The sequence below is a fragment of the Arachis stenosperma genome, chromosome 5 (assembly GCF_014773155.1).
Source record: "Arachis stenosperma cultivar V10309 chromosome 5, arast.V10309.gnm1.PFL2, whole genome shotgun sequence".
Classification (NCBI taxonomy): Eukaryota; Viridiplantae; Streptophyta; class Magnoliopsida; order Fabales; family Fabaceae; genus Arachis; species Arachis stenosperma.
The window spans coordinates 18754029-18814976 of NC_080381.1; the positions used below are offsets into that span (position 1 = coordinate 18754029).

Sequence of the window (60948 nt, forward strand, 5' to 3'; positions counted from 1 at the left end):
TCAAAAAATAAAACGTTGTCGGCATAAGATTGTCAAATGGCAGCAAGAACACAAATCTAATTCGAAGTTGGAGATTGATTTACTACAGTCGGAATTAGAGGAACTTCGTTTAGCAGGAATTCATGGAGGCGACATCATTTCAGAAATAGAGGACAAACTTGAAAAAGCATTGCAAAATGAGGAATCTTATTGGAAAGATAAGTCTAGAGTCAAATGGCTCAAATCTGGTGATCAGAATACAGCTTTCTTCCATCAGAAATTTAGAAATTGAACCCGAAGGAATAGAATTTGGCAACTAACTGGCAATGATGGTGAAGTGGCTACTTCAAATGCTGGTATTGCTTCTGTGGCTGAATCTTATTTCAAGGACATCTTTTCTTCCACTTGTCATGAGAACCCTGAACCTCTGTTTACTGATTTTAAACCTAAGGTTACAGCTCACATGAACCGTAGGCTTCAAAGACCAGTGACTATGGAGGAAGTGAAACATGCAACATTTAGCATTCATCCTCAAAGTGCTCCAGGAGATGATGGTATGACAGCAAAAATTTTTCAAAGCTTCTGAAACATACTTAGTGGTGATGTGTTTCGAGCAGTTAAGAGCTTCTTTTCTGGGGGCAGAATCTTGAAGGGTTTTAACCACACTCAGATTTGTCTTATTCCCAAGATTTCTGATGCTAAAGATATGACTCAGGTAAGACCAATAAGCCTATCTTCAGTCTTTTACAAGATTATCTCCAAAGTATTTATACATAGGCTTCAGAGTATGATGAATAGACTAATTAGCCCTACGCAGAGTGCTTTTATTCAAGGCAGATTAATCTCTGATAATATCCTAATTGCTCACGAGTGTATGCATTACTTGAAGAACAAAAAAAGGGGTCTCGAAAATGAAATGGCGCTAAAATTAGATATGAGTAAGGCATATGATAGGGTGGAATGGCACTTTCTTTGGTTTATATTGGAGAAGTTTGGTTTTGACTCTCGATGGATCATGTGGATTCGAGAATTAGTGACAACTGTTTCTTATTCTGTTATTGTGGAAGGACAACCTTATGGTTTCTTCAAACCAAATAGAGGTATTCGACAAGGAGATCCTCTATCCCCCTATCTTTTTCTTTTTTGTGCAGAAGGTCTCTCCTTCTTGCTACACAAGGCAGAACAAAACAGACTAATTCAGGGTCTTCAGATACATAGGCGATGTCCCAAGGTCAACCACCTCCTGTTTGCTGATGATTCCATTTTATTCTGTAAGGCTAATCTTGAAGCATGTTCAAATATCCTGCATTTATTGAATTCTTATGAAAGCATCAGTGGCCAGAGGGTAAATCTTAATAAATCTGCTGTATTCTTTAGCCACAACACTCCGTCCACTACTCGTACACTACTGGCTAACTCTATGAATATTAATCATATTGGGGCTCAGGATAAATACCTTGGTTTGCCTTCTACAGTCTCTAAATCAAAAAAGGCTTCTTTTAGTATGATCAAAGAAAAGGTTCGGAAAAGAATCCAAGGGTGGAAGCGCAATCTTCTTTCGTCAGGTGGTAGACACGTATTGCTTAAGGCAGTGGGAGAAGCTATTCCTATTTATACATTGTCTTGCTTCAAGTTGCCTGATGGTTTAATTTCGGAAATTCACTCTCTACTTTCTCAGTTCTGGTGGGGACAAAAAGGTTCTGAAAGGAGGATGGCTTGGATTAGCTGGGACACTATGACTCGCCCACGAAAAGAAGGAGCCTTGGATTTAAAGATCTCAGAATCCAAAATCTGACGCTTTTAGGCAAACAATTTTGGCGACTTGTAACACAGCCTACTTCCTTATTATCCAAAATCTTAAGAGGTAAATACTTTAGCAATGGTAATGCTATAACGGCAGAAATTGGAGTCTTACCTTCTTGGGGATGGAGGAGCATACTGGAAGGCCGAAAGATTGTTGAAAAAGGTCTTAATTGGGCTGTGGGTACTGGTGAGGATATCCGAACCTTTGAGGATCCTTGGCTGCCTCCTCCGTATCCTTTAATGATTTCTGACATGCCAAATAGACAGGCTATTTCTGAGTTATTTCCAAGAGTTAAAGATCTAATTACTGAAGATAGAAATTGGAATCAGAATCTCATTCAAGAACTATTTTCCCAAGACGTTGCAAACAGGATTTTGTCAGTTAAAATTCAGCAGAATAGGGACAAATTGCAATGGAATTTGAACAAATCCAAGCAATATGATACAGCTTCAGATTACAGAATTGGCTATTTATTTTACCATCCGCCTCTGGAGCTTTGCCCTAATTATATGCAACAGAAAAAGCCGTGGATTGATCTATGGAAGTTGAACTTGCCTCACAAAATTAAGCTATTTATCTATGGCCAACTTCCGGTGCTTGATCAGATTCATCACCGCATCCCATCTATATCACCAATATGCCCTTGCTGTCATGAAGCAACGGAAACAGTCACTCATTGTTTGATCGATTGCTCTAGAATTAAAGACGTATGGTCTCAGAGTTATCTTCGTGACTGTCTTCTCCCTCAGAGTTCTAACGACTTTTGGACATGGTGGACTGCATCAACAGAGATACTTAACCCGTTGAAGAATGCTGACCGTAATCCTCAATTGCTTGCCATCATTTGCTGGAACTGCAGGAAAGCTCGCAACCAGTTGATTTTTGAAGGTTCTACTTCTACGCCGTCTGCCATTCTAGCAAGCTCTGTCAAGTTGCTCCGTGAAATCCAAAGAACTCCCAGTTTAGGTCGTCATCTCCATGAGACAAGCTCTTAGGTGCATTCAATTTGATTTATCATTATTTCTTCTTTAAGATTTTTCTTCGTTTTTCGACCACGCATCGTTGGATGAATACCTTCAGTGTAGTGTTTTTGAAAAATCCCCACCTTTTATTATGCTGTCCTATTTTTGGACATCTTTGTATTTCATTTTTTAATAATTAATGAAATATAACCTATTATCTTTGAAAAAAAAATGAATAACTGTGAGATTGATGTTTGTTTTTTTTTTTTTGTGAAATTTTTATCCCAATCCACATGAGGCTAAAGTAAATTTTTATCCCAATCCACATTAATGAATTACAGTTCATAATAAATAAAATTAGGTATTACAATTGCCTTTTATTTTAACCCTTTTTATTTATCAAAATACTTCTTAATAGTGTAACAATGACTTTTCAATTGTTAATTTGAAATTAAAAGTATCCTAAAATTTGAGTACTTTGTTTGTATGCATAAATTTATATTTTTAAAATAATATTAATAGTATTTTAAATAAATTGATAATATAATATATATTTTTTGAAATAAATTTTAATATTAATTTCATAATTTTTGAAGATTGCATACATATAAATTATTTTATTTTTAAACTATAAAATAATATTTATATCTTTAAAATATATTTTATTTTATTATAAAAAATATAAAGAATAACATAAATTATGTCCTTTTAATAATTTTATTTTCTAACATGATTTTAATTAACATTGTTCAAACAATATCTATTTTTCCAAAATAATTTTTGATAAAAAATATTTAACCACAAAGTACATTAACATCAATCCAATTTAAATTAAAATTAATACTATAAAATTGTATTTATATCAACATTTATTTGCAAACATTATTGCACACATACTATAAATTGGTTGTTTTGACCATATTTAAAAATCACAACATCCTTCTAAGGGTTAACACCCATTTAATTTGATGTACTCCTCAATTTTTTTTTTCTTCACCTCCTCCCCTTAGTAAGAGCCTCCACTAACTCCTTTTCCAAGTTGTCTCCTAGATTAGTAGCTCCAACTTTTTTAGGAATTATAATCACCCTTTTTCAATATGCTATTCTTTGGATTTTAGAATAAGAAAAAATATTTTAAATTTGACGCTAACCATTAAAAAAATTATTTAAATTATCTTTCTAAATTTTATTAATATTTAATAACTAAGAACAATTTAAATAATTTATCCATCAATTATTAGTTGTCAAGATTATGTTTTATTATTTTAGGTGGTTATCTTTTATGGCTAAAATAACATTTTTCTTCCCAAATAACTCCATTAGCCCAAAGTGTAGTCCTCTGCTTCTGAATATTAGAAGGGCTGCTAATATATCTGACAAAAAAAAGGTACTGCTAAGATCCAACACTTTTGTACAGATTATAGAAATGTAGATAATATTCCCGTTTAAAAAAAAGAAATGTAGATAATATTTGATGTAAAATAGCATAAATTTAAATTTCATCTCAATAAAATTCAAGTACATCAAATCAAAGCAATTAGTAAACAGTAAACAAGTCCTTTTGTATGTAATGAAAATTGAGGAGTTTTGTAAAGAATCCCCCGTCCTAAAATCCCTTATTTTATTTATTATTAAAAAATAAAATACTTCTAAGTAAAAAGTGCAAATTGGAACCCAAAGCCAAAGTGATTATTAAAGAAATAAAGAAATTACATGATCCTGTCTTTATTTATCGCTTGCTATCATGTTTTCTACAATTTATTTTTTATTCAAAAAAATAAATGTGAATGATTCAACTATTGTGTTCTGTTTATAATATATATTATCAAAATCAATCTTGTTAGAAAACCAAGCCAACTTAGAACTAACTAGCTGAAAAATAACCAACCCCTCGCAAAAGGGCTCGTAGTTCACTAGTTCTCATTGAAAATCCAGGACAAACGGCTAGACAAAAGCATTCGCCATCAAATTCTTTGTAGTTCCAAAATCAAAGAACCTTTAAAAACAAAATTACTTTCCATCGGGTCAGGACCCTCGTGTGAACGAAATCTCAATCTATGGAAGAGAACCCGCCCACAAAACTTTTGGTGCTTTCAAGCAATTTTTTCTTATTCAATTGAAACTTACCAACCTTTCAACAGTTGAAAATATTTAGTTTAATTAGTCGGCATTACCTAAGTTTCTCAATCATGAGAAGAAATTCTCCGGTGCCACCAAACTAATAGCCTGGCGTTACACATTGGACCTAGTATATGGGAAAAGGAAATGCATGCATCGAAACATTCATCTGCACATCACCCATGTAACAAACATTGTTGCAATCCAAAGGCAATCATACATTCCTCAACATAATGCCATTACATGTACCAAAAGCAAAAACAGGATACATTACTACAATGCAGTATATTAAACTCCATACGCCAAGATAAACTAAGCTAAAAATTAATATCATTCGACAAGGGATGTCTTAGTAAGAATCCTCCCAACAACAAATATGTAATTTTTTTGCCTCAACAGAGCACAAGCATCGGAAAAATCTTCCACAATTCGAATAAAGCCGCTAATTTAAGGATCCACACACAAAACACAATCATGTAATCAATACACACCATGTCAATATCTCCTGCGAGGGCTCCTTGAGCGTCGCTCACGAGTTGGTCTGCAAAATATCAAAGTGCCAAATATTGAATCACTTGGGAGAAATAAAACAGCCAGTCAAAGTTAACACCAGTTGGTTCAGAAATAAATAAATTTACAGCAGGGGGAACCTCCCAATAAACAAATTCTGGAAAACTGAAATTCAAACCTTCTTAACTTAAATAGTGCACAGTACAGGAAATACAACATATTTTCGTTTTTCAATCCCTTTACCAAGGAGAAAGTTATATATACATATGCATTTCAATTTCTATTAACCCCAACCTACAAAGTGTAAGATATCCTTTACAAAGGACTATGATGGGAAATAACAAACAGAAAGTAATACGCAGACCACATCAAACATTTAGAAACATACCTAGCATTCTTTCTTCTCGCTGATTCGTTAATAGGTCCACTGCTGAATGCCCAGTCTACGTAAATGGTTTGTGTGAGAAGCTCGGATCCATTCAAATTCTCTATGGCATTACGAGCTTCCTCAGCACGCTCATATTCAATCAGGGCATAACCCTAAAATCAAAATAAACATCAGCACTAAGAAACAGTGCACGTGGAAGAGAAAATTTGCTATTACCAAAATCAGTCAGTATTAAACCAAAAGGTGAAACAAGAGTGGTAGATGTCCTCCTAGTTAATAAGATGAGGTGAAAGAAAAGATAGGGAAAAACAGTGTTGCATATCCTCCTCTTCCCAATAAACAAAAACCATAGCAGCATCAACTCATACTTCCTTAGGAATGGTCCTATCTTTCTCCCTTCGCATCCTTTGAAAAATAACATGGCACTGAATTATATTTACACTCAGCACCATCAATTTGAGGAAATTTTGTGATAAAATGCAGCCAAATCGTATATGCAACAATGAGAGACAGATTAACAGTCATTGGCTGCCCCAAGTACATGTTTGGGGGCAATAATTGACCATGCAGCAAAATAAAAGGCCAAATTGAAGTTAAATCAGAATACCAAATATTTGAATCAGCAAACCAAATTGGATTGTTAAAATATCACTTCAAAACTAGGAGCACATTGACAAATATTGGCGATAATATTGCTATGGACTGCGTTGAGAAGAGGCGCTATCACTTACTTTGACAAAACCAGTGCGACGGTCGAGATTCAAATGCAAGTTCTTAATCTCTCCGTATTCTCCAAAAGCGTTTTGCAAATCATCCTCCTGCGCTTCCTCGTGCACGCCCGTCACCAGAATAATCCATCCTTCAATGGCTGAACCAAACACAACGTTCCAAAAACAAATCGAAGCATACAAAAAAAGCATTCAATTAAAACATACAACAGAAATGTGAGAACGAAACAACAAAGATTAATCTACGGAAGGAAATAGTAAAGCGAAACCCTAACCCTAGGGGAGAGTGAGAGAGAATAGGGACTAACATCTTTGAGGGCCAGGACCGCCCTCGGTGGCAAGGGAGTCGAAATCGGAGCCCTGGAGGCGGGTATTGCGGTTGGGATCGGAGTCCTGACGGAAGCCGCGGCCCTTGGTCTTCTTAGGGGTGGAGAGGGAGGAAGAGGCGCCGGCGGTGATGGCGGACTTGAGCTTAGGAGGAGGAGCGCGGGGGTCAGCGTCAGCGTCGGCGGCGGCGTCCTCGTCCATGAGGTCGTCGTCCTCAGGCTCGAAATCCAAGGCTTCTCCATCGGCACCGTTACCCTGCATCGTGGCGGTTCGGTTCAAGTGAGTTTAGCTGAGGTGAGGTCGGTGGCGAAGGGAGCGAGACCGCTGTTATGATGATTCATGCGTTGTATGTTATTTGTATCCATCGGGGTTTATCTAGGGCTGGGGCGGGGCCACCCTATTCCATATTTACAATTTTCCCTATTTTTTATTTAATCAAAGTCTGTATAATTGAAGTAATTTTATGGGTTTGCCACATTTTCGAAAACTTAAAATTGAAATGTCATTTTTCAAATTAAATATTTAATATTATTTTTTTATATTACAATAATTAATGATAATTAAGGTTAAGTATAATTTTGGTACCTAAAATATAGAGTGAAAATTTTTGTTGTCTTCAACTTTTTTTGTATACAAAATCATCTTTTTTACTTAAATCTTAAAAATTTGGATCAAATTATTCATAACAAAAAAAATTATAAAATAAGGAAAAAGAAAAAATAAGAGAAAGAATTTTTACGGGAAAGTAAAGAAGGAAAAAGGAAAGAAGAAGAAGCAGTCCATGATTCACCTCTCCTTCTGCCACCACATTTAATTTTGATCTCTAAGGTAAGGACAATTTTAAAACTAAGTTAAACTTTAGGAATTGTAAAAAAAATGTTGAAGACGAAAAAATTTTTTGATCTATATCTTTTATAAACTAAAATCGTACTTAATCCTAAATTAAAAATAATAAATTAATTCACTTTAACAAAAATAATATTTGATTAATTAATTTAAAAAATGATATTTTGATAATAAATTAAAAAACAATACATTAGTAAAAAATCAATTTTATTTTATTTTATTATTTTTTTCTATTTTTTCTTATATTTTATTTTTAAAAATAGTACATGTATATTAAAAATTAGTTATCATATATTTATTTATAATATATGTATTTAGTTATAAATAAATATGTTATTTTATATATTTTTATATATATTTTAACATATATTTTATATAAATAATTAATTTAACAGTTAAATTTTTAAGTACACATAATATAATTATATTCTCTTATATAAATTTAATAAAATAATTTTTTTACAACACTGACTCTTATTAAAAAAGATCTACTTTGACTCGGACCATAATTTTTGTGAAACAATATAATTTATCTATTATCTTTTTGTTAACTCATAACAGAAATTATTTAACTGACACATTAGATTATTAATTAATTGGTAAGTATCATATTATTACTGGACCTATTTATCTTTATTTATTCACACAAAATAATGTTAAAAATTTATTTGTCAAGAATATATTTATCTTGTTTACTTCTGTATAAATAGTAATGAACAATGTTAGTTGTAAATCCTAAAATTTTACAAGATAAATAATACTTTTTTTAGAGTGATATTTAAACACAAAATATTTATACAAAAAAAAAGATAAATAGTTATTTGACAAAAGAATCCCTTAACAAAGATAAGAATATTTCTTTTCAATTTAACATTATATTTAACGATCAATTCATCAAATTAATGTGTTAATTTTATAAATTTCATTACAAATTAATAACAAATATAACGAAAAAGTCATGTTATCTCACTGAGATATTTGTGTTAAAAATGATATTTGTTTTTTTTTTCTAAAGTTAAAAAACTCCTCTTTTTTCTAAGTTAAAGGGAGATTTTTTTTAATTTTATTTATTTTTATTCTTATTTATGAATTATTAAAATATTAATGCGCAAGAACTTTATCTATAACACATTATATCATCAAAACAGCTAATAAGAGTAAGGCACTCGAAGCTGATGTTGTGTGCTCTCTTCGAAATGAAGACCCTTTGTTGTTCCTCTGCACCATCAACGCTCATTGGCCATGTCCATGGCTCTTCCTTCTCCAATTCAGCGCTGGCTTTGCCATTTCTCAAAACTTCATCCTTCTCCAAAGCCTCCACAAAGCTCCGCGTTGGGGTCACCAAAGCCTCCGTTGCCGTTGAGCAACAAACTCAGCAGACTAAGGTTGCACTCATCAGAATTGGAACCCGTGGAAGGTATTCCTTTTCTCCATTTCTTCTATAAATTTCTGCTGCTGGGTGTAGCTCAATCTTATAAATTTTGGATCTTTTTTATTTTTTTTTTCTCTTGGGATTCTGGGTTTTATTTTAACGGGGCTCACTGTTTTGCTGGGTTATCGGATTTGACTTCATACTTTTGTGGGATTATTTTGAAACGTTACTATATAAATGCTAGCACGATAAAGCCTTTCTCTTTGATAAGAATAAAACTTAGGATGTGGATCATACTTGTCCATGGCTGCAGTGTGTATGATGGGTTTTTTTTTTACATGTTTCCAATTGGGATCCAACCTCATTAAAAATGAAAATGATTGTAGCATTGTATACCATGTCATTTATTGGTGAAGACAACTATGCAATGTCATCATAAATTATACTATGATGGATCTTTAACAAGTCGGTTAGCTTGTGAAATGGATTATTCAGCTTGATATTTGGTTCTCTTTTGTTTGCAAAAATACATGGATACTATTAGAGAGATTGGAATGTTTCAGTTTCTTAAAAAACATTCCAGAGATGTAAAATGAACTAATCAATGCAGTTGATAGATATAGTTTGACTTCATATCTATAGATATGATTGGTCTAGAATCAATGGTTTAAAAACAAAGCAATCTTTGTTTCTTGGGCTGTGAAATTTGTATGTTTATTTATTACCCATATTCCATATATTACTAGCCATATATTCAATCAAGTGTTCTCTGATTCATGCTTCATTTTGGGTTATCTGTGTGTTTTTTATGCGTAGAGCAGTCCCCTAGCTCTGGCTCAGGCATATGAGACTAGAGATAAACTCATGGCATCACATTCGGAGCTAGCCGAAGAGGGGGCTATTCAGATTGTAATAATAAAAACAACAGGTGACAAAATACTCTCTCAACCACTTGCAGACATTGGAGGGAAGGGCTTGTTCACCAAGGAAATAGATGAGGCACTCTTGAACAGTGAAATTGACATCGCTGTCCATTCAATGAAGGATGTGCCTACATACCTACCTGACGGAACAATTTTACCATGTAATCTCGAGCGTGAAGATGTCAGAGATGCATTCATATCATTGTCAGCAACTTCTCTAGCTGATTTACCCTCTGGAAGTGTTGTTGGTACTGCTTCGCTAAGACGGAAGTCACAGATACTCCACAGATATCCATCCTTAACTGTAAGCTAGTTTTCTCTCATACCCATTATCCCAACAGGATGAAAGAACATTATTATTTACAATACATAGTTAAATAAATTAACCTTAATAGATTACTTAAATGGGTTTTCTCTGCATATGATTTTAAATATCAGTAAGGAGTCTTGTCTCCACAACTTGGAAAAAACTTTAATTGGTTTATTAGTGTTTAAAATAGGGAGTTATGGTTAATCAGTTTTATTATGTTTGAAGGTTCAACATGCATTCTCAAAATAAAATACAAAAAGCAAAGTGGCAATGAATCACATGGTGTCAAGGTGTTAAGCGTTCGTATGCTGACACCCGGTACATATATCATATTTTAAAAATGTTTCTGAAATCTGAAGGCATGTGCAATGGAGAAAGCTATTGCTTCATATGATGATGTACTTTTACTTTCCTTTAGGTGACTTAACTTTTGATCAAAGCATTTAAAGCAATCATTTGTGGATGTTGCAACTAAGCAAGGCATTAGTTAGTGTCGTGTTGTGTCACCTTCACAGGCATGGCTTGATGCTTGTGACTGCAGAGTAATAAAGAATGCCATTCTTGGTAGTGTTATTCTAAGATTGTGGAGTGGCATTGCTTGTTTTCTTAAAACTTCAGTCTTCTTATTAAACTGTTGTTTTGGTTACCTCAGGTTCAGGAAAATTTCCGCGGCAATGTTCAAACAAGGTTGAGAAAACTCAATGAGGGGGTTGTCCAAGCTACGCTATTGGCATTAGCTGGACTCAAGCGCTTAAACATGACGGAAAATGTGACTTCAACCCTATCAATTGACGACATGCTTCCGGCAGTTGCTCAAGGTGCAATTGGAATAGCCTGTAGAAGTAATGATGATAAAATGGTGAGACTTCAACTACAGTTTAACCTTTTTGTTTTCAACATATTAATCATGTCATGTTGCATCTTCTATGGTTTCTCTGTGTTTTTGTTAAATAATTCCTGCTCAGGACTTATAAAAAAATAGGCTGGCATGTATTGAACATCAGAAGTTAGTTCTTTACTCATTTTATTGCTCAATATTCGCATGTCATTTTGGTTGGGTCGGTTGTACAGGCAGAATACATTGCTTCATTGAATCATGAAGAAACAAGATTGGCAGTTGTCTGCGAAAGGGCCTTCCTCACGACTTTGGATGGGTCTTGCCGCACTCCTATCGCCGGTTATGCTTGCAGAAATGAGGATGGTAATTGCTTGTTCCGAGGACTAGTTGCTTCCCCAGATGGAACTCGCGGTAATTTGATCCTCCTTATACATTTGCTTAGTATTTAAAATCTTTCCACAACCCACAATTGACTTGATTTCCCTTTGTGCAGTGCTAGAGACATCGAGGGTTGGTCCATATGCTGTTGAAGATATGATTGAGATGGGTAAGGATGCTGGCAAGGAGCTTCTTTCTCGGGCTGGACCGGGCTTTTTCAGCAGTTAGCATTTGCAACAGAATATTAAAGTGTAACGTGTGTCTGTGTGGTTATTTCTTGGTCAGATTCTAGGTAGTTGCTTCCTGAGTTGATTAATTCTTTGACCTGTTGTAACTTAAAAGTAGATCAAGTGTTCAACATCAATCTCATCAGGCTCAAATTGTTGTATTTTGAGGATATTTAGATGTCAATTTTCGCCACCGGAAGTATGTACTCTCATTCCCTAATGAAATTTTCAAATATTTTCTCTTAACTTTTTGTCTGAATTTTATTTTATTTTATTTTATTTTGGATTTTCTGAGAGTATATAACGTAGAATGCAGTGACTAATCTCTCTGTCGTGGGTCTTGCACTTATGCGCAAACGGCTAAGGTCATAGTTGGTGAATGATTTGGTGGTCCTCACTTGTTTTTTCACCAATTGTGGTGAAAACTTAAATCAACGGTTAGATCATTATTAAATTTGATCCAACAGTGGGTTATATTTTGTCAATTATAATCAAAAAAATTTTTTTTGCAATTAATGATATATGAACTACGGTCCAATAGAATTTGTTATTTCCATAAAAAATTTTGCTGAATCCTAAATTTCACCCACACACAAAATTGAATTTTATAATTTTCAACTAGTTAAACACACAATTGTCTCCCATTGTCAACATCAACATCATCATCTTCTTCACTCTAATATTAATTCTGTTGATGTTCAACTATACATCTCCTAAGTTTCATATTTTACACCTTTACAAGCTTATTTCTTTATCAAATTTACGGGCGTATATCTTATCTTTCAATCTCTGCGAGGAAGCAATCTGAATCCCAATGTCTAATGAGGTAGGTTTTTTATCAATCTGAAACCCTAAGTCACACTTTTAGGATTAATTTTGATAGATTTCTTGCATCATGCCATCAAACACCTAGCCTAAATTAATTTGTTCATGTAGGATTATGTAGATGACACCAATAATATTGACGGGTTTTACGGAAATTTGGAGAATCCCTTGAGAAACGATGATGAGCTCCTGGACGATGATATCTTCATGGATGCTAACTTGGCAAATGCAGAAGTTGGTGCTTCTGAACCCAATGAAGGTGCCCATTTTGATCAATTGAATGAATCTTATAATATTGACGGGTGGGAGGACATAGGAAAGACGGAGTTCTTGAATATTGTAGATGTTGATATAAAAAGATATCATTTCAGTGATCTAGGAGTGGCTTTTGATTTCTACAATGCATTTGCCAAGTCAAGGGGATTTAGTGGTCGAAAAAGTAAGACGCGAAAGCACAATGGGATAATCAATCGACAGAATTTTGTTTGTTGTCGCGAGGGCTTCCGACGAAAAAAGGCAGATAATACGCAGACCAGAAAACAAGAGCCTAGAGCTGAAACTAGGTGTGGCTGTATGGCAAAGCTTCAGGTGTCATTTGATGTTGTTAGTGGTCGCTGGATTGTTTCAAAATTTTCTGATTTGCATAATCACGACCTTCTTCCTCCAATTTTTACTGCAATGCTTCCTGGTCACAAAAAAATACCTGCTGCAGACATTGAGCAAATAAATATAATGAGGAAAGGTGGATTAGGCACTGCACATATTTTTACAGCACTCTCAAGCCAATCTGGTGGTCACCACAATGTTCCCTTTTTGCCCAGGGACTTGTACAATCAAGTCGCACAGCAACGTCGACGATTGAAGGGTGATGCTAGTGCAGCTCTTCAATTTTTGAGGAAGAGGAAGTCCATTGATCTTGTCATGGTTATAAGATATGAGGTTGATAGGCTTCACTCGATAAATAATTTATTTTGGTGTGATGGAATAAGCCAAATGGATTATCAATTGTTTAGTGATGTATTGGCTTTTGACCCTACTTACAAGAAGAACAAATATCATTGTCCGCTTGTCGTTTTTTCGGGTGTTAATAACCATAATCGCACAGTTGTCTTTGCGGCCGCTCTTGTGTGTGATGAGTCAGAGCAAACATATATTTGGTTGTTAAAAAGTTTGCTAGAAGCAATGAAGGGGAAGGCCCCAATTTCAGTTATCACAGATGGTGCCCTTTCAATGAAAAATGCAATCGAAAAAGTTTTTCCTAATGCACATCATCGCCTATGTGCTTGGCACCTTATTCACAATGCCACGAGTAATGTAGGTAATCTTAGGTTCACATCGCAGTTTAAGAAGTGCATGCTGGGTGATTACGAGGTTGGTGTATTCCGTAGTAAGTGGGATCGGATGGTTGAAGAGTTTGATGTGCAAGACAAGCAATGGATAATTGACATGTATGATAACCGTCATAGTTGGGCAACGGCACATATTCGTGGGAAGTTCTTTGCTGGGTTTAGGACCACTTCTCGATGTGAGGGATTGCACTCAGTTATTGCAAAGTATGTCAAATCCAGGTATAATTTAAGAGATTTTGTAGAGCACTTTGATAGATGTGTTGCCTACATTCGTTTCAAAGATAGTCTAGCAGACTTTGAATGTGCATATGGAGTACCCGTGATGCAAACTCATTTATTATCATTGGAGAAGTCTGCAGCTAATTTATATACAAGAGAGGTATTTTTTCTATTTCGCCCTATTATTATAAGGTCTGGTTCAATGAAAGTGTTAGATTGCATTGATGTTGGTTCTTATATGTTATACACGGTGGTTAAGTATGGTAGTCCTAACGATACATGGCGAGTATCTTTTTGTGATTTATCAATGGAGTTTACTTGCTCCTGTATGAGGATGGAGTCATTTGGCATTCCTTGCGAACACATTCTATCTGTTTTAGTTACACTTGACATTTGTGAATTGCCAAAATGTTTAGTTTTAGATAGGTGGACCAAAAATGTAAAACAACAAATACAAGATACAAGGGGGTTCACTTGGGATTGCTTAAAGTCTACCCAATACTGGTGTTTGATGGACTGGTTTAGATTGGTGGCTACACTATCAGCAGGTAAAGATGATAGGTTCAGGAGCATGAGGGATTGGGCGATAAACACAGTGGATAAAATGAAAGCTGATGATATTGCTAGTGTAGTTGCTTCTAGTAGTACAATTCCTGCCACTTATACAGATCCTCGTGACCCCCCAATTCGTAGAAGAGCCAAGGATCGTGCTGGACAACGGTGTAGTATATGCCGCGAGCTCGGACATAACAAAACTACATGTCCAGATCGGAGTAAGTATGATGGGGGTTCACATGAAATGCATAGTCTACTTACAGATGATGATGCATATGAGGCTATGTGGGATGAGGAAAAAGACTTCATTTATGAGGAAGATGAAGGTGAATGTGCGATAAATTCTAGTTCTAAATCTAGCAGAGATCAAGTGAGACATTTCTCAACTTTGATGTTTTATTTACTGGCTACTTTGGGGTTTTTCATGTGTTGCTCATAAATTTTGTGTTATTTCAGGATATGGAGATAGATGACTCTAATTATGAATTTGGAAATGAGGACGATGGAGCCAATGAAATTAATTAGTCCTATATTATTTTTGTTTCATTTAATTTGTAATGTGTATTACGTATTATTTAGTTGTTCCAGCTCAAATTACCTTTGATTTAACCTTTAGTTTTTTTTTTGTCTTTTTGAAATATGGATATCTTCTATTTAAATACATCACAAATGTGGGAAACTAATCCTGTCTAATTTGTTGTATGCTGGGTTTAAGTTCTAACTTTTAATTATGTCTAATTGATTTTTTGTAGTTACTGATTACCAATTTTAGGCTACATTGATGAAAGATGAAAGATGAAAGTTGGGAATAAATAATATGGTGTTTATGGTAAAATTTGAGGGGTTTTTTCATCTTGTCTTTTGTTTTGGGTATTAGTGTTTCACAAGTCTGAATGCTTAGATCTTATATTACTCTTCATATAATACCACGGATATTCAAATTCATGCACTAGTAATGTCATGTAAGTTAGTTGGTGGTAGATCATACAATGGCAAAACTCAATCCCTTTAACTTCAATTCATTCATTAGTTATGCTATGCAGGTTAGTTAGTGATAGATCATACAAAGATAACAATGGACTTTTTTAAATCCATTATTCTAAGTTGTCTGCTGTTTTGTGATTATATTTCTATTTTAAAGTACTACTTTTTCAAGTATGAAACACAAGAGACTTACAAAAATACATACTGTTAGTAAAAAATAGTCACTCAATTTTTTTAATTCATCTTAATAGAGTGAGAAATTGGGATGAGTTAATTATTTTATCACACATTGAAGTCTTCAAAAATAGAAGAAAATAATGTAAAATAGTCCTTTGTTATCCTCTATCATCATCTCTGTGACTATTCTATGACAGGTTTCTTTTTATGTTAATAACATAGTGCTTTAAATTATGTGCTTTCATTTCATTGTTCTTTAATGATGAGAAGATTTTTAGTTATTAGTTCAATTTTAATTTTTTTGCACCTTGCTGCAAGATTGCTATGTGCATCGGTTTAATTCAATGTGAAAAATGAGTAAAAAATAAATTAAATATGATTAAAATAGTTTAAATCATAAGCATGGATAATCATCTTATCCATAAGCAAAATAAACATTTTGGAACTTAAATTCAAATACCTAAGTTAATAACCATATAATAGAAATATTTTTGCATTCAAATTTAAATATCTAGTTAATTTTTTGCCACAACCGTATTCCACCATCGATCTGTGCTTATTTGAACGTCTCGCTTCCTTTCGTTGCTCTCAGATAATACAAGCTTCAAGGTGCTACTCATGCGGACCTTCTCATCCTTGAGCTACATATTTACCAAATTGACACTTTAATAATACAATGATTATAAGTAGAGCTGAGACAACTCAAGGTATGTACCCTTACCACTCCAAGGACAGATGGGGTGAAGTGAGATTCCATATTCAGCCATTGCATAACCCAACAAGCAGAATTTTCACTGTGTCAGATTGTTAAAGTTCGATTAAAACCTCAATAAAAGGATGTGCATTGACAAGAGAAGCGAAAACATACTAATAAATGGTCTACCTTGATTCCAGTTGCGGTAATCCATATCCTCTAAGTATATCCCATTTTTCAAAATGGTCCTTACCTGGCATTCCATGTTTGACATAATCCTCTGATAATATTATTTGAACAAGCACTTGTTCCTGTAACCATGGATTTATGAGACACAATGGAAAGAGTTTGCTCATAAAGAAGAGCAAGTCCGTCAGAGGTATCCTTCTCAACGTCAAAAAGGTCAAAGTTCTCAAACTCCTCAAGAGAACCATTCTCTTTCGTTTCGCCACTCCCATGCCATTGGTATTCAATGGATTCATAATTGTCAAGACTTCCAGGAGGCAAGTTTCGAGAGTATCAATAATAATAGGCTCGAAGGAGTCATTGAGGATATGGTCGTGGTCGATATCCATATCCCAGAGAAAGGGCAGAGGGTAATCGAGGCGAAATATATTTCTATTGAGTTCTCATAGAGAAGCTCTCGACTTCTGTAGCAATGGGGCAAAATCTTCTACTTTGACTAGGGTAGTTTTCCAATCTAATGATGAGTCTATCCCAAAGGGAAAAGAGTCTTTAAGACCAATATGTAAAGGCAAGGTAGTCGAGGTTGTTCCTGCTAAGCCCAATGAAAATGTTGACTTAAACCCTAATCTCGATAGGGAGTATTTCAAGGAGGGAGATGACGAGATAATTAGCATAGTCTCGTTATTTCGTCAGAATTTTTGGGGAGTTATGAAGGAAATCTCAATGGAGATTATGAGGTTGAATTTGAAGAAAAAGATACATTCGATTTTGTTTGCGATCATGAAGAAGTAGGTTGTTTCAATAAGCCTACTATACATACATCTTCGTCCACTACATATTAAGGCCATGATGAGTGATATTGTTGTCAACAAAGTGCTGGTCGATGGTGATGCAGTGATCAATCTGCTTCTGAAAAGAATGCTGGTTAAGGTTGGGAAACGTCTCGATGATCTGGTTCTTACCAACATTTTTGTTACTGATTATAGCAGTGTTTCAACATTAGCATAAGGGTTGGTTACCTTTCGAGTTCAAGTCGGTTCTTCGATACGAAGCACTATCTTTATGGTAGTGACTTCGAAGGCTAGTTATAATACCCTGTTGGACCGAGATTGGATTCATGGTGTCAAAGAGATACCTTTAAATTGCACAAAAAATTCCTCCTTTGGACTTGTGAGGGGAAGACTGAAGTGATAGAGGCTGATGATAGTCTTTATGTTGAGCAGATGCACGTCGATTTCCAAGTGTACAATAGCAAGCTGAAACCTTTGGATGTTGACAAGAACCTGAATTCTTATAATTGTAAAGGGTGTTTCTTGACTTATGAGGGTCTCAACATAATGCCCAATCCCGAAGTATATTCCTCTTGTTTGGGAGTAGTGTTTGTACTTTTATAAAGAAAATAACAGTTCGAACACTGACATTTCAAGATGTCTAAAGGAAAATATGTGTGGGACTATTTATTTTCTTTAAAAAATTATGTGAATAGCTTTACTTCTGCAGCATGTTCTTCTTTTTCTAGTAATGATTCTTCTGATAAAGTCAAATCAATTAGGAATTTCAATTCAGCAACATGTATTTCAATTAATAGGATAGTTTCGATTCCTGAAGTCAAACCTAGAAATGATTTATTTTCTGCAGCATGTATTTTCCTTCTAGGACTAGGTTTGTAGGTAGTGCTTTGATTGATCAAGGCAAAATTGTTAGTCAGTCGAATGTTGATGTATCCCAAGATCTTTGTACTATAAATGATTCAACAGCTAATTTGGTTAGTTGATGATTTCGATAAAGTTTGTATTTCTCATGTGATTTAGTTAATTTATCCTTTGATTGTATTTATGACCTTAAACCTTTGGGTTTCGAAGGACTTTATTTGATGATGATCATACCGATAAGGGATTCGAATCTCAGAATCCGCTTGATGAAGTTAACTTAGGATTTAATGATGCTATAAGGCTCACTTATATTAGCAAACACATTAATGAGGAATTTCAAATAAGATTGATTAAACTTTTGACTGAGTACAAAGATTGTTTTGCATGGGGTTATATAATGAGATGCTTGGTCTTAATCGATCTTTAGTTGAGCATCGATTGCCACTAAAGTCTTTTTTTTTACCAGTAAAACATGCTCCTAGGTGTTTTTCTCCTGAAATAAATTTTAAAATAAAAGAGGAGATCAAATGATTAATTAAAGCTAAGTTTATTTGAAATGCATGTTATGTTGATTGGGTGTCGAACATTGTTCTTGTAATGAAGAAAAATGGAAAGTTGTGTGTTTCTATCGATTTTTGAGATTTGAACCATGCAACTCCTAAAGATGAGTGATTCATGCTCGTGGCAGATATGTTAATCGATTTTGCAGCCGGTAATGAAATTTTAAGTTTTATGAATGGATATTTTGGATATAATCAAATATTTATTGTTGATGAAGATGTGTCAAAGACAACTTTTTGATGCCCAGGTGCTTTAGGTACCTATGAATGGGTGATGATGTCTTTCGTTTTAAAGAATGCAGGAACAATATATCAATACACTATGAATGTGATCTTTCATGAGTATATTGGAAATTTTATAGAGGTTTATATCGATGATGTAATGGTTAAATCGAACTCCACGATCAACATATCGATTATTTGCGCAAACCCTTTGACACAATGCGTCGAAAAGAATTAAAAATGAATCCCCTGAAATGTACATTTGGTGTATCTGTGAGAAATTTTTTAGGTTTTGTAGTTCAAAAGAAAGGAACATCAATCGATAAAAATAAGGTTAAAGTAATCTTAGAATTACCACCTCCAACATTGAAAAAGAACGCTCAATTTTTCTAGGAAAAGTGAATTTCTTGCGACGATTTATTTTAAATTTATCTGGTTGAACTAGAATTTTTTCTTCTTTAGTCAAATTAAAAGATGCGTCATAATATGTATCGACTAAGGATCATAAAGAGGCATTCGATTCGATCAAGGCTTACCTTTCTAATACACTTCTCATGGCTACTGCTCTCCATTAGAGCCTTTAAAATTGTATGTTGCAGCTTCGATAAATACAATTAGATATATGCTACTGCAAGACGATGAAGCAGGAAATGAAAGAGCTATTTATTATTTAAGCAGGGTCTTGTCTGATATCAAGACGACATATTCTCCAATCAAGATGTTGTGCCTCTTCTTTTATTATGCTTGTATGAAGCTTAAATGTTACATGATAGCCAAAATCATAAGGTTTATTGCACAAACAAACCTTGTTAAATACATGCTATCTTATCCAGTTCTGCGTGGTCGATCGACCAAATAATCTTAATAACCAGGGTGTAAATATTGTCGAAATTGAACCTTAGAAATTGTATTTCAATGAATCAAAGCATTAAAGATGGTACTAGTATTGGCATTTTGATTATGTCCCCGAACGGGGTCCCATCAAAATTTTTGTTTAAATTAAAATATCCATATTCGAATAATGTGACTGAGTATGATGTTTTGATATTGGGATTGGAAATATTGATTACCAAGGGGGTATAAGATGCTCAGCTTTTAGGAGATTCTCAGTTAGTTTTAAAGTAGTTATCGAAAGAATTTAAGTGTACAAGTGAGGTATTGCAAAAAATATTTGTCAACAGCATGAGAATTATTAGTCTTTTTCGAAACGTATCACTAATACATATTTTTAGAATTCTAAATGAAGTGGCAAATGAATTAGCTCAGATTGCTTCAAAATACAAAATTTTTCCTAGAAGTTTAGAGAATTTGGCAAAGGTGCAACAAATTCTTGTGCCTATCGAAGAATGAGAAATCTTGGTGATTGATGAGTGAGATGATGATGATTGGAGAAAATCAATTATTATGTATTTAGAAAATCCTAATGTTTAAGTTGATCGAAAAACAAGATTAAGGGCGATGAGTTTTTTAATTGTGGGAGACGAATTATATAAAAAAGGTGTCGAAGGAAGCCTCATGAGATGTTTAGGCAAGTCTGAAGCAGCAGTTGCTCTTGGAGAAGTTCACGAGGGTATTTGTGGATCACATCAAGCAGGTGAAAGAATGAAATGGATATTACGGCATGATAGAGTGTTTTGGCTGACTATGATAAAAAATTGTATTGAATATGCAAAAACATGTCAAAAATGTTAAAAGCATGGTGTAATACAATAAATACCTGCCTCCAAATTACATTCGATCATTAAACCTTGACCATTTAGAGGTTGGGCTTTAGACCTGATTGGTATGATTCGTCCCTCATCATCGAAAAATCATAATTTCAATTTAGTTGCAATAGATTATTTTACTAAGTGGGTAGAAGTTACACCTTTAGTAGAAGCTGGTCAGAATGAAGTTATTAATTTTATTGGGGAAAATATAATCCATCGTTTTAGGATTCCTCAAACTTTAAGTATTGATCAATGTACAATGTTTACTTGTCAACATATAAGTAATGTTGCAGTGTCAAGAAATATAAAAAATGATAAATTCAACCTCATCTTATACATAAGCAAATGGTCAAGTTGAGGATGCAAATAAAATTTCTATTAATTTAATAAAAAAGCAAGTCGGTGAAAAATCACGTACTTGGCATGAAACTTTAAGTCAAGTGTTATGGGCTTATCGAAATTTACCACGGGGATCGACAAATACGTCTCCTTATAATTTGGTCTATGCTCATGGTGCCATGTTACCTTTGTAAATTAATTTTACCACCATGCGAGTGATGAAACAAGATGATTTGCCAATTGAAGATTACTGGAATGCTATGTTCGATGAATTAAATGATTTGGATAGGGAGCGTATCTTAGCACTCGATAATCTTATCCGTTAGAAGGAGAGTATAGCTCGTGTTTATAATTGACGGGTGAAAGAGAAAGTTTTTCATATTGGTGAATGATGAGCGGATAATTTGTACGCTTTTTGGCATTGTTTTTAGTATGTTTTTAGTATCTTTTAGTTAGTTTTCAGTATATTTTTATTAGTTTTTAGTTAAAATTCACTTTTCTGGACTTTACTATGAGTTTGTGTGTTTTTCTATGATTTCAGGTATTTTCTGGCTGAAATTGAGGGATCTGAGCAAAAATCTGATTAAGAGACTCAAAAGGACTGCAGATGCTGTTGGATTCTGACCTCCCTGCACTCGAAGTGGATTTTCTGGAGCTACAGAAGCCCAATTGGCGCGCTCTCAACGGCGTTGGAAAGTAGACATCCTGGGCTTTCCAGCAATATATGATAGTCCATACTTTGCCCAAGATTTGATGGCCCAAACCGGCGTTCAAAGTCACCTCAAGAAATCCCAGCGTTAAACGCTGGAACTAGCACCCAAATGGGAGTTAAACGCCCAAACTGGCATAAAAGCTGGCGTTTAACTCCAAGGAGAGTCTCTACACGAAAATGCTTCATTGCTCAGCCCAAGCACACACCAAGTGGGCCCGGAAGTGGATTTTTATGTCATTTACTCATCTTTGTACACCTTAGGCTACTAGTTATCTATAAGTAGGACCTTTTACTATTGTATCTAGAGACTTTGGTAGCTATCTTCGTTTTATGCTATCTTAGATCATTGGGAGGCTGGCCATTCGGCCATGCCTAGACCTTATGCTTATGTATTTTCAACGGTGGAGTTTCTACACACCATAGATTAAGGTGTGGAGCTCTGCTGTACCTCGAGTATTAATGCAATTACTATTGTTCTTCTATTCAATTCCGCTTGTTCTTTGTCCAAGATATCACTTGTTCTTCAACTTGATGAATGTGATGATCCGTGACACTCATCATCATTCTCACCTATGAACAAGGTGACTGACAACCATTCTTGTTCTACAAGCATGCGAGGCTTAGTGAATATCTCTTGGATTACTGATACACGATGCATGGTTGATCGCCTGACAACCGAGTGCTCGCCTGACAAACGAGCCAGCCATTCCGTGAGATCAGAGTCTTCGTGGTATAGGCGAGAACTGATGGCGGCATTCAAGAGAATTCGGAAGGTCTAACCTTGTCTGTGGTATTCTGAGTAGGATTCAATGATTGAATGACTGTGACGTGCTTCAAACTCCTAGCAGGCTAGGGCGTTAGTGACAGACGCAAAAGTATCAATGGATATTATTCCGGCCTGAACGAGAACCGACAGATGATTAGCCTATGCTGTGACAGAGCATCAGGGATGTATTTTCACTGAGAGGATGGGAGGTAGCTGCTGACAACAGTGAAACCCTACACGAGCTTGCCATGGAAAGGAGTAAGAAGGATTGGATGAAGGCAGTAGGAAAGCAGAGAGACGGAAGGGAAGGCATCTTCATACGCTTGTCTGAAGCTCTTACACCAATGATATACATAAGTATCTCTATCTTTATCTTATTGCTTTATTCGTTTATCACTATACCCATTTGAGTCTGCCTGACTGAGATTTACAAGATGACCATAGCTTGCTTCATACCACCAATCTCCGTGGGATCGACCCTTACTCGCGTAAGGTTTATTACTTGGACGACCCAGTGCACTTGCTGGTTAGTTGTGCGAAGTTGTGTTTATGCCATGGTATTGAGCACCAAGTCTTTGGAGCCATTACTAGGGATTGTTTATGTTTTGAAAAGTATTGATCACAATTTCGTGCACCAAGTTTTTGGCGCCGTTGCCGGGGATTGTTCTTGTGTATGGACAACTGACGGTTCATCTTGTTGCTTAGATTAGGTATTTTTTTTTCGAAAATCTTGAAGATGAATTCTAGAGTTTCATGATGATTTGTTGAAGTCTGGCTGGCTGAGAAGCCATGTCTAATCTCATTGGACAGAGGTTTCAACTTATCATCACAAGAGCTTGTTGATTTTCATCAATCTTGCTTTTGGAGCAGTGATCTGCTAAGGCTTGGCTGGCCTTTGGCCATGTCTAGTGTTTTGGACCGAAGCTTTCTTTGAAAGCTTGGCTGGCTGTGAAGCCATGTCTAATTCCTGGACCGGAGTCTTAGACTAGCATTGCACTGATTCCTGGAATTCTCATTAAGAATTTTGATATCTTTTTCCACTTAATTTTCGAAAAACACAAAAAAATTACAAAATCATAAAAACCAAAAATATTTGATGTTTCTTGCTTAAGTTTAGTGTCTCATCTTAAGTTTGGTGTTAATTGCATGCATTAATTCATGTGTCTTAATGGTCTTCAAGTAATTCTTGATGATTTTCGTGTTCTAATCTTTGAATTCAATTGACTTGAGTGTTTTGTGTGTCTCATATGCATTCTCATTAGTGTCAGTAGTATACAAACTGCTAAGTTTGGTGTCTTGCATGCATTGTTATTTCATTCTTGTTGCATTTTGATTATTAAAAAAACCCAAAAATAATTTTAATTGGTGTCTTTTCAAGTCAATAATATAGAGAATTGAAGATTCAGAACATACTGCAGAGGAATTATACAGAAAAAGCTGAGCATTCAAAAATGCCCACTGAAGAAGACAGACTGGCGTTTAAACGCCAGCCAGGGTACCTAGTTGGGCGTTTAACGCCCAAAAAGGGTGCATTTTGGGCGTTAAACGCCAGAATGTATACCATTCTGGGCGTTTAACGCCAGGATGGTGCTAGGGGGAGAATTTTGTTTTCAAATCAATTTTTTTTTTAGTTTTCAAAGTTTTTCAAAATCAAATCTTTTTCAAATCATATCTTTTCAATCAAATGTTTTCAAAATCAATTTCTTTCCTTTTTCAAAGGTACTTACTAACAATTAATGATTTGATTGAACATTTGTTGCCTTTTCTATTGAGAAAGGTTTAATGTTTGAATCATATCTTTTCTTGTTAGGCAAGTCACTAATTTTCAAAATCAAATCTTTTAAAATTGTTTTCAAAACATATCTTTTAAAATTGTTTTCAAATCATATCTTCTTAACCTCATCTTTTTCAAAATAGTTTTCAATCAAATCTTTTTTATTTCTAATTTCAATTCCTTTTTCAAAAATCACTTGATTTCTTTCTTACTTTTATTTTCGAAAATCAATTAAATGTTTTTCAAAATGTTTTCAAAATCTGTTTAATTGAATTTTCGAAAATCTTCTTCCTCTCCTCCCACATCCTTCTATTTATGGAGTACTACTCCTTCTTAATGCACAATTCGAACTCTATCTAATCAAGTTCGAATTCTTCTACCTCCTTCTTCTATTTTTCTTTTCCTCTGACACTTCAAGGAATCTCTATACTGTGACATAGAGGATTCCACATTTTCTTTTCTCTTCTCTTTCATATGAGCAGGAGCAGAGACAAAGGCATTCTTGTTGAAGCTGACCCTGAACCTGAGAGAACCTTGAAGCGAAAGCTAAGAGAAGCCAAGGCACAACTCTCTTTAGAGGACCTGACCGAATTCTTCAAAGAAGAAGAACACATGGCAGCCGAAAACAACAACAATGCCAACAATGCAAGGAAGGTGCTGGGTGACTTTACTGCACCTACTCCCAACTTCTATGGGAGAAGCATATCTATCCCTGCCATTGGAGCAAACAACTTTGAGCTTAAGCCTCAATTAGTTTCTCTAATGCAATAGAATTGCAAATTCCATGGACTTCCAATGGAAGATCCTCATCAGTTTTTAGCTGAGTTCTTGCAAATCTGTGACACAGTCAAGACTAATGGGGTTGACCCTGAGGTCTACAGACTGATGCTATTCCCTTTTGCTGTAAGAGACAGAGCTAGAATATGGTTGGACTCACAACCTAAAGATAGCCTGGATTCTTGGGAAAAGCTAGTCAATGCCTTCTTGGCAAAGTTCTTTCCACCTCAAAAATGGAGTAAGCTTAGAGTGGAAGTCCAAACCTTCAGACAGAAGGATGGAGAATCCCTCTATGAAGCTTGGGAAAGATACAAACAATTAATCAGAAGATGTCCCTCCGACATGCTTTCCGAATGGAGCATCATAGGTATCTTCTATGATGGTCTCTCTGAACTATCCAAGATGTCTTTGGATAGCTCTGCTGGAGGATCTCTTCATTTGAAGAAGACGCCTACAGAGGCTCAAGAGCTAATTGAAATGGTTGCAAATAACCAATTCATGTACACTTCTGAAAGGAATCCTGTGAACAATGGGACTAATCAGAAGAAAGGAGTTCTTGAGATTGATACTCTGAATGCCATTTTGGCTCAGAATAAAATATTGACTCAACAAGTTAATTTGATTTCTCAAAGTCTGTCTGGAATGCAAAATGCACCAAGCAGTACTAAGGATGCTTCCTCTGAGGGAGAAGCTTATGATCCTGAGAACCCTTCAATGGAAGAGGTGAATTACCTAGGAGAGCCATATGAAAACACCTACAATTCTTCATGGAGAAATCACCCAAATTTCTCATGGAAGAATGAAGAGAAACCTCAATAAGGTTTCAACAATAATAATGGTGGAAGAAACAGGTTTAGCAATGGCAAGCCTTTTCCATCATCTTCTCAGCAACAGACAGAGAGTTCTAAGCAGAATACCTCTGACTTAGCAACCATGGTCTCTGATCTAATCAAAACCACTCAAAGTTTCATGAATGAAACAAGGTCCTCCATCAGAAATTTGGAAGGACAAGTGGGTCAGCTGAGCAAGAAAATTACTGAACTCCCTCCTAGTACTCTCCCAAGCAACACAGAAGAAAATCCAAAAGGAGAGTGCAAAGCCATAACCACGGCCGAATATGGAGAGGAAAGAGAGGAGGTGGACGCCACTGAGGAAGACCTCAATGGGCGTACACCAACCTCCTTTGAGTTCCCCAATGAGGAACCATGGGAATCTGAGGCTCAAAATGAGATCATAGAGATTCCATTGGATTTACTTCTGCCTTTCATGAGCTCTGATGAGTATTCTTCCTCTGAAGAGGATGAGTATGTCACTGAAGAGCAAGTTGCTAAATACCTTGGAGCAATCATGAAGCTAAATGGCAAGTTATTTGGAAATGAGACTTGGGAAGATGAACCTCCCTTGCTCACCAAAGAACTGGATGACTTGTCTAGGCAGAAATTACCTCAAAAGAGACAAGATCCTGGGAAGTTTTCAATACCTTGTACCATAGGCACCATGACCTTCAAGAAGGCCCTGTGTGACTTAGGGTCAAGTGTGAACCTCATGCCTCTCTCTGTAATGGAGAAGCTAGGGATCTTTGAGGTACAAGCTGCAAGAATCTCATTAGAGATGGCAGACAACTCAAGAAAACAAGCTCATGGACTTGTAGAGAATGTTTTGGTAAAAATTGAAAACCATTACATCCCTGCTGATTTCATAGTCCTAGAGACTGGGAAGTGCATGGATGAATCCATCATCCTTGGCAGACCCTTCCTAGCCACAGCAAAGGCTGTGATTGATGTTGATAGAGGTGAACTAATCATTCAAGTGAATGAAGAATCCTTTGTGTTTAAGGCTCAAGGATATCCCTCTGTCACCATGGAGATGAAGCTTGAAGAGCTTCCCTTAAATCAGAGACAAATAGAGCCCCCAAAGTCAAACTCTAAGTTTGGTGTTGGGAGGCCACAACCAAACTCTAAGTTTGGTGTTGAACCCCCACATTCAAACTCTAAGTTTGGTGTTGGGAGGTTCCCACATTGCTCTGATCATTTGTAAGGCTCAATGAGAGCCATCTGTCAAGCTACTGACATTAAAGAAGCGCTTGTTGGGAGGCAACCCAATGATTATATTTTATATATTTTCTTTTGTTATTTTATGTTTTTTGTAGGTTGATGATCATAAGAAGTCACAAAATCAATGAAAAAAGCAAAAACAAAATGAAAAACAGGAAGAAAAACAGCACACCCTGGAGGAAGATGTTGCTGGCGTTCAAACGCCAGTAAACCTAGCAGTTGGGCGTTTAACGCCCAGTCTGGCACCATTCTGGGCGTTTAACGCCAGAAAGGGGCACCAGACTGGCGTTAAACGCCAGAAAGGGGCAAGAACCTGGCGTTAAACGCCAGGAATGGGCACCAGCCCGGCGTTTAACGCCAGAAATGGCTCAAAACGTGATTTTGAGCAACATTTGGTGCAGGGATGACTTTTCCTTGACACCACAGGATCTGTGGACCCCACAGGACCCCACCACCACCCTCTCTCTTCTTCCCCCATTCACCAATCACCTCAATACCTCTTCCCCAACAACCCTTCACCTATCAAATCCCATCTTTCTCTTCACCACTCACATCCATCCTTCATAAAACCCCACCAACCTCACCCTTCAAATTCAAACCACTTCCCCTCCCAAACCCACCCATACTTGGCCGAACTCCTTCTCCCCCTTCTTTGGCCGAACACACTACCATCTCCCTCTTCCTCATTTCTTCTTCTTCTACTCTCTTCTTTCTTCTTTTGCTCGAGGACGAGCAAACCTTTTAAGTTTGGTGTGGTAAAAGCGTTGCTTTTTCGTTTTCCATAACCATTTATGGCATCCAAGGCCGGAGAAACCTCTAAAAAGAGGAAAGGGAAGGCAAAAGCTTCCACCTCCGAGTCATGGGAGATGGATAGATTCATCTCAAGGGTGCATCAAGACCACTTCTATGAAGTTGTGGCCTTGAAGAAGGCGATCCCCGAGGTCCCCTTTTCACTCAAAAAGGGTGAATATCCGGAGATCCGCCATGAGATCCGAAGAAGAGGTTGGGAAGTACTTACCAACCCCATTCAACAAGTCGGAATCTTGATGGTTCAAGAGTTCTATGCCAATGCATGGATGACCAAGAACCATGATCAAAGTGTGAACCCGGATCCAAAGAATTATCTTACTATGGTTCGGGGGAAATACTTGGATTTTAGTCCGGAAAATGTGAGGGTAGCGTTCAACTTGCCTATGATGCAAGGAGATGAACATCCTTACACAAGAAGGGTCAACTTTGATCAAAGGTTGGACCAAGTCCTCACAGTTATATGTGAAGAGGGCGCACAATGGAAGAGAGATTCAAGAGGCAAGCCGGTTCAATTGAGAAGGCATGACCTCAAGCCCATGGCTAGAGGATGGTTGGAGTTCATTCAACGCTCAATCATTCCCACTAGCAACCGGTCCGAAGTTACCATAGACCGGGCCATCATGATTCATAGCATCATGATTGGAGAAGAAGTGGAAGTTCATGAGGTTATAGCCCAAGAACTCTACAAAGTGGCGGACAAGTCTTCCACCTTGGCAAGGCTAGTCTTTCCTCATCTCATTTGTCACCTCTGTTATTCAGTGGGAGTTGACATAGAAGGAGATATCCCCATTGATGAGGACAAGCCCATCACCAAGAAAAGGATGGAGCACACAAGAGACCCCTCTCATCAAGAGATCCCTGAGATGCCACAAGGGATGCACTTTCCTCCACAAGACTATTGGGAGCAAGTAAACACCTCCCTAGGAGAACTAAGTTCCAACATGGGACAACTAAGGGTGGAGCACCAAGAACACTCCATTCTCCTCCATGAAATTAAAGAAGACCAAAGAATCATGAGGGAGGAGCAACAAAGACAAGGAAGAGACATTGAGGAGCTCAAGCACTCCATAGGATCTTCAAGAGGAAGAAAGAGCCGCCATCACTAAGGTGGACCCGTTCCTTGATTTCCTTGTTCTTTATTCTTCTGTTTTTCGAATTTTATGCTTATGTCTATCCATGTTTGTGTCTTGTGATCATTAGTGTCTTAGTGTCTATGCCTTAAAGTTATGAATGTCCTATGAATCCATCACCTTTCTTGAATAAAAACGTGCTTAATTGAAAAGGAAAGAATTGCATGAATTCTGAATTTTATAATAGTTTAATTATATTGATGTGGTGGCAACACTTTTGTTCTCTGAATGTATGCTTGAACAGTGCATATGTCTTTTGAATTTGTGGTTCATGAATGTTGGCTCTTGAAAGAATGATGAAAAAGGAGACATGTTACTGAGAATCTGAAAAATCATAAAAATGATTCTTGAAGCAAGAAAAAGCAGTGAATACAAAAAAAAAAACCGAAAAAAAGAAAAAAGGGAAAAAAAGAGAAAAAGAAAGAAAAAGAAAAGAATAAGAGTTGTGATCCAAGGCAAATAAGAGTGTGCTTAAGAACCCTGGACACCTCTAATTGGGGACTCTAGCAAAGCTGAGTCACAATCTGAAAAGGTTCACCCAATTATGTGTCTGTGGCATGTATGTATCCGGTGGTAATACTGGAAGACAGAGTGCTTTGGGCCACGGCCAAGACTCATAAAGTAGCTGTGTTCAAGAATCATCATACTTAACTAGGAGAATCAATAACACTATCCGGATTCTGAGTTCCTAAAGAAGCCAATCATTCTGAATTCCAAAGGATAAAGTGAGATGCCAAAACTATTCAGAGGCAAAAAGCTAAAAGCCCCGCTCATCTAATTAATACTGATCTTCATAGATGTTTTTGGAGTTCATTGCATATTCTCTTCTTTTTATCTTATTTGATTTTCAGTTGCTTGGGGACAAGCAACAATTTAAGTTTGGTGTTGTGATGAGCGGATAATTTGTACGCTTTTTGGCATTGTTTTTAGTATGTTTTTAGTATCTTTTAGTTAGTTTTCAGTATATTTTTATTAGTTTTTAGTTAAAATTCACTTTTCTGGACTTTACTATGAGTTTGTGTGTTTTTCTATGATTTTAGGTATTTTCTGGCTGAAATTGAGGGATCTGAGCAAAAATCTGATTCAGAGACTCAAAAGGACTGCAGATGCTGTTGGATTCTGACCTCCCTGCACTCGAAGTGGATTTTCTGGAGCTACAGAAGCCCAATTGGCGCGCTCTCAACGGCGTTGGAAAGTAGACATCCTGGGCTTTCCAGCAATATATGATAGTCCATACTTTGCCCAAGATTTGATGGCCCAAACCGGCGTTCAAAGTCACCTCAAGAAATCCCAGCGTTAAACGCTGGAACTGGCACCCAAATGGGAGTTAAACGCCCAAACTGGCATAAAAGCTGGCGTTTAACTCCAAGGAGAGTCTCTACACGAAAATGCTTCATTGCTCAGCCCAAGCACACACCAAGTGGGCCCGGAAGTGGATTTTTATGTCATTTACTCATCTTTGTACACCTTAGGCTACTAGTTATCTATAAGTAGGACCTTTTACTATTGTATCTAGAGACTTTGGTAGCTATCTTCGTTTTATGCTATCTTAGATCATTGGGAGGCTGGCCATTCGGCCATGCCTAGACCTTATGCTTATGTATTTTCAACGGTGGAGTTTCTACACACCATAGATTAAGGTGTGGAGCTCTGTTGTACCTCGAGTATTAATGCAATTACTATTGTTCTTCTATTCAATTCCGCTTGTTCTTTGTCCAAGATATCACTTGTTCTTCAACTTGATGAATGTGATGATCCGTGACACTCATCATCATTCTCACCTATGAACAAGGTGACTGACAACCATTCTTGTTCTACAAGCATGCGAGGCTTAGTGAATATCTCTTGGATTACTGATACACGATGCATGGTTGATCGCCTGACAACCGAGTGCTCGCCTGACAAACGAGCCAGCCATTCCGTGAGATCAGAGTCTTCGTGGTATAGGCGAGAACTGATGGCGGCATTCAAGAGAATTCGGAAGGTCTAACCTTGTCTGTGGTATTCTGAGTAGGATTCAATGATTGAATGACTGTGACGTGCTTCAAACTCCTAGCAGGCTAGGGCGTTAGTGACAGACGCAAAAGTATCAATGGATATTATTCCGGCCTGAACGAGAACCGACAGATGATTAGCCTATGCTGTGACAGAGCATCAGGGATGTATTTTCACTGAGAGGATGGGAGGTAGCTGCTGACAACAGTGAAACCCTACACGAGCTTGCCATGGAAAGGAGTAAGAAGGATTGGATGAAGGCAGTAGGAAAGCAGAGAGACGGAAGGGAAGGCATCTTCATACGCTTGTCTGAAGCTCTTACACCAATGATATACATAAGTATCTCTATCTTTATCTTATTGCTTTATTCGTTTATCACTATACCCATTTGAGTCTGCCTGACTGAGATTTACAAGATGACCATAGCTTGCTTCATACCACCAATCTCCGTGGGATCGACCCTTACTCGCGTAAGGTTTATTACTTGGACGACCCAGTGCACTTGCTGGTTAGTTGTGCGAAGTTGTGTTTATGCCATGGTATTGAGCACCAAGTCTTTGGAGCCATTACTAGGGATTGTTTATGTTTTGAAAAGTATTGATCACAATTTCGTGCACCAGTGAATTAGTTCTAAAAGCTATTTTTCCATTACAAAAGAAATTGAGGATTTATGGAAAGTGGTCTCTTAATTAAGAAGGACCTTATTATGTAGTTAAGTTGTATTCAGAAAATGCTTATAAAGTCAAACATATTGATACTGGTGTCGAAGTTAAGTCGATCAACGAAAAATATGTAAAATAATATTTGAAATAAAGAGCAAACTATGGATAGCATAAAGACAATAAAGTGTAAATGAGTAAAAAAAATACAAAGAAACTTGGCATTCCAAGTCTTCAGAGATAAGGCTCCAAGAGTTATTCTAAATCAAATATAAAATGCACCCTTTCTTCATCGATCGAGCTATAGGCAACAACTTCTTCATGTTCCTCAAGTTGTAACTTTTCATATTTCCTTCTGATTTCAGCTCAAGCGCTTTTCATTTCACATAGTTCTCGGCTAAGGTCTCTTTTTCTTTTATCAGCTTCAAGGAAAAGTCCTTGTAATAGAGCTTTATCTGCACAGACTTGTGCAAGTTCCTTTTCGAGCTCTTCTCGGTGTCTATCCAATTGTTCAAGGGCATTGGCGGCATAAGCAACATTTGCTTCATATTTGTTGTAAGTTTTTTGTGTCGATGCAAAATAAGTCTCAAGCTACACAGATTCGGTTTCGATCTCTGTCATGCTTGTTCTATAATTAGTGAGCTTATTGTGAGAGATGAATAAACTGTTTGCAATTTTCACAAATCTCTTTACTTGTTCAGAGAAGCTAATAGATACTTTATACTTGAGAGTGGTGCTCAACATGTTAGAGAGGAAGGTATTAAGATAATCTCGATTTATCCATTCATTGATTATAAGCTTCGATAGATGAAGAAGCATCTTTATGCTCTTAAGAGCTTGAGGAGTCAATTCTTTAGGGAGTCCATGCCCTAGTGACTCATTAGTTAATGGAACCTGAAGAGCTATTTCGATTTTGGAAGATAGACTTGAGACAGCAAAAAGAAGTTCCTCTAAATCAGTTTCCTGAGGGCTCGGAGCTTTGTCTGGTGTTAATTGTTTGCATTCTTGGTGTGAGCCAATACCAGGATCGACCTCGTCGACAAGGTTGGGTGTATCGTTAGTTTGTGGGTCAACATTGGAGGTAGGATTACTGTCTTTCTTATGTGCTTTAGTTGGACTATTTTCCATGGAGGGAGAAGATGGAAGAGTAAGATTGTCATCGATTTTTTCAGGAGAGGTTTCATTTTTGGTGGTCTGACCCTTTAAAGGGCTTCTTTTGTCTTGTTGATCTTTAGCGTCAGTTTCTTTGACAGGTTGACTAACTTCGTTCTCATCATGCAAATTATGTAACAAGACATAACCACTTGATGAGGAAGATGTTGGAGGTTCTTTTCTTTTATCGTCAGGTGACTTGGTTTCAAATGGTGTTGTGTGATGCGTGAGCATCTTGTCTATCTTTTCCTAGTGAATTTGCATCTAATTTGTTGAGTTTAATTAAGAATTAATTATATTTTAGCCACTATGGATGCTATTTTGAGTTTTGTGCAATTTTATTTATTCTAGGTAGCATTCGGGGGGATTTGATGAAGTTTCTACAGAGAAAAAGAATAAACCAAAGAGATGACCAGCGAAGACCGACGCGGACGCATGGCTCATGCGACCGCACGGAATGGAGAAATCGCAATGACGCGATCGCGTGCCTGACGCGAACGCATGGACTGGAATCTGCACAAATGATGGGTGGGGACCACTTGCTTTGTCCATTCTGCAGCTTCTAATCGTGTCATTTGTGCAGATTCCAGTCCATGCGTTCGCGTCAGGCACGCGATCGCGTCATTGCGATTTCTCCATTCCGTGCGGTCGCATGAGCCATGCGTCCGCGTCGGTCTTCGCTGGTCATCTCTTTGGTTTATTCTTTTTCTCTGCAGAAACTTCATCAAATCCCTCCGAATGCTACCTAGAATAAATAAAATTGCACAAAACTCAAAATAGCATCCATAGTGGCTAAAATATAATTAATTCTTAATTAAACTCAACAAATTAGATGCAAATTCACTAGGAAAAGATAGACAAGATGCTCACGCATCATTATGTTCGAAATTGGAGGTAGCTTATGATAGGATTTCTTAACCTAAAATAATTTTAGTTATTTGGGCTGAGAAATGGCTTGAAATTATAACAAATATGTTTTGCAAATGGAAATAGAAAGGATCATTGAAATACCTCAGCTTCTAGAGGATGAGAGCTCGATGAATGTGATGAGTTTGATGAATTGCCAAAATTTGAAGAGTTTAAGGTAGCAAAGGATTTACTGGAGTTCTAGGAGTCTCTTTTGAATATGAATTGATGGATTTATTAATGGATTCTAGAATGGAAGAGTCCCCCTGATTGAAAGTGTGTCAAATGTATGTAAAGAAAATAGATAGTTGTGGAAAGTAAGTAGTACTTATATTTGAATAAAAGATGAATTTGAATTTGTTCTAGTTACCTTGCTAGATTGAGGAACTTTTGGCAAGACTTTTTGCATCTTCTTTCCTTTATGATGTGATGGTTCAACCTTTCTTTTTGAGGTTTTCGAAGTTGTTACTTCAATGGTCCCTGGAGAAGATTTTATAAGTCCTTTAAAAATATCCCCTAGTGATCGATCGTAGCGAGAGTAATAGTTGTTCTACCACTCAATAAAGGACTTAGTGGCATAACGATTACGAACGAAAGAGATAGGAAAGTAGTTACTTTGTCATTTCTCGTTCTGTTCGAGACACTTTTAATTTTTTTTCTTCCTGTTAAGGTTTATTTGGCAGAGAGGAGAAGACTTGCTTAGAAATGGTGTTGGAATGACTTGAGAAAAACTCATTTGTATTACAAATATAATGGGGAGTGTGAAAAGTGACTTGGAATTGATCTTTCTTGTATTTGTGGAATGCGTGTTGGTATTACTTGAATAGTGAGAAAGTTTGACCACATCTCATCATTTAGATGTTGTGCATCCTCGTCTTCATCTTTTCGAACTATGGGATGTCGAAACCAGGTTGGCCCAGACTTGCCATCAACAAAAGGAGCAAAAGTTAAATATTCATTTTGAAAACTTTTGCTCGAGTGAAGTTTTGAAAATACTTCCGAGAAGAGTTCGCTAGTGGAATGTGAGTGAGTAAAATTCGATTGCAGAGTGACTAATTTGATTCATTCGATGCTTTGCCTTTTTGAGGGAGCCACTCCTTTTCGTCTCATATTCTTTTTAAATACAACATTTAGCTAAAGTTGTAGTAACCAGAGAAGTCCTCCGACACTAACGGAAGATTTGTCTTGAAAGCTGTTAATTATCTGCCCTAACTCATCATAAAGATTTTCCAAAAGCAACTTGTCTAGGTTGAGTTTGCGCTTCTCATGAATAAGCAGCCAGTGTAATGTATAGTTTTGCATCGAAACACTTTTTGAGCAAAAAATTATAGTGTTAAGCCAGTAACATAGAAAGGCTACATGTTCATCCTATGTGATTGGGATATCATCTTCTCATGTTTTGCTTGATAAATTTTTCATAAGAGCTTTTCTCAACATTGTTGTACTTGTTCTCAGGTTTTGTGTCAAAGGTAAGCATAAGACCAATCGGTGAGAGCCTTATGATGGGTGTTACATCGAAGAGTGTGGGTCCAACCATATCACATGGTAAATAAAAGATGTTAGTACTTTTATTCCAAAAACATAATGCAGCCCCAATCATCTAATGATGTGTTGAAGGTTGAAAATGTGAGAGTAAAAAAAGATCATAGATTTCTCAAAATTTTGATTCGTTCTTTTTGTAGGGTTCAAGTATTTTAAACCAAGAGAGAAAGTTCGCATTCTTGAAAGAGACTTTTTGGTTGTTGCGGAATGGTCGAGCATAGTCGACAAAGAGAGCTATTAATAGCTCTTATTAATGAGTAAGTCTTGGCCTTTATAACTCGGAAAGTAGTGAGAGACTTTCTTTGCTTGTTTGAGAGAATTCAAGGGACTGAAAAAACAGTGAAGTTCGTTTTTGATGGAGAATGGAAAAAACACTTTCTTGTCATTCTCAGTATCAATTGGATCTTCGATGATAGTATCTGCTGTGTTTGAAAGGATCTTCAAGTTTGATTGTTTAGAAGCCGTTATGGTTGTCTATTCTTTTTCTTGTTCTGATGTTTGTTTTTCTTTGGCTTTTGTTGAAGCAGCCGCGATAGAAGTTGATACATCCATCTCTATACAGTTTGAACAGAAATGGATTTAATCACTAGTTTTCTGAATTTAAATAAAATGAGAAAGGAAAATTGAATAAAAGTGTGCGAATCCCAAAGATTAGGTTTTTATGAGTAAGAAGATTGACAGAAATCGATGAAGGCAATAAAAGCGTTTGAAATAAAATGAGACGAGGTGAAATGTTCCAGGAAAATGCAGAAGAGTAGTAAAGTTTGAAGTTTGGAGTTCTTCGTTATAATGATGATGGAAGGAGAAGTTGAAATGGAGAATTGTTGCTGCTGAAGGTGACTAGTTTTGGAAACTTTTTGAATTTTGAAGGAAAAAGAGTTTTTAATTAAATACATAATTTTGGAAAATTGAAGTACAGAAGAGAGAAAAGAGAGTAATTAATTACTGATTAGTGACACGCGGGATGTGTGTAATTAATGAGATCGTGTTAATAGAGACGATTGTCAAACATGTGAATGGACTTTTTCTCTTTTATATTTGTTTATCGAGAATTTAAGATAGATCTTATCTAGGATTAATTATTTCATCTTAAAAAAAAAATTCGATGATCCTATGGAACAATTTGTTAGTCGAAGAATTTTGTGAATCGAAATGTTGTTGGTCGAACTTGCAAGGATGTCAGCTCAGAAAAGAGGTGTCAATAGAAAAGGATATCGATTTGCCATAGCTTGTTAAGATCGATGGTGTATTACACTTAGTGGGAACATTTATTTTTTTGGACTTTTCAAAAATGACATATGATAGTAAAAGATTAGTCAAATTAATCTAAAATTAACGAGGCTCAGAAAGAAGCATAGAATTGAAATTCGTGTTCAAAAAATACTTTTACACACTTACATCCGAACAAAATTCTGCCTTAAATTCATTTTTATAGAATTTTTTTGAGTAACTTTCCATTCATGTATTTATATTTTTCTTTTAAATTTCCTGTAATTTCTTTACAATTTATTTTCTTTCTTTTTTAAATTTTGCATTGTTAATTTCATTTTAAAGTCATTCAAGTATATTGAAAATATTTGTTATAAATTGTTACTTTCTTAAAACTAAAGTCATTCACTTTATTTATGTAATTTCAATTCAAATAATTTAGTTCCAGATTACATTCTATTTGTTCGTATCCTTTATTTTATTCAAAGTAGAGTTTTTAGTACATCTTAAAAATTAGTATCCAAAAAAAAAAAAAAAATAATCCCACCCAAATTTCTTGGGAATAAATTATTTGATTAAAATCTGCAAAAACTCTCCATAACAGCATATAAATTTTTACTTTTTGTTTCTTGAAATTAGGGGTGTTCAAATCCAAACCGATCCAAATTAAACCGCTCATCCAATCCAATCCAAACCGAAACCGATTAAAACCGCATTAATTTGGATCTAATTGGATTTTATTTTTTACAAACAGCTGGATCGGATCGGATTTCGGATCTACTTTTCAAAACCGATCCAATCCAATCCAAACCGCACAATGTGCTATAATATTATTATTTTATTATTATATTTATAATTGTACTTATAACATGCTTAATTTATTATACATTTTTATATTATTCATGTATTATTATTATTTAATAAATAGTTTATGTTCAAAATGTTATTTATTATTTATTTTAACTAACCTATAATTTTATTTCTATATTATGTTATTGTTGGCTTTTTAAGATATTGTTGAGACTTGTTATGTTATTGTTAATTATGTTATTGTTAATTATTTAAAATTTGATGTTAAGACTTGTTATATGTATTTAATTTTTTTAATTTACAAAACCGCAAATCCAATCCAATCCAAACCGCTTAAAATTGGATCGGATCGGATCGAATTTTTTTTAAAACATCATCCAATCCAAACCGCACCGCAAGTATAATTAGTGTTCGGATCGGATGAGTTTTTTACTCAAAACCGATCCAAACCGCACCGCGAACACCCTTACTTGATATATTCTTGTCAACAAAATCGAGATTGTTCTCTTTCCCCTCCAAATGCAAGAAGACTGGCGTCACTGCTTTACGCAGAGACATGGGAATGGCGACGACCATGTTATGGAACCTCCAAAAGCTTTGGCCATTCTCATTATTCCGAAACGACGACGTTGCAGACTCCAAGCGAATCGTAAGCAAGCTTCCAATCCCCGAACACACTAAACAGTTCGTCTTCGCCTTCCACGACCCGCAAACCCAATCCTCCATTTACGTACTCTCCGCTCTCGGCCTCTCCGAGCGATCAGCCTCCGACGCACGCTCCCTCATCACTGCCATCAAACCCGACGCCGTTTTGGTCCATGCCGATCCTTCCTTCCTCGACGAAGAAGAAGCTGTGTCCGTTAACAATCCGCTTCCCACTTCATCCTTTGGAGTAATCAAACGCTGTTTCGTCGATAGAATCGATCAGGAAAGGTACGAGAATCTCGCCGGGAGTTTCGTTCTGAGGGAGATTTTCGGGACCGGGTTTCATGGCCATGTGCTTGCTGCGAAGCTGGCTGCAGAGGAGGTAGGCTCCTCGTTTTTCGTTATTAGTTCTCCATTTGTGAATTCTTGCTTGATTAATAATAGCAGCAATGGTAGTAATAATTCTGATAGGGTTAGGGTTGGTGGTGGAAGCATTCTTCAAGTTCAAGGTTTTGTAAATGGTGCTATTACTGGTTTTAGTTTGAGTCCAACTAGAAGTTATAAGAGATTGTGTCTTAATAACGATGTGCATTCCCAGTTAGTGAAGGCTTTGTCTCTGTGCTTGGAACCATTTTCTACTAGTTCTGGTTCTAGCTCTATGGAAAATGAAATTAAGCCCATGAGTAGTTATGAGATTCCTGCATTTGCCAGGTCTACATATCCTTTACTTGAGGAATTGCATGATATATTCAGTGATGTTCCATCGATTGGGAAGGCGCTGGCGCATGTTCAAAAGATGCTGGTGGATGTGAGCAGAGGTGAGGTTCTTGACACAAGGACTGTTTCTGAGGTCTATGCATTCAGAATTGCGGTTGAGGTGCTTAGGATTGGTCTGAGCAAGAATGGTTTAAGGCCAATCAAGAGGAAAGGTGCTCCCAAAAAGGGTGAGGAGGTCAAGTTCTCGGAGCTTCCTCTTGAGGACATGTCGCACGCACTGCTGGCGCAGGTGATTCGTTGGCAGAGTGATAAGTACAAGAACATTGTAGCAGTGGTAGATGCTGGAGCATTGGAAGGTCTTAGGAAACACTGGGATACTCCGGTTCTTCCTCAAGTTAAAGACATTGTTGGACAAATCACACATTGTGGAAGGGAAGGGGCTTTTTTGATTCATGATGACAGGAAGTGGTTACTGGCAGATAGGCCCATGGTGGCGGTTAGTGCTGGAGCTTCGGCGATTTTGGGAGCTTCATTGCTGTCTAAAGCTGTCCCGGCATCTTCTGTGTTGAAGGCTGTTACTTACAAGGTCCCGGCTTCACTCAAACTCATTCTCAATCAAACACAGAGAGTACTGGCTTTTGCCTTTGGTTCCTCCAAAGCTGCAGCAGGGGTCAAAGCTTCAAGTACCATTCGGGCTGCAGCATCTGCTACAAAGATTCGTGCCGTGACTCACAGCATTATAGTATATGTGGAGAGGACCAGCATCTCGGCTATGAGGACAGCGTTCTACGAAATAATGAGAAAGAGAAAAATGCAGCGAGTTGGGTTCTTGCCTTTGGCAACATTTGCATGTAGCATGGGAACCTGCACGGGATTGATGATGTATGGTGATGGGATTGAGTGTGCTGTTGAATCTGTGCCTGCAGCCCCTTCCATTGCCAGTTTGGGTCGTGGGATTCAGCATCTGCGTGAGGCATCTCAAGCAGTGATGCAAGCAGAAGGAACTAGAATCCAAAAGTCAATAGAGTCTCTAATAAACAGAATAAAGAGATAGAAGGATGGGTAAAGCAAGAGTATAATAGTTGTATAGATATTCATTGTGATATAAAGAATTAAACCTGATTCATAGGGGGTTCAGTATAAACCTGATTGTACATATATGATGCTGTTAATGTGAAGATGGCAACAATAATGCCCACCATTGAGGTATTGTGGATTTCTTGGTCATTACGGCATACTTAATTTTTGTAGTATTAACTGTGTGGCTCAACTGAAGAGTCAATGTTCTCTTTTGTCAACCAGAACTAGGGGTGGCAAGCGGGGAAGCCCGCCCCGCCAGAAGCCCGCCTTTTGGCGGGCTGGCCCGCCCCGCCCCGCCTAGTGAGGCGGTCATAGAATCCTAGCCCGCCCCGCCTAACTGCGGGCTGGCGGGCTAAGCCCGCCAAAGCTCCTCTTTTTTTTTTTTTTTTACTATTAACTACTAAGTAATATATATAATTTCACAATCATATTAATAAATTTATAATTTTTAATGGCATAAAAAATTATATTTTTTATATTCACAAACATTAAAGTCTTTGTAATTATAAATATCTAATAAATATAATTATAAACCAAATTTTCATTCAAAATATAAGTATAAATATTCTCTCCAAAGCAAAATAAATATAATCCAAAACATAATTATAAATATTGTCTCCAAAATAACATAAACATAATTCAAAACACTCAATTTTTATCTTCATACTCTTGTAAGTTAGGTTGGGGGAAGTTAGGTATTGACAAAAAAATTGCAAAAATACCCCCTCACTAATAAAAACCTTAGCCCGGCGGGGAAGCCCGCCCCGCCCCGCCAAAGCCCGCCAAAACCCGCGGTTTAAGCGGTGCGGGTTAGGCGGGCTTTTGCTATTTGGCGGTCCCGATTTTCTAGCCCAGCCCGCCTTTTTTGGCGGGTTACGCGGGCCAGCCCGGCGGGTTTAGGCCCGTTTGCCACCCCTAACCAGAACCATGGTTTTCGAAAGCGTATAGTTACTTAATTAGGAATATTTTTGCAACCTATTTAAGAGGAGGAGTTTTAGTCTTTTTTTACGTTTTGTATTATCAACTAGACCTTTCAATAGTCAACAAAAAAAGAAAGACCTTTCAATGACCATTTGTTATTTAAGCCAATACTTTAAAAACTAATGATGCTAACATATAAGTCACACCACATTATGTGATTTTTCATGTTGCAATAGTTAGAAAACAACCATGACATTACTATAATTTATTCATTACATGGGTAGAAATATGTATATAAGGAGTTATTAAAACTGTGATAATAAATATCAAAATTTTATCCTTAAAACACTTCTATTAAAAAATCGTATATAGAATTTAATTATTTTTATCATTTTTTTCTTTCACAAATATTTTCGTGAACTTTCGAAAACATTAATGTTTTTGTTAGTTTGCCTTGTGTTCAACCAGCTTTTGTTTCCCCAACAAAAATGGTGTACTCTTTGATAATAGATGGGCCCATAAAAGAATGCGTAGAATAGAAGGTCCAACATGCAAAACACAAAAAACAGTTTCTCAGTGTTCAGTTTTTAGTTTAGAGTTTTACGCAGAGACCCCCCAAAACCCTTGTTTTCCTTCATTTCTGTACGGCGTCATCTATCAGTGACTGTATTTCGGCTTAGCTGAGCCTCCAACACGCACCGCATCAAGTTTCCAGTGATGGATGAAGTGTGCGAGGGGAAGGACTTCTCGTTCCCGAAGCAGGAAGAGAAGGTTCTAGAGTTCTGGTCCAAAGTGAAGGCCTTCGAAACACAGCTAGAACTCACCAAGGACAAGCCCGAATACATCTTCTACGATGGTCCTCCCTTTGCCACCGGCCTCCCTCACTACGGCCACATCCTCGCCGGCACCATCAAGGATATCGTCACGCGTTACCAGTCCATGACGGGGCACCACGTCACGCGCCGATTCGGATGGGACTGCCACGGCCTCCCCGTCGAGAACGAGATCGACAAGAAGCTCGGAATCAAGAAGAGGGAGGACGTTATCAAGATGGGGATCGATAAGTACAATGAGGAGTGTAGGAGCATAGTCACGCGCTACGTTAGCGAGTGGGAGAAAGTCATTACGCGCACCGGCAGGTGGATTGACTTCAAGAACGATTACAAGACCATGGACCGGAACTTCATGGAGTCCGTTTGGTGGGTCTTCGCTCAGCTCTTCGAAAAAGGATTGGTTTACAAAGGATTTAAGGTACCCTTTCATCTCGTTGCATTACAATGCTGTAACTGTTTTTTATTATCATTGATTGATTTTTTTTTTTAAAAATTGCTTGCAGGTTATGCCGTATAGCACTGGGTGCAAAACTCCGTTGTCTAATTTTGAGGCGGGTCAGAATTATCAGGTTTGCGATTTTCGAGCTCTTGCATTTTGTTGTTATTGCTTGTTGGTGATTGAAATGAGATTCTATGTTGGCGCAGGATGTACCTGATCCCGAGATAATGATGACATTTCCGGTTATTGGCGATCCACATAATGCTTCTTTTGTAGCTTGGACAACTACTCCATGGACCCTTCCAAGTAATCTAGCTCTTTGTGTGAATGCTAATTTTACCTACGTGAAGGTCAGTTAACTCTGTAGCTGAGAGAGATATATAGTTATGTTGAGCTTGTTCACTAGTAGAAAGGCTATTTATTTGGATTTATTGAATTTTCTAATATTGCTAGATCTTAAGTTTTTAGTGTGTGTGAGAGAGAGAGAGAGAGAGTAGAATGTATTATTGGTCAGGTGGGAATTTCAAGTTTGGTTATTGTGTCGTGCTGGAACTGAAGATTAGAATTGTGATTGGATTTTGCTTTTTGGTGAAAATCCTAATATGATGATGAAGTGGCAAAGAATAATTATGTAGTTAACTAAGTTTTGATCTTCTGGTACAAAATATGTTGCCAATTCTTTCCCAGACTCTCTAAATTTTCTTGCTCTTTTTTAAATAGTTATTTGTTTTTTGGAAACTAACACACCAAGCAAATAAAACCAGGTTCGCAATAAGTATTCGGGCAAAATTTATATCATTGCTGAATCTCGTCTGTCGGCACTACCTAAGGATAAACCCAAGGAAGCTGTTGTTAACGGTTCTGTTGGGGCCCCCAAAAAAGCAAATGTGAAGTCCAAGGAATCTTCCGGCGGAAAAACTGAAAATGTTTTGGATTCTTTTGAAGTGCTGGAGAAATTCCCAGGGTCTTCGCTAGTGGGAAAGAAGTGAGCTGTCTTCCTTCCACAATAATCACTTTCATTAGCTTACTATTCTAGTGTTTTACTTTTTACTTGTCTGTTTTGAGATTTATCTAATGACTTCTATGTATGTGAAGTTTTGTTCTGTATTGAAGCTCAAAGGGTTAACATGTTTTGCAGGTATGAACCATTATTTGGTTACTTTATAGAGCTATCTGATACTGCTTTTAGAGTTGTGTCCGACAATTATGTTACTGATGATAGTGGTACTGGCATTGTCCATTGTGCCCCTGCTTTTGGTGAAGATGATTTTCGAGTTTGCATTGAGAATCACATTCTTAATAAGGTTGGTACTGCTATGTACTTGAAGCATGAATTTTGTTTTTTATGTGAAACATTTCTGTCAAAGGGATGCTTCTCTATGGTGTTTGATAGATTTCAAAACCAATCTGGGATTGTAAAATCAGTTCTGTGGGGGAGTTTGTATGCTTCTATTTGTAACTCTTACCGGTCTTTAGTTGGGAATGAATTATACTCCCTCTTGGTTATTGCATATCATGGTGTATATACAGTCCTAGCTCCTAGGCATTTTGTGAACGGCAAATCCTACTCTGAGTAGGATTGTAGGAACAAGGGAAGTGTTTTATATTTCACTTAATATTTCGATGGCCATAACAGCTCAAACATAAATATATAACTGATTTTTTCTTCTATTAATCCCTCCTCCCCCCCCCCCCCCCCCCCAAAAAAAAAAAACGAAACTTATCTTTGAGAGGTTCGGTGGGTTTTCTGAACCTGGACATTTATTTTAGTTTTGGTTATGTGGATTATTGAGCTATAAGGTTGAGAAGGGGGGAATTCAGTTCTAAGATCTTCGTTTGGGGTAGGATGCAATGACGCCGTTTGATTCTTGCAGCTGACCCAACTAATGCTCTTCATGTTATGTGATGGCATCATTTGATTCTTGTAGCTGACACCATTTGTCATTTGTTTGTTGACAATCTTTACGATATGATTACTCAGATATTACATTACCATGTATAGGATAATCTAACAGTAGCTGTTGATGATGATGGCTGCTTTACTGAAAAAATTACTGACTTTAGCGGCTGCTATATCAAAGATGCTGACAAGGATATAATTGAAGCTGTGAAGGTATTTTACATCTATCTAAAAGAACATAAATATCTATTATTTAATTGTAATGATTTACAGTGTGGTTGACTATCAGTCAGGATTCTCACCATGTGACTTGCGGAAACATTGTGTACTTTTTCTTTCTCTTTCTTTTGTATAAACTTTTCCACTCTTCCTTCCATTGTTAAAAGGTAGTTAATTTATGGAAGATCAATGTTAGAGTTCCAGATTTGTGAGGCCTAATTTAAGCGTTGGAGTCAAGGGTGTTTTCTTTTCTTTCTTGAAAACTCTGTTTTGTTTGGATTCCTATATTTATTACTTTTTTATTCCTATATTTATTACTTTTTTCTCGCATGTATTTCTTTCCTTAGGCAAAGGGTAGGCTGGTTAAGCAAGGAACCTTTACTCATTCTTATCCATTCTGCTGGAGATCTGGTACTCCTCTAATTTACAGAGCTGTTCCTAGCTGGTAAGTCCCCCCCCCCTCTCTCTCTCTCTCTCTCTCTCTCTCTCTCTCTCTCTCTCTCTCTCTTTACCATTTTGTGTTGCTAGATAAAAACTGTCATCTTTGTTGTTCTTATGCTTTATTTATACTTTTCAAATTGCAGTAGTATTTATCATATACTGAATTGAAAACTACTACAGCTGTTTATTTATCTTACATGTGCTGCTTCATTTTAGGTTTGTTAAGGTGGAGTTATTGAAAGAGAAATTATTGGAAAATAATAAGCAGACTTACTGGGTCCCGGATTTTGTCAAGGTATATAATATCTTGCTGCCCATTTGTCATGTACTGATTATTTATTATTTTATCTCATTTCATTCCTTCCCATTTGCTGAAGGTGTATTTTTTGTAAATATTTCTGCTGTTCCTACGCCTTGCAGGACAAACGATTTCACAATTGGCTGGAAAATGCCAGAGATTGGGCAATTAGCCGAAGTAGGTTTTGGGGGACTCCTCTCCCTTTATGGATTAGTGAGGATGAAAAAGAAATAATTGTCATTGATTCTGTTGCAAAACTTGAAAAGCTTTCAGGTGTAAAGGTTAGAATTTTCTGTTGGCCTTTCTGATATTACATAGTACATTCTTGGCATGCATCCTTGTTATCTTTTTTTAATTAATATATGTTGACTACAAATATTTTGACTTGTGTATTGATATACATGTTCTTTCAGTACATTTGGTGATGTTGATACCATTATTTGTAGCTTCATTTCATCGGTGTTGAAATTATTATGTTCTTTCAGTACGTTTGGTGATGTTGATACCATTATTTGTAGCTTCATTTCATCGGTGTTGAAATTATTATATTCCTTCTGCAGTTCTTCAGAACTCTTGAAGTTAGTTTGTAATGTACTATTGTAATCATGTCAGTTTTTGGCTTGATAGCTGTAATCATAAAGTAACCGAATCTAATGGCATGGTTCTATTTTTCGCAAGTTACTGTTACATCCCTTAATGATTGGCTTATGCATGTGTTAATTGGCAGCTTTGGCTAAATGCATATTTGTTGTGTACTTGTGTTAACCCATCCACCATGTATATATTTTGTACATAGCAATACTTGCTCAATGACTGACATCTCTAATTCGATTTAAATTTTTTGTGCAGGTGTTTGATCTTCATCGTCATAACATTGATCACATTACAATTCAATCCGAAAGTGGCCGTGTGCTTCGACGGGTTGATGATGTAATGTCAGCTCATAGCTTTCGTGCAATGTTGTATCTATTCATTCTTCTGTTGTCAAGATTGAGATGCTATCTAGCATATGTTCATGTTGCTCAAGGATCATAGGGTCCTGCATCCCACATAGAGTGATGTTTATAAGAATAAGACCCCATTTTACTCCTCAAAAGATGCACATATCATCATTCCGGTCTTCAAACAAACTTTTAATTCAATATACTTCATCTATAGAGATTGCATCAATTTGGTTATTCCAAAAGTTGATCAATATAGTTTTAAAATAACTGAACATAGCATTGTTTGCTTAATTGTTTTACTCTATTCATGTTTTACTCCATTCATAGATACTTTATTCATAAATGTAATGTGATTTTATAAGTCCTTCAAAAATTAAAATTATGCTTGAATCATCACTTGCTTAGATTATAATACCAAATACAAATGGGATATCTACTAGCATTACTTGAAAAACATATTACACTTGATGGTTGCTACAGATATTGCCCTTTGTTATAGAGCATTTATTTTTATATTTCAGGTGTTTGACTGCTGGTTTGAAAGTGGATCCATGCCATATGCTTATATTCATTATCCTTTCGAAAATATTGAGCTATTTGAGAAGAATTTCCCTGGTCATTTCGTGGCTGAAGGGCTAGATCAAACCCGTGGATGGTTAGTTTCTTGCTCCTCATATCATCTGGCATATGATAGGAGACCGAGAGTCCGGTTCATGATTGCTGGGTTGTGGCTTTTTATACTGGTTTTATCATCATCCTCAATATCAATGTCATTTTGGTGAAAGGCATTAAAGTTTAAGATTCTAAATGTTGATTGTGTTCTTATTCCTTTTATCATTTTACGTCACTCAAATTTGATTGCATTTTGCTTTGATCATAATTCATTACTTATCTCAACCCTCTCCTTGGGATAAATCACTACTTGCAGGTTTTATACTCTTATGGTACTGGCCACTGCATTATTTGGTAAGCCTGCCTTTAGAAATTTGATTTGCAATGGACTTGTCCTGGCTGAAGATGGGAAGAAGATGAGTAAAAGTTTGAAAAATTATCCTCCGCCCATGGAAGTTGTTGATGATTACGGAGCAGTAAGAAAGTTCTGACTTTATCTGTTCATCCTTTTTGGGGACATGTTACATGTACCATAAGGATGTGCATTTTGCATGCTTTCCTGATTATGGTATAATGACTTAATATGTAGTTTTATTTATATTATAAAAGCATTGTCGTGATATATTTTTGCATTTCGAATAGGATGCATTGCGTTTATACCTTATAAACTCTCCTGTTGTGCGAGCTGAGCCACTGCGTTTCAAGAAGGAAGGAGTTTATGGTGTTGTAAGAATCACTAATTTGTTTGCCTCTAGCTCTTTCTATTTTAAAAAATTGATTTGCCTGTATTAATCCCATTTTATTTAATTATACTTCTAATTTTTTTGGGTGTTCATACGTCCCAGGTTAGGGATGTTTTTCTTCCATGGTATAATGCATATAGGTTCCTTGTTCAAAATGCAAAGAGGCTTGAAGTTGAGGGGCTAGCACCTTTTATTCCAATTGATCATGCTACACTCCAGAAGTCATCTAATGTTCTTGACCAGTGGATCAACTCAGCCACACAGAGTCTCATTCATTTTGTCAAACAAGAAATGAATGCTTACCGGCTCTACACAGTGAGTAATGCTTCTTATGAAGCTTTATGAATGTGATGACAACTACCTTATACAATATTGATTTATGAGCTATCCATTGTCTAAATTGCAAACTTATTTAATTTGATCTTAACTATGGTTTGGTGATTTGTCCTAGCATTTTACATCCATTTCCTTGTATTATTCTTCTCTCTCTCTCAAGGGGGGAAAAAATCTCATCCTTGTTTCAATTTCTATTTTATTTTGACCCATAGTTAAACTTGTTGAACTTCTTGGACTGAATTGGTGGTTTCACCAGTGTGATTATCATTATTCACTTGGTGTTATCATGGTGCCTGTTATATGAGATTATTCCCACTTCCTTTCACATTTTGCCACCCCCACCATCTGTTAGTTACAAATGTATTTCGGCATATTCATAGCATAACATCTGCTAATTTGTAATGTTATGAAACGACCTTGCAGGTTGTTCCTTACCTCCTGAAGTTTCTTGACAACCTGACAAATATATACGTACGGTTCAACCGGAAGAGACTTAAAGGTCGTACTGGAGAAGAAGACTGCCGGACAGCTCTGTCAACTCTTTATAATGTATATCTTTAATCTTATCCATGGTCATAACTTATTAACTTTTTTAATTCCCATTTGCCCTTCTACATTCTGACCTTTCTGGTCTCCTAGTTGTCTTTAGTGATATTTCATTACTTTTTTCAGGTGCTTTTGTTGTCCTGTAAAGTTATGGCTCCTTTTACTCCATTCTTCACCGAGGTCCTCTTTCAAAATATGAGAAAAGCCTGTAATGGGCTTGAGGAAAGCATACACTATTGCAGTTTCCCTGAGGAAGAAGGCGAGGTATGCATCTTAGCAGTTAGTATATTCTGAGTGATCTATATGATTTCATTTTGTAGTAGAAATCTTCAAGAACTGCTTGCTTTTGTTAGAGGGACGAGCGGATTGAGCAGAGCGTTTCCAGGATGATGACAATAATTGATCTGGCTCGAAACATTCGGGAGCGTAACAACAAACCTCTGAAGACTCCGCTAAGGTACCTTAGTATTTACTAGTGCATGTATTGAGGTATGGCTGTATGTACTTTATATTCTTTTTCAGCATTATGAGTTTAATAAATTTTTGGTACTGTAGGGAAATGGTGATAGTTCATCCAGATGTTAACTTCCTTGATGACATAGCTGGGAAGTTGCGGGAGGTACATGCATCCTTTTTATCTTAAGCAATTTGAATTGTTTTTCCCTCTAAAAAGAACTGGTGCTGAAACAGGTTGTGATTTGATATATATGAATCTATTTGTGTTACAGTATGTGCTGGAGGAACTAAATATCCGGTCACTTGTACCATGTAATGATACTTTGAAGTATGCTTCTTTACGTGCTGAGCCTGATTTTAGGTATGTTTTCCATATGGTTATGTAGTTGTTTGTCTCCTATTTATGTTAATGTTTCATAATGTAGTGCCATTTTCTCACCTTTTTTTGTGTCTGCAGCATTTTGGGAAAGAGACTTGGAAAATCTATGGGTATCGTTGCTAAAGAAGTCAAAGCAATGTCACAAGAAAGTATTTTGTCTTTCGAGAGTGCTGGAGAAGTTGTTATTGCAAATCACTGTTTGAAGCTGACTGATATTAAGGTGATAGCTTTATTTATAAGCTGGAGTTCAAGTGTTATGTTAAATATGTAGATGTCTAAAAAATGACAAACAAATATGTCAAGATTGCTCAGGCATAAATGATAGATCTCAGCTGCGATACAGAAAGCAAATATAAACTTATCCTAATCCTGAATAATATAAGGCAAAATTATTCTAATCCTAATCCCAACCTATCCCTACACGGATTTCTTAGTCCTCAAAGTGGATGATTGGTACTACTTTCCATTCATTAAGTTGAACCCTTTAAAATGTGTGGCATTTGTTACTTCAGTGCCTAGATTCAACATGTCTCATTGAAGGATTAGTATTACAAAACAAACAGGAACCAAACGTTGTCATATGCTAGCCACCTTTTCACTGGTATTTTTATGGATGTTCTCTTGGAAGCCCCATTGCCTTTTTTAGTGGTTCCTCCCTATCTACAACATTCTCTTTCAAATGTGATATTGTTACTGCCAAAAGGTATTCCTGTTTTTGAATAGAGTAGCGAGTGAAGAAAATCCAATTAAATATTTGTTTTTGACTATGGTTTCTAAAGTATTTCTATTTGTTTGTGGTGACCATCACCTGTAGTGGAGCCTTAAATTTATATATGGAGTACCTGAACTTGTAATTGCTATTCTTTCTTCCAAAGCATCAATGGAAATCATGGGTTTCCTCTGTAAGTGGTGAAGACTAATAAATTGGTACCTTGTATTCTTTATTTTTATACAGATTCTTCGTGATTTTAAGCGACCTGATGGTATGACAGAGGAGGAGATTGATGCGGCAGGAGATAGTAAGAATCTATACTAGTTGAGAATGGCTTACTTTTAGTTTGAATGTATGTTGATTTATCCATGGCTGGGAGAAAAAAGGCTGACTGAAACCCATCTTCCTTTCAGCTGATGTTTTAGTGATATTGGACTTGCATCCAGATGAGTCTCTGTTGGAGGCTGGTGCTGCCCGTGAGGTAAACTACTTTTATCATTGAAATGGTCATTCTTAATTAACATTCTACATATTGTGCATGCATGTAATGGAACAAATCTACAACCTGGCTTATAAATATGCCTTTTCTTCTAATAATCTCCTTAAATGTTACTAGTTAAATATATTTTAGGTCAAAAGTTAGCATATTCATTTCTTGTGGATTGAATTTGCCTCCTACAGATCGTTAACAGAATTCAAAAGTTACGGAAGAAAATTGCTCTTGAACCGACTGATATGGTGGAGGTTTACTTTGAATCATTGGATGGAGATAAGAATCTCTCTCATAGGGTTTTGCACTCTCAGGTATACTCAATAATTAATACTATGCGTGCATGTCTGTGTATGTAATAATAGACAATTCTTTGAGCTGATAAGGATGCATGCCAAGGAGAATACCTTCTAGATATTTATTCATGATAAAAAGATAATACCTAAGAAAAATCAGCAGAAATGATAGTGATGATCAACCGGCTCAATTAACATCAGTGTTGAGTTCAAATGCTATGTTTTTAAGTATTTCTCAAAAATTATCAACACATAAGCATAAACATTACATAATAAAATAGGTATATGTAAACTAAACTGTATCCTTCTATTTATAAGCAGAATCTTAGTGGGCAATATAGGTTAAATTGAAAAGTATTTTGGGCAAAAAAGCTGCTTGTCTTCAAATTTTCAAAATTGTCTGTGCTTGCTGTCCATCACTCAGATGAAAGTAATGCATGGGTTGAATTTTTGTGTTTGCGCCGGGGATAGGTGAACTGCCTCTCATTGAGGACTGTGGACTACTTACTAATCAGTAATTATTTAATTGATGTACACATTGATTCATGGTGCTAAGATTATCAATGCTGTTTGCTTTTTATAATTTTATTTGCAGGCATCTTACATCAGGGATGCTATTGGTTCTCAATTGCTTTCACATTCTTTGATGCCAGCACATGCTGTAAGTTGTTTATATTGTTTCCATGATTTAAATTTCTTAAGAGAGGAAGAAATTATGGTTGCTCTCATTTTCCTTTAAAGAGGGAAGGACAAATGCTTAACAGTTTTGACTTACGAGAGTATCTCAAAGTCAGTCACCCAAGAACTGAAAATTTGTTGTACAAATGCAGGTTGTCCTTGGTGAAGAGAGGTTCCATGGGATTTCTGGCATGTCATTTGGTATCATTTTGGCAAGACCTACAGTGATGTTTAACTCAAAAGCCATTCTACCATTGTTTCAAGGTTTGTATTTGGTTAGTTCAGTTGATCTCTTATGCATAAAGCAAAAACAAACAGTTATATCCCTTGATGCATGTATCATCATCATACTTGACCCTTGTTTGCTCCAACTTGCTGTTCTTCTGTGGCTATAGGTAACAAGAAATACGCCCATAATCTTGAAACTTACTTGCTATCGAGAGATAATTCAAATTTGAAGTCAGAATTTCAAAATGGAAATGGAAAGGTTTGACCAAGTCCTGTTTTAGTGGTTTTAGGTTAAACAAAATGCCCATATTCATTTGTCTCTTGTTGCAGATTATAGTTGACTCCATTGAAGAACAACCCTCTGTAAGCCTGGTCCTTGGTGAGCATGTGTTTCTCACTGTCGGGGACTGCTACGTTGCTGGAAAAGCTAATTAATTTAGGTTGCTGGAGTTTTCCTTTCGATCTTCTATAATGTTGATGTGTTATTCCGTTGTATGATTAGTTAACAGAAAGCGGATACTGTGCTTTATCTCATTTTTAATGTTATTCTTTGGCTGTATAGAGAACCTCAGTTGTTTTATTGAAATATAAGTTGCTTCAAGTAACTACAGATAATAATATCTCAATTTTGTCGGGCTGGTGCTCGTTTACCATGCTTGCTTTGTTGGCATTTTATTTCATATATCGTACTTCTCTGTCTACTTTTTCCTCTTTTTTTCAATCAGGTATTGGATCATTCTGTTGTGTAAGCGACGTCTCCAAGTTGTTCTCCGGAAAGGCATCATGGCATGGTTCCATGTTTATTGGTCCATCAATCTTCTACTAGTTTCAACGCTAACGGTTGGTTTTATTTCTGTGCAATGGAGCTTAAAGTTTCGGACTCAGTTGATGAAGGTTCATCGTCCTCTATAGTCTTGAGATTTCAATATTGGAAGAGTTAAACTTTACAAAAATGTGTTGGTAAAAGATAAGATGCTTCTTATTTCCACTGTAACAGCCTATTATTATCAGCGATTACACCTAGACCGTTAAAAGAGAACCATATCGGTTAAAGTAGACGGAGAGTTTGAAAATCGAGGGGCACAAAGTTCCGGGAACAACAGTTAAATAATCTTACTTCATTATGAAGAATTAGTGAATACTGTCACATAATTGGGTCAGAATTTGTGTATCCAAATCCTTAAAACGTCCTGGCTAAAACTTTTGTTCAAACAAAAAAGGCAAAAACAAAAGAAATGTTACAGATAAAACACTTTAGACAAAACATATGGTCAGTGGCAATTAGTCCAACTGACAACAGCACACTTAATTTCCACTATCGGAAGGCAGCCTTTTTTTCTTTCTTTTGTTCTTGGGCTTAACGGCATCCTTCAGCGTCTTACCTTCAATATTCTGGGCAGCATCTAGACCTGCGGCAGTTGGTGAAGAATACGTCGTCATTTCCTGTGGTGGTTCCTCTGCCTTAGTCTCACTTCTTGAACCCTTCTGCTTTCTATGAGTTGCCGGTCCTGCTTATTTTACAGCAATTATTATGGTGAAGTCGTGCAGATTTCTATCTTCTCACCAGAACATACATATACGTTCATAAAGAAAAGCACATTCAGACATGTATATGAACTATATTCAGAAGACGACAGAATAAAATCACTAGAGAAATATAAGAGGAACCTTAAGCCAACCATGAAATCAACATGAGAAATTATGCATGCATATATAACAATCTCACAAGCTCGATTAAACAATGAGTGGCTGAGAAAATATGGCAATGCATGAAGCAATTCGCAAGCTCTCAGCTACTCATTGTTTTATGGTCATTTCAGTGTGAAGGTTAATCCTTAGGACTAACCTAAGTGCAAAGACCAACAATAAAAAGCCACATCGTAGTAGGTAGTAAGAGATCATAATTGATGATAAAAGAGAAAGTTATTACCATGTGATGCTAGAGATGCTTTTAGAAGATCAGAATTGACACACTCTGAGTACGGATCCCTGAAAAAGTCAAGTTACACTGGTGGAAAGCTATAAATGTGATTTTTTTTTGTCCGGCCAGAGAGAGAGAAAAAGGGGGGGGGGGGGGGGGGGCTGGTGGTTTAGATTTTCAATAACGAAACACTGAATGGAAAGACTACAACAGCTATGAATTTACACATCTGAATATTATTCTTAATACTAATTCAATTTTCCCCCCTCCCATACTTAAAACCTAGAACCTCAACTGCCTCAAACAAGTAGATATACCATGCTGCACATGCTCATTTGCATATAAGTTAATGATAGATTCTAAAAGCATATAGATCTCTAGCAATAGTAATACATGGACTGGACTAGAAATAACTAGAAATTCAACAGATTTTTAAACGAAAAAAAATCCAGTAAAAGCGACTAATTCTAAACTAGCTGATGCCATACCAGCTTGAAGGCCCGCCAATAAATTTATTAGAAACTCCATCTCTCTTGTTACTTTGTTCCTGTCCAGATGATGTGGCATCACATTCCATAGAACTTGCCTCATCTTTAAACTTTGACTGGTCTAAATGACTACCATCTAATTGATTTTGCTTTTCTCTTGATTTGGCAGGGGTACCACATACATCCATGGCAACAGAAATGGAATGACGTTTAATCTTCCGTAGTGCCCTTTGAGTGTTGTATATTTCAACCTACACCGGGTCAGAAAATAAAAAAGAGCTAACAAAGTTAACAAGTTATACATTCTATAAGTAATATGGCAATTAATACAGATGCACTAAGCAGAAAAAAAGTTTCGCAATGTCATCTCAACAAAGTTTGTCACCAGAAGTCAACTCAATACATACTCTTTCCTATAATGAAAACAAAACCAAACTGATAGACTATGAAGCATAATCAAGATAATATGTCCATTAATTAAGGTTATTTCAAGACTTCTTTAATTGTTTCACACCACTGGAGTATAGCACCTATTCTAAGACATGATTGGTCACAATATTAAACATGTAAGTTTTCACATAAAAAGGGAAAATAATAACATAAATAAAAATTAAAAAAGCAGAACTCACTGCATCCTTTATCTTGGCTGTAATATCACCAGCTTTAACATGAGCTAGTTTCAAGCAATGCATGAGAACTCGCTGATATACTCCTTCCCCACCCGCCTTTTGAATGGAGCAAACATCACCATTTGCATTCACTGTAGCAGTCATCCGCCCGGTCAGTACAGCCTCTTCATGGTATGTTGGATCTATCACCTAGAGATCACCAAACAAAATCCAAAAGGACCTCACATACGGAATGAAGAACAAGAAATCAAGGGAGAACGATGGAAAATCCATACCATAATATTTTCATTGCTGAAAAATCCAAACGTCACAGCTATAGGAAGATGATGTATGATCAAAGGAATCGGGTCGCGCACCTGTCACATACAATCCAAGTCCAGTAAAACAACACATACAAAAATAAAACTCAAGCTGTTATCACAAGGTATTTACTCATGAGAGACATTGGCCTCCTGGAGTCAATAATACACTAACAGAATTCACTTCCATGGCCAAACATCCCCACAAAACCGAGGGTTCAAACAAGCGATTCCTATAACAATAACACAACACAAGCACCAATGTCAAGCCTCTCTACTCTAGCCACACATTCTCATCCTCAATTAACAGAAGGCTAACCTCAGGAGGATGCACCACAACTTGCTGACCATCTTCTCCCCCTAACGAACATTCTGGCCGCCGGAACGTCAACAAAGCAGCCAGAGCAGCAATATTAGCAGCATCAACAAGATTCCTAAAAGATTTTCCCAAATTAACAATTGCACAACACAACTATCATTAGCATATTCAACCAATTATCACCAAAACAAACTCATTAGCTCACCCTCCATTGTCAAGAATATGGATATCAATGCGAACCGCCCAAACGAGCTTCCCAGAGAGGACACAGAGCGATTCTGTATCGACGGCTCGGCTCTCCCTCAACCCGCGGTCAATAATGCGGCCTAACTCGACGGCGGACTCCCTTGGGCGGCCGGGTTCAAAGGAAGGGTCGGCCATGGGGGAGAATTCAGTGAAGACGGCGAGTGTGCCCTCGTTTGGCCTTTCCTTGTAGGGCTGGAGCAGTTGGGCGGAGACGATGGCCATGACGTGAGTGTGGCCAAGCTGGACCTCCGAGGAGCCGTCGTCCTTGCCGAACTTGATGGTGAGCTTGCGGTAGTCGAAGGGGCGCCGACCGTCAACTCGGAGCTCCGACAAGAGTGCGGTCTCTATGAATTTCTTCTCGTTTATGGTTTGGCGCCATGAATTTGCTAGCCTCTGCTCCATCCAACCTAATTCTCTTCTTCACTATGCACCGGGGTTGATGACTCAGTGCCGCCGCCGAGGTCGTTACGGTGGCGATTTTGGTCGAAATGCGGGAACAGTCTCTCCCTACTCTCAAATCTATAGTCTAGGGTTTAATAAGGGTTTAGATTCATTGAGGGAGTAATTTTAACTTGCTTCTGCTGCAAATATTTTCTTTTCTTTTCTTTTTTCAGTCCTTTAAAAATAAATAAAAATTACAAATAATGTTATTTTTAATAATTATGCATCTCAACGCGATTTCCACATACGCTAATTAAATATTATCCGTTTTACCGAAGTCACATTTGAGGAAAAAGTTTGTGAACATACTTTTCCATTATATTAACACTAATCCAATTTTAATCGAAGGTAATTTTGGACAAAATCAGTTTTACAAAAAGAGTTACCTTTGATGCTTGGTTGGTGGCTTGGTGCAGGTATCATTCTATGTGTATAATGATGGCTAATATTAAAATCGTTTGTATTTTCTCAGTATATATAATTCCATGTCAGGATAATGTATTTTTTCAACACTATTATTCACCTAATTTAGATAGCAAGTAAAAAGTAGAGAGAGGAGAAACGTATATACATAGTTTCTAATAAAAAGAAAAGATTGTCCTCTTAAGACATAATCATTTATATTGTATGCTGTTTGTCCCTATGAAACTAACAAAGACTACCAACTAAAAAAGAGAAGAAAAAACATTCAAGTTGCATGCAAGTCATCATGAGTGATGGATGTCCTTAGTTTCTAGAATTGATCTTCACAGTGCGGAAAGCCTCTTGCATTAGTTTCTCATGTTCTCTCAGCATATCGTCGATGTTCCCACCCGGTGGCATCAACGGTCCTGAGCAGTGGATCCTACTTTTCTTTTGCACATACTCCTGAAACAACACACACACATTCACATAATCATTAATTAATCAAGACAAGCTTCTTATTTGTTAATGTTAGACAAATAATCGATTCCTGTTGATTTAAAAAAAAAAGTTTTATGTGTATGCTAGGTTTAGAGGAGTTTACCATCATGGGTTCTTGATGACCAAGCATGGCTCCTTGTTCCCATTTACTTGAATAGTTAGAGAAATCTGCTGTTGCTCGACTTATCTGAGACTTCTGCGTCCGCAACTCGGGAGTTTTGGCAACAGATGAGTCCAATCTCTTGAATGTAGATTGTCTTGTAATTGCTGCACTGCTCATTGTTGTACTATGTACATAGCTTGGATTGCATACTGATCTACTTGGATCAACTTTATAGTGAGCCTCACCATTTGGTTTCCCCTGTCAATTTCACATTAGTCTTTATCAAACTTGAACCAAAATTTTCAAACAATAATAATGACTATGGATATGGATATTTCCAACAACATACCCTCAATGTTAGATCTCCGCGGGTGTTATACTCCGGTGTTCTAGGTAGTTTTTTATCTTGTCCTGCATCCGACAATTCAGACACCAATCCTCGTTCTCTTACAGCTTCGGTGTTTTTCCTGACATAAGGAAAAAACATAAGAATGTGAATGACACTGATAACATTGAATTACATGTGAAAGAACTTTGGTGAACTTTGCATACGTTGCTACTTCCTTGTTTCGATTCTTGGCGTCGAACTCCTTGGTGGGCGGAAACTTTGGTAAACTTGATGGATCACATGGTAGGGGTTCTGTAGTAAAGAACTGATGGCAAATATCAAACATGAACACAAGGTGAATACATACCATATCTCCAAAGCAAATCCTTGTTTCTTACAGCACAAGCAAAGTGAAAGAACTAAAGGGATGGTCATGGTCATGAAAATTACCTCGCTTTGAAGCGCGCAAGTCGCAGATCCTCGATCTTCTGGTTCCATAGATAGAAGCTTATCAACAAGGGCTAGTGCTGAAGAAGAGACCTTTCTAAATGTTTTGGCAACTTGGCGTTCATAATGCTGCTGTGGTTTAAAACTAGTTGCATGTGGAAACTTTGTTCTCTGCCAATATTCCTCAGATGGGGAACCACAAAGCTTAAAAATCTTGTGCATTTGTTCCACCTTCAATTATCAAGTTAAGAATCATGAATAATCAATGATAATTTTATGCATGAAAGTGAAAGTAACTCTCCTACCTCTGTTCTTCCAGGCATAATAGGCTTCCCTAGGAGCAATTCAGCTAGAATACAACCAGCACTCCACATGTCTATTGCGGCTCCATATTCTGTAGCACCTAACAAAAGCTCAGGTGCCCTGTACCACAGAGTCACGACGCGGCTAGTTAATTGCTGATTCTTCTCCGGATCATAAACAGTTGCAAGACCAAAATCTCCTATCTTAAGGTTTCCATTGTTGTCAATTAGAAGATTGGAACCCTTGATGTCGCGGTGCAGCACACCTCGACTATGGCAGTGTTCAAGCCCCCTAAGTAGTTGCTGCATAAAGCATTTAATCTGCGCAATGCACATACACACATATAGTTTTGTAAACCCTCTAAGGTCTAAACCTCCTTCATTCATATTATTATGCATTCAAATTGATGGATTGATATATTTATTACCTGTGGTTCGGTGAACTTGATTCCAGGGGTGGCGGCTAATCCAGCAAGATCATGCTCCATGTATTCAAAAACAAGGTACAAACTGGAGGAAGTTCTAGATGCAACAAGACCCTCAAGCTTGATCACATTGGGATGGTTTAATTGGCGCAATATATGGATTTCCCTCGCCATGAATCGGACGCTTGCCGGATCGCTACTCAAGAACCGAACCTTTTTCAGAGCCACAAATTTACCACTTTCAAGATCAAGTGCTTTATGCACACTGCTATAAGCCCCTTGTCCAATCTGCATACATAATCAACCGTTCATTTGTTTGCAATGCTTAAAAAACATACATAAATAGGTGATATTAGAAACTAACTTGCTCTAGTTTTTCGAAGGAGTCTGCTCGTCGAGGAAGCCACCCTTTGATGGCTTCTCCGGCCACTGAAGACAACCACGTTGGCCATCCGGCATCAATGTTTTCTCCTGAGATATGCGAGAGGCTAAGTAATCTTCTCATAACTGATTTGTTTGCAGCTATTCCTCCATTTTCACCACTTCCTACTGTTTTACATCTCTGGTGCTGCCTTTTTTGTTGCTTTTGTTTTGCAGTATCTAATAACGAGTCATTGGTTTTATCTTCTAATATTGCTGGCATAGCAACTTGTGCATATGATTTAACCAAATGAGGCACCATTAACCCATGAACACCCCCTAATTGTGCAGTAGGAAAGGTATTAGTAGTTGAGACTGATGGTGGAACAATTTCGATTTGTAATGCACCATTCTTGTTGATCCCTTTTTCTTTCTTTTCTTCATCATCAATTCTATCTTTTTCTTTTGAGCAGATGCACCCCATATTCTTAATCCACACACACAATCAATCAAAAGAAACTGGTGTGGGAAAAGGGGCACTTGTATTTTCTTGGGAACCCAGAAGCTCCCACCCTTCTTATTCTTATGATCAAGTAGCCATTCACTGTGAAAACTTGTCTTGGAAATTCAAACACGATCATGCATGCAAGTTGAACAAAATCTACCTCAAATTATACCAATGGTGCAACATAATGCCTCAATGTGACTTGGTTCTCAAGGAAGAAGAATCCAAAAATTCTAAGAGCCAATCCAATGAATCTCTAGAGGCTCCAACACAATAGGCCACAGAAGAGAAAAAAAAAGGGTTGATTCATGTATGATTCAAATATTCAATCTCAAAACACATGTATGTATACGATGAAAAACAAAATTGAAGGAAGAATTTCTTTAAAAAAAAAAAAGGAAGAACCTATAGGGTTGACAAGATCAAGTTCCTGCAATGAACACACACAATATGTACATTTATTGCTGCATTATCAATATTATTATTGTTCTTCTTCTGTATAGAACAGAACTTTGAATGAAAGAAGGAAGGGAAGGATGAAGAAAGGGCATGAATGGAAAAACAAGAAGTAATTTGATGAAGTTGGCGTGATTCGGAAAAAATGGTTGGGAAGAGAGAGAGAGAGATTCGGAATATGTGTTGTAACGAAAAGAAGAGAGAGAGAGTGTGTGTTAAGAAAAACGTATACAAGGTTGTAACAAACATAACCTTTGACAGAGTATACATTTGCTTACTCGGAAGTTGGAACCTTCTTCATCTTTCTCTCGAGCAAGCATGCAAATGACACGCCTATAATTATAATCTATGCTGGATATCAATCTTGATCGTTCAAACTAGCTGGAAAATTGATCTTCTTCGTTTCTTACAGATCAAGTAACAGAAAATTTCATTTAATATATAACTACTATTCTACTAACATGCAGGGTCAGGGGCAGTAGAAAAAAAGTTTTTAAGGGTTAATATTTTTAATTTAATTTTGACCAATATTTTTTGCAAAGTCTAATATTTTTAATTAATATTTTTAAATATTATTAATTAAAAATAATAAATTATGTTAGTCGTATAACATTATTTAGAGTCAGTATAGATACATTCGTAAATCACATAATACCATTATATATTATAGGACTTTTTTATTTATATACGCATGAGAAAAATATTATTTCCCATAATGCGCATGGCCATTTCATGTGAAGCATCAACGAAATGGAATTAGCCTTCATTTTAAAGGAGGTGAACACGAAATGGGTGAGGAGATACTGTGCGTGTCAGAAAACTCACTTTAAAAAAAGTAACCACAAAATGAAGAAAGTCATGTATACCAACCACAAAATAGAGCAATTCGTGACTGACACACACGAAATAAAAATTTTAATGGAGCTGAACTAATGCTGCTTCTCTAATATATATAATGAATTGATTGGATTATGTCCCTTTTACAACTATGAAATGTCAATAAATCATTCATGATTTGAATTGAAATGATAATAACAAAGACCATGATACGAAGATCTATATAGTTTTGGATAAATTATTATAATAAATCAACTGGCTCCTAAAATTACTCAAATCTCCTAAAATGAAAATGTCTGTTCGAATGTCCCAAAATATATTTCTATATAAATTGAATCTGATGGTTATCAGTGGCTAAGAGAATGGGGGGTTGAATCTTAACCCCTTTTTGCTGAGTAATGCTTTCTGCCTGTTTAGAATATTTTTAGGAGATATTTCTACTTTTTGTCTTGTCACCAGTTAAGAGACATTTTCTTTTTATCTCGTAACCAATGAGGAGATATTTTTCAATTTTGTCTCCTGTGCAACAGAATCAGAAATGGAGTAGAA

At 36.7% G+C, this 60948-nt stretch overlaps 7 protein-coding genes and 1 non-coding gene across 10 annotated transcripts; 4 read left to right on the plus strand and 4 right to left on the minus strand.

Annotated features, from left to right (window-relative positions):
* Positions 1–5022: 5022 nt before the first annotated feature.
* Positions 5023–7168, minus strand: LOC130979503 (RNA-binding protein Y14). Its single transcript, XM_057902959.1, has 4 exons — positions 6798–7168; positions 6493–6629; positions 5762–5913; positions 5023–5404 (listed from the first exon to the last, which is right to left on the minus strand). Exons 1-4 carry the CDS (start codon positions 7075–7077, stop codon positions 5359–5361), a joined length of 615 nt encoding a protein of 204 aa, XP_057758942.1. The 5' UTR covers positions 7078–7168; the 3' UTR covers positions 5023–5358.
* A 1637-nt stretch (positions 7169–8805) lies between these two features.
* On the plus strand, positions 8806–11938 carry LOC130979661 (porphobilinogen deaminase, chloroplastic-like). Its single transcript, XM_057903148.1, has 5 exons — positions 8806–9079; positions 9856–10261; positions 10920–11126; positions 11339–11516; positions 11599–11938. The coding sequence occupies exons 1-5, from the start codon at positions 8838–8840 to the stop codon at positions 11709–11711; spliced, it is 1146 nt and encodes a 381-aa protein (XP_057759131.1). The 5' UTR covers positions 8806–8837; the 3' UTR covers positions 11712–11938.
* A 586-nt stretch (positions 11939–12524) lies between these two features.
* On the plus strand, positions 12525–15183 carry LOC130980519 (protein FAR1-RELATED SEQUENCE 5-like). The gene is made up of 3 exons (XM_057904189.1): positions 12525–12536; positions 12647–15028; positions 15115–15183. The coding sequence occupies exons 1-3, from the start codon at positions 12525–12527 to the stop codon at positions 15181–15183; spliced, it is 2463 nt and encodes an 820-aa protein (XP_057760172.1).
* A 10267-nt stretch (positions 15184–25450) lies between these two features.
* On the minus strand, positions 25451–25558 carry LOC130984148 (small nucleolar RNA R71). Its single transcript, XR_009088099.1, has one exon. It is a non-coding gene; the product is annotated as a small nucleolar RNA R71 (small nucleolar RNA).
* A 12419-nt stretch (positions 25559–37977) lies between these two features.
* Positions 37978–40055, plus strand: LOC130982634 (uncharacterized). The gene has a single exon (XM_057906677.1). The coding sequence runs from the start codon at positions 38034–38036 to the stop codon at positions 39891–39893; it is 1860 nt and encodes a 619-aa protein (XP_057762660.1). The 5' UTR covers positions 37978–38033; the 3' UTR covers positions 39894–40055.
* A 1350-nt stretch (positions 40056–41405) lies between these two features.
* Positions 41406–52043, plus strand: LOC130982375 (isoleucine--tRNA ligase, cytoplasmic). The gene is made up of 27 exons (XM_057906358.1): positions 41406–42091; positions 42177–42242; positions 42319–42462; positions 42877–43097; positions 43251–43416; positions 44115–44225; positions 44579–44676; positions 44889–44967; positions 45093–45251; positions 45820–45900; positions 46436–46569; positions 46843–47002; positions 47169–47252; positions 47372–47584; positions 48029–48154; positions 48278–48415; positions 48505–48608; positions 48707–48770; positions 48880–48968; positions 49065–49206; positions 49942–50005; positions 50112–50179; positions 50380–50502; positions 51080–51145; positions 51315–51426; positions 51558–51649; positions 51721–52043. The coding sequence occupies exons 1-27, from the start codon at positions 41558–41560 to the stop codon at positions 51823–51825; spliced, it is 3543 nt and encodes a 1180-aa protein (XP_057762341.1). The 5' UTR covers positions 41406–41557; the 3' UTR covers positions 51826–52043.
* Positions 52044–52465: 422 nt separating this feature from the next.
* LOC130982376 (exosome complex component RRP45A-like) lies at positions 52466–55871 on the minus strand. 3 transcript variants are annotated; one of them, XM_057906359.1, is made up of 7 exons: positions 55252–55868; positions 55047–55161; positions 54704–54784; positions 54429–54617; positions 53800–54050; positions 53321–53379; positions 52466–52898 (listed from the first exon to the last, which is right to left on the minus strand). In XM_057906359.1, exons 1-7 carry the CDS (start codon positions 55692–55694, stop codon positions 52696–52698), a joined length of 1341 nt encoding a protein of 446 aa, XP_057762342.1. In that variant the 5' UTR covers positions 55695–55868; the 3' UTR covers positions 52466–52695. The 3 variants fall into 3 exon arrangements, with proteins under 3 accessions (XP_057762342.1, XP_057762343.1, XP_057762344.1); XM_057906361.1 differs by having other exon boundaries at positions 52714–52898; positions 53321–53365; positions 55252–55871; XM_057906360.1 differs by lacking the exon at positions 53321–53379 and having other exon boundaries at positions 52652–52898; positions 55252–55871.
* Positions 55872–56459: 588 nt separating this feature from the next.
* Positions 56460–58755, minus strand: LOC130980520 (probable serine/threonine-protein kinase At1g09600). The gene is made up of 8 exons (XM_057904191.1): positions 58606–58755; positions 58245–58529; positions 57820–58137; positions 57518–57745; positions 57283–57392; positions 57089–57206; positions 56740–56997; positions 56460–56600 (listed from the first exon to the last, which is right to left on the minus strand). Exons 1-8 carry the CDS (start codon positions 58744–58746, stop codon positions 56460–56462), a joined length of 1599 nt encoding a protein of 532 aa, XP_057760174.1. The 5' UTR covers positions 58747–58755.
* Between the last annotated feature and the right edge of the window lie 2193 nt (positions 58756–60948).

What these genes read in the sequence shown, in the direction of transcription:
- LOC130979503 (XM_057902959.1), bottom strand. Translation starts at nt 7,077, where the DNA reads ATGCAGGGTAACGGTGCCGATGGAGAAGCCTTGGATTTCGAGCCTGAG. An exon ending in GTCGCACTGGTTTTGTCAAA is followed by an intron (nt 5,914 to 6,492) that starts GTAAGTGATAGC and finishes TTTTGATTTTAG; the next exon opens with GGTTATGCCCTGATTGAATA. An exon ending in GCGAGAAGAAAGAATGCTAG is followed by an intron (nt 5,405 to 5,761) that starts GTATGTTTCTAA and finishes GATATTTTGCAG; the next exon opens with ACCAACTCGTGAGCGACGCT.
- LOC130979661 (XM_057903148.1), top strand. Translation starts at nt 8,838, where the DNA reads ATGTTGTGTGCTCTCTTCGAAATGAAGACCCTTTGTTGTTCCTCTGCA. An exon ending in ACAGATATCCATCCTTAACT is followed by an intron (nt 10,262 to 10,919) that starts GTAAGCTAGTTT and finishes TGGTTACCTCAG; the next exon opens with GTTCAGGAAAATTTCCGCGG. An exon ending in GAAGTAATGATGATAAAATG is followed by an intron (nt 11,127 to 11,338) that starts GTGAGACTTCAA and finishes TCGGTTGTACAG; the next exon opens with GCAGAATACATTGCTTCATT.
- LOC130980519 (XM_057904189.1), top strand. An exon ending in CTAAATCTAGCAGAGATCAA is followed by an intron (nt 15,029 to 15,114) that starts GTGAGACATTTC and finishes GTGTTATTTCAG; the next exon opens with GATATGGAGATAGATGACTC.
- LOC130982634 (XM_057906677.1), top strand. Translation starts at nt 38,034, where the DNA reads ATGGGAATGGCGACGACCATGTTATGGAACCTCCAAAAGCTTTGGCCA.
- LOC130982375 (XM_057906358.1), top strand. Translation starts at nt 41,558, where the DNA reads ATGGATGAAGTGTGCGAGGGGAAGGACTTCTCGTTCCCGAAGCAGGAA. An exon ending in CATTCTACCATTGTTTCAAG is followed by an intron (nt 51,427 to 51,557) that starts GTTTGTATTTGG and finishes CTGTGGCTATAG; the next exon opens with GTAACAAGAAATACGCCCAT. An exon ending in TTCAAAATGGAAATGGAAAG is followed by an intron (nt 51,650 to 51,720) that starts GTTTGACCAAGT and finishes CTCTTGTTGCAG; the next exon opens with ATTATAGTTGACTCCATTGA.
- LOC130982376 (XM_057906359.1), bottom strand. Translation starts at nt 55,694, where the DNA reads ATGGAGCAGAGGCTAGCAAATTCATGGCGCCAAACCATAAACGAGAAG. An exon ending in TCAGCAATGAAAATATTATG is followed by an intron (nt 54,618 to 54,703) that starts GTATGGATTTTC and finishes GGTGATCTCTAG; the next exon opens with GTGATAGATCCAACATACCA. An exon ending in ATTGGCGGGCCTTCAAGCTG is followed by an intron (nt 53,380 to 53,799) that starts GTATGGCATCAG and finishes TGACTTTTTCAG; the next exon opens with GGATCCGTACTCAGAGTGTG.
- LOC130980520 (XM_057904191.1), bottom strand. Translation starts at nt 58,746, where the DNA reads ATGAGAAGATTACTTAGCCTCTCGCATATCTCAGGAGAAAACATTGAT. An exon ending in TCAAGTTCACCGAACCACAG is followed by an intron (nt 58,138 to 58,244) that starts GTAATAAATATA and finishes TGCATTGCGCAG; the next exon opens with ATTAAATGCTTTATGCAGCA. An exon ending in CTTGCGCGCTTCAAAGCGAG is followed by an intron (nt 57,393 to 57,517) that starts GTAATTTTCATG and finishes ATTTGCCATCAG; the next exon opens with TTCTTTACTACAGAACCCCT.